The sequence below is a fragment of the Molossus molossus genome, unplaced genomic scaffold (genome assembly GCF_014108415.1).
Source record: "Molossus molossus isolate mMolMol1 unplaced genomic scaffold, mMolMol1.p scaffold_m16_p_4, whole genome shotgun sequence".
In the NCBI taxonomy this organism is placed as follows: domain Eukaryota; kingdom Metazoa; phylum Chordata; class Mammalia; order Chiroptera; family Molossidae; genus Molossus; species Molossus molossus.
The window spans coordinates 4,562,440-4,632,678 of NW_023425377.1; the positions used below are offsets into that span (position 1 = coordinate 4,562,440).

Consider the following 70,239-nt stretch of genomic DNA (forward strand, 5'->3'; position numbering starts at 1 on the left):
GGCCTGGCTCCGAGTTCCCTGGGCTCTGCTGCAGACAGCGCGCACGGTGGCCATCTTCCAAAGGCCCTTTGCGTTCCCAGAACTGGGAGCCCTGCCCCCTGCCTGCCTGCTCCAGGCAGGAAAGCTCAGAGCAGGGCGTGACATGCTTCCAGGAAGCTTTGCTGCTTCCGCGACATCCCTGGCCCCTAGCGACATGGGTCCTGAGGGCTGTGACCCTGGGCCTGGCTGTCAGTGGTTCGGCGGGGACACAGAGGTGAAGCAGATGTATTTCCCGCCTGGGGTGCCTCTGTCCTTGGGTCGGGACTTTCAGTGTAATGCCAAGTCCACAAGCAGCCGGGCCTTTGATGGTGGGGAGCTAAATTCAAGTTTTACTACGGGGGCCTCTTATTCAAAGACCCTCTCAAACCATGAAAATGTCCCTTCTGCTTGGTCATTTTACCCCATCGGATACTCTGTGGGCTTCATGTGCATCATCTTACCACGTTCCCACTACTGGTCCTGTGGGGTCCCAGTCAACGGACTGGAAACATCGGGACAGTGAGACGACTTTCCAATTCGCTCCTTTGCACATAGTACTGAGACCTTGCTCCGTGCCCAGCTCCATGCTGGACCCGTTCTCAAGGAGCTGATTCTCGAGGTGGAGAGAGATGTGTAATAAGCAAGTGTGCAGTGAACAGGTCAGTGCAGGCGTGAAAGGGCCGTGAAGGAGGTGGACAGGGTGAGGAAGTCCACTTTGGACAGGCTGGCCGGGGGAGGGGCTCTCTGAGGACGTGACCTGGGAGTTGAGGCCTGAATGAGAAGGGTTTGGCCCCACGGTCATCTGTGGGAACAGTCCTCTTGGCAGAGAGAAGTCAGCGAAAGGCCCCAGAGTAAGAACAAGCCTGGGGGCTGGAGGAACAGAGAGAAGGCCAGTCTGCCCGGACACACTAAGGACAGGAAGCGGAAGGAGGGTGAGGTCTGGGCAGGTGGGGCACAAGTCACACAAGGGCCCTGTGGACCACGGGGAGATTACATTTGACCCCAAGTGCAGTGGGAAGCCCTGGAGTGCCGTATCTAGGGGAGGGGCATGAGGTGATTTGCATTTTGTTTTTGTTTTTAAGATTTTTTATTGGTTTCTACCTGACCCAGAAGCCCCTGAGCCACACCGGCCAGGGCGTGATTTGCGTTTACAAAGGAGCAATCCTGGTGCTCTGTGGGGCCCAGGCAGTCGCGAGGCTGGTCCACTGCCTTGGCTTCGGGTCAGGGGCAGTCGCTGGACTACGCTGGGGGCTGGAGAAGCGGAGCCGGGCCAGGCAGAGGGAGAGAGCTCCCGCACGTCACAGGGTTCCCGTTCCTGCACTGATGTGTCGTCTAGCCACAGGCTGATTTTCAGCATATTCATAAGATTGTGCAACTGTCATCCCAAGTTCCCGAAACTTCCATCCTTCCCAAAAGAACCTCTATACCCGTTAGCAGTCACTCCCCATTTCCCCCTTCCCTTACCCCCTGGTAACCACGGATGTCTAGGGAGCGGTCTATTCTGAACATCTCTTCTGAGTAAAATCAGATAATGTCCAGTCTTTTGTTAATGGCTTCTTTCACTGAGCATGTTTCCAGTTCATCCAAGTTGTAGCATAAATCAGAGCTTCCTCTCTCTTTATTGCCTAATGATATCCCAGTGGATGGAGAGACCACATTTTGTTGATCTCTTCACCAGCTGAAGGACAATCATTGCATAATGTCACTCTGACATTCATGTTCGCATTTTCCCGTGGACATATGTTTTCAATCCTCCTGCGCATGTTCATAGGAGTGGAGTTGCTGGGTGGTGTGGTAACTCTATTTAACGTCTGGAGAAACAGCCAGCTTCCTGCCCACAGCAGCTGCACCATTTGCATTCCCGCCGGCGGGGAGCGGTGAGGGTTCCCAGCTCCGCCCCGCACAGCCCACACTCTGTTCGTCTTCTCGCTCTAGTCATCCCGGTGGGTGTGAGGAGGTATCTCGTGGTGGTTTTGGTTTGCTTTTCTCTGATAACGAATGATGTCAAACATCCTTTCATGTGTTTACTGGCCGTGTGTGTATCTCCTTTGCAGAAATGTCTATTCAAGTCCTTTGCCAGTGTTTAATAGGGTTATTTATATTTTTATTACTGAGTTGTAAGGGTTTTTGTTATACTCGAGTTACAAGTAAGTTCCTTTGATAAGATTTGCACATATTTTCTCCCAGTCTGTGCATGGGCTTTTTTACCTTCTGGATGATATCCTTTGAAGCACAAACATGTATAATTTTGACGAAATCCAGCCTATCTGTTTTTGTCTGTGCTTTGGCGTCATATCCAAAAAATCATTGCTTCATCCGAGATCACCAAGATTTACCCCTATGTTGTGTTCTAAGAATTTTACTTTTTCAGCACTTACATGTAGGTCTTTGATCCATTTTGAGTTAATCTTTGTATATGGTGTGAGATAGCGGTCTAACCTTATTCCTTTCCGTATGGATACCTGGTTGTCCCAGCATGATATGTTGACAAGACAATTTTCCCCTGTACCCCAGGGATCTGATGAAGAACAAGAGGAAAATGGTGCGCGGGGGGAGGTGTCCCCATGAGAGCCCATCTCCCGAAGCTCCAGGGCGTCCTGGGCCCTCCGCCTTGCTCTTGGTTCCCGGTGAGAGCACAGTTGACGAAAGAAATAGACTCGGAATTCCATGGGAAGCTCCATGATGCTTCAGGATCCCAGAAAGATGTCCCCAAAGACTGGGACGGGCAGATCCGATCAGTCCAACAGCCTCACTTTACTAGGGAAGCACAGAGCCTCGGAGAGAGACGACTTGCCCGAGGTCACGGCCAGTTAGCGACAGCTGGGCCCAGAGCCACTTGAGCCGGCACAGAACCTGTCAGCCCCTCCTGCCGACTCAGAGTGTCCCCAGGACACAGGCTCCCTCTGAGGATTCTGGGAGAATGAGCTGCTTCTTTGACATATGCCCAGCAGGAGACAGAATGATTAAAAACTAATTGCAACATGAAAAATAATTACGGCTTTTAAAAATGCAAATGTTGAAGCCTTCCCTTCCTCTAGGAAGAGTTGGAAGCAGCTCTCACTCCCAAGGCCCCCCGCACCCCCTCACCCCACTCGCAGTCCTCTGCATGGCTGGTGCTGCTGGGCCCTCGTCAACATTTCCTCGGGGCGGGGAGAGACCCAATGGTCGGTGGGGTCCAAAGTTTTCTAAAAGTGAGGGTTTGGGAGGGGGCCTTAAAGGACCCTGCTGTCCTTGTCAGGAGGGTGCGGGGCAGAGAGAGGAAAGCCTCTTGATGGAGAGAACAGCAGGGGGAGGGCAGAAATATTTCTTCCAGTGATGTCACCAGCCTGAGACTTAGTTTCCTCTTCTGCAAAATGGGTGTGTCCATTGAGATGCTTTTGGCTGCAACTAACACACACCCAGCCTTACTTGACAAGAAGTCTCACCAGCCCTGCTTGTCAGGACGTCCAGGTGGCTGCTCTGAGAATCTCTTTTCTCCTCCTCCTGGTTGGGCAAGGGCAGTCATAGTTCTCCAGTCCAGTGGGGAAGACAGGCCACAGTCTAGGAAGCAAGTACATGCATGGGCATGACATGGAGTAAGTGCCATGAAAATGGACAGAGCACAGTGACAGAGAGTGACAGGGGGCTAAGACCCCAGGTAAGAGAAGAAGCCAGGCATGAGAATGGCTGAAGGAAGAGAGGTCCAGACACTTGAAACAGCATGTGCAAGGGCCCCGATCCAAAGAGAGCTCAGCTTCTCACTTCCTTCGCTTGTGACCACTAGAGTGGTGCCGCTAGGGCCCATCACGGACAAGACAACCAAGAGCCCTGAAATTTGGTGCAAGGTGCCCAGTTCTAGATTGGTCATCCAGGGGGTTCACTGGCATCACCTTCCAAGTGATAATAAAAAACATGTTTCACGTGCAATAAGCAGTCCTGGTACGAGCAAGGAACCTCTGAGAATATGGTCTCATGGAAACACAAGTTCATGAGTCACCTTGCTTCTACTCAGGTCCTCCTATGATTTTTTCTCTAACCAGAAACAAGAGATGTTATAAAAATATCAAGGGAATAATGACCCCTTTGCTCAAGGACTTCCAATGGCTTCCCGTTGTACTAGAACTAAATTCAGAGCCTTTCCCATGACTGTTGAGACCCTGCGCCATCCAGCTCCTGGCTGTTTCTCTGAGCCTCTCTCTTCCCACCCCCCTCTAAGCCACTCGCTCCTAGCCCTCCCAGCCACTTGCTGTTCTCGGAATCCGCCACGGTGCTTCCGTCTCAGAGCCTTTTTACAAGTTCTCCCCTCTGCCTAGAGTCCTGTTTCCCACATGGCTCTCCTTTCTTACTCCAGGTCTCTGCTCCAAGGGCACCTCCTTAGAGTCACCGTCATCTTGCCCTGCCTATCATGGACTTGTCCATATATCGTCAGCTTCCCCAGAGCAAAGACTTTGTCATGTTCCTGTGTTCCCAGTGACCAGACAGTGCCTGGCACATGGTAGGCTCTCGATGAGTATTTGTTAAATAGCTAAGTGAAAAAAGGTAGACCTACGTTTGAGATCATACAGCTATTTCCTATTCTAACTTAAAATTTCTGAGCATAGTAACCCTGTTCACAGTGACTTCAGGAGAGGGGAGCGGTAGGGAAAGAAAGATGGCCCTCCTAGATGGAGCGCTGTGAAATAGAGGTGTCCCCCAGGGTACGCTGTAGACATCGTCTTGGAAAATCAGCGGGAGAGGGGGCTGGGCTGGAGAAGGGAACTTGGGAGTCCCCAGCATTGCCGTGGTAACACCAACCATGGAGCCTGCCTCTGTGGGGCTGTGAAGGAGAGAAGAAATGGGGCCCTGTCCTGTGTGGAGGGGAACCAAGAGGAGTGAGGAAGGAACGCTGGGACAGGGCCCTCGGAAGGGGGAGGGGAGTCTAGGAGGCCCTGTGGCCAGTGGGAGGTGTCACAGGGACATTGGGGAAGAGGAGACCTGAGCAATGGCCCTGTTTCAGGAACAATGAAAAAAAGAGACCTGGAAATACATTTTAAAAGTCATTAATTATTTTAGTCATCCTTGGGAAAATAAATTGGATTTCAAAAATAACCATGAGGAAGAAAACTAAAAATAGACAGTTTTTCCCAGTGCAGAAAGAACGGCTTTTAGTCAGAGGATGGAGTTGGGCATTTTTTCTACAAGGTCCCAAACTGGGGGCTCATCAGTGACACGGGTCCACAGGAGGCGGTGGTGTGAGGGTTCTTTAAAAATGCAGATTTCTCTTTTCTTTTACTAGAGCGTAAACATTGGGAGAGTGCACACAAAAATACAATTTCAAGTTTCTTTGCAAAACATGGGTCTTTGGAAACACTGGCCCCTAAATTCCCACTAGGCACCATCAGTTAGCTGCCCTCTATTTTATGAGTTTTGAATGTTTGGTTAAGCAAATTATTTTTAAAATCCTTTTATTGTGAAAAATTTCAAACATGCTAAGAAGTAGAGATGAGATCAATATGAGGACAACCCCATGCCCTGGCTGGTTTGACTCAGCAGTTAGAGCGTCAGCCCACGGACCGATGGGTCGCAGGTTTGATTCTGGTCAAGGGCACCTACCTCAGTTGTGGTTTGTCCCCAGCCCTGGGCGGGGTCATGCAGGAGGCAATTAGTCCATATGTCCCCTTTATGTTGACGTTTCTCTCTCTCCCCTTCTCTCCCTCCCTCCCACTCTATCTGAAGATGAATAGAAAAATATCCTCGGGCGAGGATCAAAAAAAAAATACACACACACACACACACACACACAGCCCTCCTAGATGGTGCACTGTAAAATAGAGGTGTCCCCCAGGGTACTCTGTAGACATCGTCTTGGAAAACCAGCGGGAGAGGGGGCTGGGCTGGAGAAGGGAACTTGGGAGTCCCCAGCACTGCCATGGTAACACCAACCATGGAGCCTGCCTCTGAGGGGCCGTGAAGGAGAGAAGAAATGGGGCCCTGTCCTATGTGGATGGGAACCAAGAGGAGTGAGGAAGGAACGCTGGGACAGGGCCCTCGGAAGGAGGAGGAGAGCCTAGGAGGCCCTGTGGCCAGAGCCAGGTGACACAGGGACATTGAGGAAGAGGGTTATATAGATAACCCTTGTATCATCACCCAGCTTCAACAATTAATGCTCCGTTTTTCTTGTTTCATTGATCTCTATTCTGAACTTTTTGGGGAGGGGATGAGCTGAAATATTTTAAGTCAAAGTCAAGACATCCTATGATTCTACCCATAAATACAACAGTATGACTTTCTAAGGAAGAAGAGTAAAAAATCATAACCACATGCCACTGTCAGACTCAACAAAATTAATGAAAATTTGTTAACATCATCTAATGTCCAAACTATGTTCCAAACACCCACTCATGGCGTTTGTTTGACGTGTCCTAAATTTATTTTCATCTGTATGAGTTCCTTTTTCCTTCTCTTTTTGTGTTTTCATTTGTTGGGTTGTTTCTCTGGTCGAACTTCGCATTTTATGGGTCAAACTGATGATTTCCTCCTGCTGTGTTTCTCATGCTCATCTATCCTCGTATTCGAAACCCATTTGGACTAGAGATCTGGTTGGGTTCAAACTCATTTGTTTCCTTTTTACAAGTACTCCTCATTGGGAGTGCTGTTTACTTCCCATTGCCTGATATCAAGAGGCCCGTAACGTCTGATGCGCCACATTTTAAAGAATGGTTAGCGAGTTCTGGTGGTGTCAGCACTCTAGTGTAAAGCATAATTACACACATAGTCCATAGACTAGTAATCTGTGATATTAAAATTTCATGGGAGGGGGTATGTGACTAGGGAGAAAACGTCTAAAATGCCTCCTGGGGATGTTTGGGTAATGAAAAGCAGGTTGAGGAACGCTGCCCTGGATGTTCATGAGGAACTGCAAACTGGTAATCTTCTCAGGCTGTCATTCCTGGACTGTGGTTCTCCTACAGAGAATTTTTCCTCATCGACTGTTCGGTTTTCCTGGAATCCGCCCCATACAGAAAGATGAAATAAATTGCTTAACTTATTCTGTGTCAGTTTCCAGAACCATGAGTTGGTGCAGAGCAACTTCCAAAGGAACCAGTGAGATTTTTTTCTCTTGTCTCATTTTGAACCTACAGATGTCACATACTTTGTGTGATTTTTCAGCTTATTTCAGTGGATAGGCTTCTTGATACTCGAATTAGTCTTGCTTCAACCAAGTAGGCTCCTGTGTCCATGGACAAGCCCCCAGTAGTCTGATAGAGTCTTGCTTTAAGTCAGGTCAAGATGTCCCAGGTTTATCTTGAATAGTCCTTGTCCTAGACCTTCAAACACCTGCTTCTCTGAGGAACGCTGGTTCTGTTTAGAGGGAATGGTATGTAGAGACCACAGTCTGAGTGTGAAGGGTGCTCATTGCTACTTGGTTGTCAGTTTTTCTAGTTGTTTTCGGTGGACAGAAGTGGAGAAAAATATTTTTAGAAAATGAAAAATTAAAAAAAGAGTTCATATAGCTATTTCTAACTCAAATGAAAAACCACAGTTTATATTGAACAGTTTTTATATTTTTTAATTTTTATGTTATGCTAATTATGTTGGTTTCTAATGAAATTGATATAATTATTTATTGGCTTTATCCTACTATATACATATGTAAGATAATTATATACACACACATATATAGGTTTAACATAATATTAATAATCTTTTTACTAAATATTTGACTATTGAACACAGTCTAAAATATATTTCTGTTTTGTTACTTTTAAAAAGTAACTTGAAATCATTCTTCTGCGTCTAGTTATGCCGCTAACTTTCTACACTGCTAGGTTTTATCTGCTTGCTTTTTCTTTTAGAAATTTTTTTCTTTTTGCTTTGATTTAAAATCTCTCTCTCTCTATATATATATATATAAAATATCTGCATGGTTACAAAATAAAAACTATAAAACACAGTAGGTCTAGCTTCCATTCTATTTCCTTTGCTATTTAGAAAGTTTTGTATTTTTATTCTAACAGTTATCTCTAATTCATTCCTGAGCTTTTATAATTCTGTTTTGTTTTTTTCTTAATTGCTTTCCTTCCTCCTCCTCTTCCTCCTTCTTCTTTAGCATTCTAGCTAATTTTGAAATATTACATTATAGTTTTCTTCTGCTTAGAGTTAAATATTTCTAATGTGCTATTATTATTTTTTATATGTATATTACTCTGATGATAAGTGTCTTGTTTTGTTTTTTATTTTTTATTTCTTTGCCACAGTCTTTTTCTGTTTACTCATATTTAAGTGAAATAGGTCTCCCTGTATGTTTCAAAGGAAGTTCCTCTTGTTAAAGACAGTTTTCAAAAACAGGGGAAATTATGACTATCACACAGATATAAATATGAACACATTAAAAATTGTCTTCTATTTATTAATCAACAAAGGAACCAGGTGGATATTATAAAAGAATCACAAATTCCTGTGGAGTAAGGGAGTGTTGAAATGAATTGCAAATGAGGAAACTGTGCATGTGTGCGCGTGTGCATGTGTGTGTGCATGCACACACGCACGCACACGCACACACGTGTGAAGTCAGTGAAACCTCTATGAGACAGGACAGACTCTACTTGTCTGTCAGTTCCAGACTATCACAGAGTTGTGAAAGCGCCCTCACAGTTGGGATCGCTAAGGCACGGAGTGAGCTCTAGATATCACTTCTTTTCCCCTGAAGTATAATATTTTTTTTCCACTGCCCACAGCACAGAGGACTTGCCCACACTGTGCAGAGATGTGGCCAAACATTAGCCTGGTTCCACCTGCATTAGGCTATGTCTCTAAAAGTGACCCCAGACCCCATGTTGAGTCTTTGTGCAAGAAAACACAACATGGCCAAACCACACCAAGTACGTTGTCCCAGCCCACGTCGCCCAACCACTTCCAGTCATTTCCCGTCAGCGTGGACCCTCTTTGTTTTCCCTTTGAAAACCTCAGTCACCTTTGTCTCAGCCAGAATTGAGCTCAGTTTCCCAGAATCACTCTGCCCTCCTGCCCTGGTCTAAATAGAATACTTCTGATACCCAGCTTCTGGCTCAGCGTATATATCAGAGTCTATCTATTTGTATTTTTCTTTATATTTTATAGTTTTTCTCTTTTATATGATCTAAGAAGTTGTTCCCCCCTTTCTCTGTTTTTCTTTTCTTTTTTCAGTTTCTCTTTTTGTATATTGCTTTCTTTGCTTTGTACTTTTAAAAAGTGAGATTTAATTTAATCCCTCCCTCGGGCACTTTCCAGGGACTTCTTGACCTCTCTGAACCTTAATTTCCTCGTCGGTAGAATGGAAACAATACCAACACAAAGACTTTGAGAATATTAAGTGCTTAGTAGGACCTCAAGGTGCCTTTCCACCTCTCCAACTGGTCACAAAAGTAAAACTCAAGTACATTGTCAAGTGCTCCGTATGCATCGATCAAACAGTTCTACAGCTTTTTTTTAAAGATGCGGATTCAGAATGTTTCAAAATTCCTCTTCGAAGCAGCACTCCCTTGTGGGGGAGGGGAGGCAAAAGAAGAAGAAAGAACAAGGTAACCAGGAACTCGGTTGCTCCTCCCTCGGCCTGTCAGTCCCGGCTTCCCCTCCGCTCAGGGCCCCTCACAGGAAAAGAAGAAAAAGAAAAAGGCTTTCAGCTCATGATTCAAATTAACCCCTTTTAGGACTGTATTGTTTCCTTCGGCATCGGTATCTCCCTGTGCCACATTTTGTAGCCTTGTAAAAAAATGCCAGAAACGATTAGAAAGGACAAAGGGATTGGAGACTCTGAAAGGGACAATCACCCCTTTTGTGATGCAAATGCGCCCCTCGGATTCTGCCCGCGCGGTGTGATGAGCGGAGCCCCCGGGGAAGGTGCGTGCTTCGCAGGGCCAGGGAGCCCTCCACGCTCACCCCCAGTCGTTCTCTTTAGAGGGCGGTCCTTGCTCCCCAGGGGAAAATAAATTTTGAATGATTGTTCCAGGCTAAAACCTAAAAACACACACCGAACCCTGATCCTGCGGTTTCCTAGCGGTGTCTCTGTCTTCCAGGTTCAGATCTGGGCAGTGTTTCCTGCCTGCCCCGGGAAGGAATGGCCCCCCTTTCCCTGAGCTTCCCGTGCGCCAGGCGCGGTGCCCTGCCGCGCGCTCCCCATCAGCCTCACGGCCGCGTGGGTACCCGCTCTGAGGATCTTATTTTGCAGATGTAGAGCCCAAGACTTACCAGGTGGAGCCACTGGGCCAGTAAACGCCAAAACCAGGCTCGGAAGCTGGAGGCGGGTTCAGGGTGTTGGCACCGCTGCACCACGCGCGCAGGATGGGCTATGGGGCAGGGGCCCGAGCCTGGGTGACATGTCCTTCCCGACCCTGGGCAAACAGGACTGCGATACAGTACTGTGCTCAAAAGAAAGAAAATATGTGAAGTAATGAATGAATGACTGAGGGAGGGAGGGAGGGAATGAATGAATGAATGAATGAATGAATGAATGAATGAATGAGGGAGCGAATGAATGTGTACCAATCCAGGAATAATGCAGACGGGAGAGCAGAGAGAACATGGCTTCGGACTCAGGCGTCTGGCCCCAGTGTCAGCCATACCAGGGCTTGCAGTGTGGCCTGTGCGAATCACCTCCTTCTCTGGGCCTCTCTTTGATCGTCCCCAAACAGCTCCCTCTCAAGGTTGTGGGAAGGATAAAATAAAATAATCCACAGGGATGCTCTTTGTTAACTTAACAGAATTAAAAAAAAAAATTTTTTTATTAATTTATTTTTGTTACAGATATATCTCCTTTTACTCCCATTGACACCCTCCTCCCCATCACCCCCCTCCCACCCCCAGTATTGTTGTCTATGTCCATGGTTATGCATACATGCTGCATATAAGTTCTGTGGTTTATCCCCCGCCCTCCGTCCTCCTCTTCTGAGGTTTGTCAGTCTGCACCTTACTTCTGTGTCTCTGGGTCTATTTTGTTCATCAACTTGTTCATTATATTCCACAAATGAGTGAGATCATGTGATATTTGTCTTTCTCTGACTGGCTTATTTCACTTAGCATAATGCTCTCCAGATCCCTCTATGTCACCTCAAAGGTTAAGAGATCTCTCTTTCTTACAGCTGCATAGATTCCATTGTGTATATGTACCACAGCTTTTTTATCCACTCATCTACCGATGGACACTTGGGCTGTTTCCAGATCTTAGCTATTGTAAATAGAGCTGCTATGAACATAGGGGTACATATATTCTTTCTGATTAGTGTTTCAGGATTCTTAGGATATATTCCTAGAAGCGGGATCACTGGGTCAAATGGCAGTTCCATTTTTAACTTTTTGAGGAAATACCACAGTGTTTTCTACAGTGGCTGCACCAGTCTGCATTCCCACCAGCAGTGTACTAGAGTCCCCTTTTCTCCACACCCTCGCCAGCACTTGTTTGATGATTTGTTGATGGCAGCCATTCTGGCAGGTGTGAGGTGATACCTCATAATTGTTTTATGTGCATCTCTCTGATGATTAGTGACATTGAGCATTTTTTCATATGTCTCTTGGCCATTTGTGTGTCCTGTTTGGAGAGGTGTCTATTTAGGTCCTCTGCCCATTTTTTAATTGGGTTCTTTGTCTTCCTTTTCTATATATTTTGGAAATTAACCCCTCATCTGATGTATTGTTGGCACTTATGCTCTCCCATAGAGGGGTTCCCTTTCCAATTGGATGGTTGTTTCTTTTGCTGTGCAGAAGCTTTTTGGTTTGAATATAGACCCATGCGTTCATTTTTCCCTTTGTTTCTCTTGCCTTAGGCATTGTTATAAGTGAAAATTCTGCTCTGTGTGATGTCTGAAATTTTGTTGCCTACATTTTCTTCTAGATATTTACAGATTCACGAGTCACATTTAAGTCTTTTATCCATTTTGAGGTTATTCTTGTGTATGGTGTAAGTTGGTGGTCTAGTCTCATTATTTTTTGCATGTAGCTATCTAATTTCCCAACCATTTATTGAAGAGGCTGTCTTTACTCCACTGTATGCTCTTGCCCCCTTTGTCAAATATTAATTGAGCATAATGATTTGGGTCAATTTCTGGGTTCTTTGTTCTGTTCCATTGATCTATATGCCTAACTTAACAGAATTTTGTAGAGGGAGACACAATTTATTGTCCAAACCAGGGCAACTGAGAACAGGAGGGGGCACCATTAACAGTGACACTCAGTCGACCCATTCTCTAAGTGTGCAAATGATTACCTGGTCTTCCCTAAGCGCAGAAGGGAAGTCCTTTAGGAGAGGACCCTTGGGAAGTGTTTAATGAAGTCAGTAACTCGGCCGTCTAGGAGCCTCATGTGGAGTACTTGGCTCTGTCCTGCCCACTCGCCAGGTCTCCGGGACAAGGGATAGAGTTGTCCAATTTTCCGTCTCATTCAGCAGAGGTTGAGATTGTTGCTGAAGTCTTATTGTGTACTTGTGCCTCTTATAGGTGGTACGATCTTGGGCAAGATACAGCCTCTCTATGCCTCAGTTTTGTTCCCTGCAAAATGGGGCTGATGATCCCCAAGTTCACGAGTTGTGTGAGGACTGGGTGCTGAGCACAGCCCCTGGCACATGGAAGCCCCCAGTCACTGAGACTGTCCCATCGTGGTGCACCTGCACCATGCCCCAGCAGGACAGCCACCAGCGGGGGTTCCCTGTGCCCTGCGTCACCTATGCCCCTTGGCTGGGGCAACAGTGCCCAGCAAGCCCTCCTGCATTCTTCATGGACATTATTATTCAGAGTTTGAATCACAAGGTTTTGTACTTTCCTATTTCAATGGAGTTGATGTTTTTGTCTCTATTTTTAGCTTTATTTAACAAATTATTCTCTCATGCTATCATCTTTCATGGAGATTGCACATGATTAAAATACATTTTCATTCTCAACAGGAATGAGAGGGCTGACCTGTTCTTGATTGCAATTACATGGGGTGAGCCAACATCCTGCACCCTGAAAACAAGCTGGGGCAACTCCCCGGGACTTCTGATCGGTGCTCAGCCCACACTGTGGCCCACTAGAAGTGGCCTGCTTGTCTGTTTTCCCTTCTAATGTTATTGTGGAGAAATCAAAGGTCAAGGGAAGGAAAGTCATGAAGAGTTCCCAGTTTACCCTTTTGAATCTTCACAATAAGACTTAAGGTGGGTTTTACTGTCTCCATTTTACAGATGAGAACATTGAGGCTCAGAGAGGGCAACTGGCTTGACCCATGTCAGGAAAATAGTGAGTGGCAGAGCTAGGCCTGGACTGCTGTCCCCCTGCACCAGACCCGGCAGAGTGAGCCCGGCTTGCAGATGCAGACGGCGCTCCTTCCCCAGGCATCGGAGGAAGCTGGCGGATCTTCTCTAAAGCCCTCCCTTGCTCACATCCAGCCCTGCTTTCTCTGGTCTCCAGATCTTCTAATGGGCAGTCCCCTCTACCCAGAAGCCCTAGTTCCTTTCCTGCCCCTTTTCTCCCGTAGTAATTCCTACTCATCTTTCCAGGTGTCAGCTGAGGTGCCACTCCCCAAAGTCCTCCCCTGAGCAGGGTTCCTGGCTGGTGTCACAGCACTGATGGTCCTGAGGGTACAGACTGGGTCTGGTCTCCTGTTGTTCTGTGTTCCAACCCTGCCCCCTCCCACTGGAATTCAGGGACCGGGTACAATAAGCCCCAGTGGATGAATCCATTTCTGGTGTCTTTAGTTTGCCATTTCTGGCGAGATCATGTCTTTCTCATAGCTTCTTCTACCCTGTTCTTGACTTGGCCTGGGAAATCCAGATACCACTTTGGCTTTGAGCCACTTGCGTTCAGCTCCCAGTCCTGCGGCGCAATCTTGCAGGCAATGCTGCCCCCTGGCGGCGCCTCTCCATGCTGCGGCTCTCTCCCCAGCCTGGGGCTCCCAAACCACAGCAATGGTTTGGGGACGAACTTAACGTTTGTCCAGTTACAAAATGATACAGGTGCATTCCAGAAAATCGAAGACCCAGAAAACTATAGGAAATAAAAATTACTTGTAAATCCAGAGACACCAACTGTTAACCATTTTGTTATATAGCCTGCTAATATAACTTTTTTTAAAAAAATACTTTTTTCTTTATTGATTTGAGAGAGAGAGGAAGGAAGAGGAAGAGAAAGATAGAAACATCGATGAGAGAGAACATTGATTGGCCATCTCCTGCATGTCCCCCACTGGGGATCAGGCCCACAACCTGGGCATGTGCCCTGACCGGGAATTGAACTGGTGACCTCTTGGTGCCTGGGTCGACGCTCCACCACTGAGCCACACCAGCTGGGCTATATCACTTTTACATATAGCAATGCACTTATTATTGGAAAGATAAGATTATCATCTGCAGGGGTGTTTAAAACATAGCATTTAATATGTCCTGAGTTCAGAAGCAGAAGGAAATCTGCAAAATCAGAAAAGCATAAAGGAGAAAAATTTTAAATTATGTATAATCCCACCATCCAGAGAGAGTCTTTCTTCTCAGTTTAGTTTATATTTGTAAAAATCAGCCGTTATGTATCCATTTATCCTCTCTTGAAAGGATGACCTCACAGCTGGGTGTACTTTCACTGTCTTCCTGCCTGGTGGTTTCTCTGGAAACATCCTCCAAAGTTCCCCTTCTTCCATCTGACCCCTGTGGTCATGCCTTCCATGAACCGGGGTATATTCATCTGTGGGATTCATTCTTTTTTCTTGTTGTGATCCTCACTTGAGGATATATATTTGTTAAATTGATTTTAGAGAAGAGAGAGAGAAACATTGATGTGAGAGAGACACATCGACCGGTTGCCTCCCGTATGCGCCCTGTACTGAGGGATTGATTCGTATCTGTGCTTTCGTAAATGTTTATAGATCCTGTCAAACCAAACAGTCTTGTAGAGGAATCGACGCAACTTTCACACCCACCAGCAGTCCCCTGACGGCCTGTTTCCTGGTAGACTCACCAACTGTGTGGTCAGATGTTTGGTCCCCCGGGGCCACATGTGGGCTGAATGTACAGGGTGCTCAGCACCGGGACAAGTGCTGTCTCTTTACTAATACTCGCTGGATTCTCACAGTTACTTAGAGGGAAGTAGTCTTATCTTCATCTTACAGACGAGGAAACTGAAGTTTAGAGAGCTTAGCCTGACTCGGTTCACGACTGAACCCAACCACAGCATTCGTCCTAACACCCACCCAGTGGTTCTCAATCTGAATGTATGAGAACCACGCACGGGGCTTGCAAAGTTGGCTGGCCTCCACCTTCAGAGTTTCTGATTCAGGAGGTGTGGGAAGGGCCTGAGAACCTGTATTTCCAGTTCCCAGTGATGCCGTAGCTGCTGGCCTGGGGAGCACACTTTGACCACTGCTCCTATTACTCTAATGGGGACCCTATCTGGACAGGGCCTCACAGACCTAACTTTAACCTTGAGTGGGTACTCATTTGAGCTCTGTGTGTCCTCTAGACCGTGTGTGTGTGTGAATTGATCTCTCATAGTCCTTTGACTGCCCCAAGTTAGGTTTGTGGCAAGTGATTTTACTTCTTCACAAATTTTTAATAGAAATGATGCACAGAAGAACCCTTGGGAGTATTACAAGGAGTGACGCAAGCCAAAAAACACTGGACGATCATGACATGTTCTACCAAAGCTGGCTGTAGTCATTCCTGCTGCTGCAGAAGCTGGGAAGCCCAGTGGGAAGCACCTGGGGCTGGACAGGTATGGACTCAGATGGTGGTTGGGCCACTGTACATGAGACAAGTCAGTCCGCTTCTCTGAGCCTCAAGTTCCTTCTCTTTACAAATGGGGATGTTATGGACGCATTGTGGATTAACAAGCCCTAGCTGTTTCTGCTCGGGAAGGCCCGGGGCGGAGGGGTCCTCCAGAACAAGAGGGCTGGCTCTGGGACATGGTAGGACTTGGTGCTCACAGCCGCTTCCCTGGAGACTCCCAGAGATCAGGTTGTTTCCAGCTCTGTTCCCAGAAAAATCCCACATTTTGTTTCTTCCACATTCTGGAAACAACCTTTCCGCGACACGAAATGGATTATTTTCCGCATTTGGAAATTGGAGACGTGAGAACACTTTTTCAGATTCCTGGAAAGAGCCCAGGTTGAACCCCATGATCACGCGGACCCTTGGCTGGCCAGTTGTTCTGGGTGTGGAGACACGGGAGTAGACAAACAGAAGTCTCTGCCCTCGCGAGCCTGTTGATGCTGTGTCCCTAAGTGTGGCGGCATTGAACCGGGTGCTCACTCGGAATCTGGTGAGGGCCAAGTGTAAATTCATAGACAATTACAAGTCAATCTCAAACTGACCCATGAAGCTCAGAGCTCTGGGAACTGCATTATTCTTTACAAATAAAAGAATTTACTTTAATTCTGAGTTTATTTAACATTCCATCCAGTTGAACTGAAACAAGACATCGATCCCAACACTGGAGGGCACACCGCCGGTCGGCGCGTGCGTACCTCCTCGTGCCCACTGGGGCGTGCAGGCCGCCGGGACTTCCTCCGGGAAAGGGTGTCCAAGGGTTAGCAAAGGCCGCCAATCCTGGCTCATTTGTTCCTTTTCATAAACCATGATTAAACCAGACAGTAGGTGTTTATAGGTAAAAGCATCAAGAGCTGGAAGCATCCATAAATAATGTTCAAATAGACACAGCTCCGTGTTCATTATCTCTTTTATATATATATATATATATATATATATTTTTTTTAAACTTCTTTTTCTTTATTGATTTTACAGAGATGGAGAGGGAGAGAAAGACAGAAATGTCAATGAGAGAACATTGACTGGCCGCCTCCTGCATGCCCCGCACTGGGGATCGGGCCCACAATATGGGCATATGCCCTGACCGGGAATCGAACCGGCAGCCTGTTGGTGCATGGGTCAACGCTCAACTGCTGAGCCACACCAGCCAGGCTCATTATCCCTTTTATAACGATGCTTAGATCACGTCTTCCCCAGTGTCTAAAAATTTTAGTTCATCAACCTTCTTCCCAGCTATTAATTTTTCAGCAAAGGCAAGGATTCTGAAATGGAGCCCCCAGTGACCTGGGTGAGAATTCTGCAATTAGCTCGGGCGGGTGAGAGGGGCTCCACGTGCTCTGGGTTCTTGTTAAAAGCACCCTTGAAGCACCCCCTGAAGATCTGCCTTGAACTTCAGGCTTCTACTTTTTAAACAGAAGCATCTGTGGCAACGAACCCAGGCAAGGCCAGAATGTGTCATGGGGAACTTCTCTCGCTTCATAGGGTTTAAGACAGGAAACCGAAATGGGAACATTTTGGTGGCGTAAGGTAAGGCCCAGAGCTCAGACCCACCCGCCCTGCAGAGACACGAGGCACACCATTCTCCTTACAAGGAAATCAGCGTGGTCACATTGTCAGGGGAAACCTGCCAAGACTAGTTTCTACATTTTCCCACTTACGCATCTCAGAATCACAATGGAAATCGAGCAGTCTACAAGCAAGGGCACAACCACCTTGCCTGCGCCTTTGAACATCGACGGACGGAAACACAATCTCTGTCGCGTGAAGTATATTAAATGTGAAACTACTACAGATGATGTAAACAGTGGTCCAAGGAGTCCTTATTTCCAAACAGGATGGAATGTAATACACAACCTTCAAGTAAAATTCATTCAGTCACGGTTCATACACATTATGTCTGTTCTTTCGGAAAGCCAATGAGAGCTATGAGGACAAGAAAAGACATGTGGGGGCTGGAGCTGTAATCTCACTTCTGAAAACTGTCAGACAAATCAGAGTCCACCCAGTCATACACCAGCACCAGTACTGAGTAACGTCCTAAACCTGACATTCGTGCATTTTAGTTATCTGATTATCTGATGTAAATAACTGAGTATCAAGTCAACAGGAATAACGTTTGTGTAAGAGGGTACAACAGAGTACATTTAAGAGCCAGCCGGGAGCACACAGCTCGAGGGCAGGGCTGGCTCGCCACGCGCGTCTGTGTGTGACTCTCGGGAGGTATGTGAAGGTCTCACCCCACGAGCCCCCAGGACTCGTCGTCTGCTTTGGGCTGCCGCTGCCCAAACTGGAGGCCAACGGCCCTTAATATGTACGAGTCGTTTCTTATAGCTTAGCCTCAGCGCTCCCGTGTTTTCCCAAATCACTACCTAGATGGCCCTGTTTTGAAACAAGAGTGGGATAAAAATGCAACATATTACCCAGATTCCTTTTCACGGACTGCTCGTCAGTTCCTTGAGCACATTCTGGACAGCTGCTCGGTGCCTAACAGTGCTGTTTAAAAATCGAGGTGAGGGCAGGGTGCTCTCTGAGCAATGACTATAAAAGCTACAGGAAGGCTGTTTCTGTCCATGTGGCAGGACTCGGGGTGAGAGGGCCACCGGTGTGGGCGCCTGGCCCGCCCCCAGTGCTGTGCGGTACGTGGCAGCTGGACTCTGAAGGCGAACGTGGGTCTCGAGCGGTCCTGTGCCTGGGGGAGCCGGGGGAACAGGACCTCCTCACCAAGGCCCCCAGGCTGGGCGGGCTGTGGCGGAGGGGTCTCTCCCTGCATCACAGCCCCTTGTTGAAGTACACTCGTCGTAACTCAGGGTGGCTCTCTCGGATCTTGGCTTGCAGCTCAGCCTCCAGGCTTGTCACAGACATGGAGCTGGAGTCAGGGAGAAAGCACAGTTATTTAATGGGCAGAGGTGGGGCCTGGAAGGTCCTGCCCTGTCCAGAGGAGTCTGGCTGCCCGCGCCAAGGTGGTGACAGGTTTGCTTTCCTTTTCAGGCAGGGCAGGGTCGCAGACAGAAGAGGACGGGCAGGTAGGAGGTGGCGCTGTCAGGTGGAAGGACCTGAGAAAGGTCGTTCTGGGACAGAATGCCTCATCCGAAGCCTACTCTGAAAGCCCGAAGCATGACAGACCTCGTGCCGGGACCTGTCAGCTCAGGAAGGCACCACAAGGCAGAAACTGGGCAACACTTATACAGAACCCACACAACAAACGGCCCTGCTCTGTGCCTGGAAGTGAGCGCAGGCGGCTGAAGACCTAGATTTATACGAAGCTGAGTCAATGCCGGTCAGTCCAGTTCTGGTGTCAAAAGCAGGACGCGAGGGCAGCCTGAGACGAAAGTGCACAATGAGGCTTTTAAAGCACAAAACCAAGTGGGGTAAGGGAAGCAAACACAGCGCCCCAAGCTCAGTGGCGGAGTGCTGTCCCTGGGGCTGGGGGCGGGGCTTCAATGCCGATGCATCGGACGGCAGGTGCAGGTGCCGACAGGCTGGACGGCAGTGAACTGCATTTAAATGTTTATAAAAGCAAGTTCGCCCCAGAGTTAACCTGACTCCTACAAAAAACAGGCATTTTCAGACAGATCAGGAGCAGAGAGCAAAGGGCTGGGTAAAGAGCGTTTTGAAATTGAACAGATGTGCATGTGAGTTCCGCCTCCAGCTGTTGGTTTTATGTACTTTGGCTTCCTTCACCTGCCGGAGCCTCAACTTCCCCACCAGTGAAATGGAGTAACAGCCCCGTGTCTTCACCTGGTTTCTCGGATTAAAACCCATGATCTTGGGAAGAGTAACAGACATACCTGTTCTGGGGAAACAGAGCACAGCACAGGGGCGTAGCGAACACCAGACTTAAAAGAAAAAAGACAAATCAGAGCTCTTGGAAATGGCTGACTTCTCAGATTCTTTTTCTAGTTTACTTTTCTAACAACTCCCTTTTTCTCTTTGAGCCCCACATGCACACAAAAAATGTTCTGTTTGTATCATTTTATTACGCCCAGGAGTGCCAAATAATTAAAACAAACAACAAAACCCGAGGCGTTTCAAAGAATCGTGCAAACAGCCCCAAATGTTGTAGGTTTCCCTAAAGACAGTTTAATTCTAGCTAATTATTGGGCCCCTAAGTCCCAGGTGTTCTGGGATGGTCTCATTTTCAAAACTGGGTCCCATGTTATCTCCACCTTCCTTCCCCTTTCATATGCTGCACATTTATCTTTTAAAAATAAATTATTGATCTCAAAGGAACTCTACTCACCAGAAGCCAACCAATCCGACTTGAATGGGCGCACTCATCCACGGGAACCTCTGTGTTGAGACATAAATTATTTTGAATACTTTTTATAAAGCTCTTAGAGACCATTTCTTGTGCCGATTAGCTGGAAGAACGTCTCCACATCACAAGTCCAGATGGAAAGTGATCGGTGAAGTCCGGGGGACACTGCAACCAGCATGCCAGTCTGGACTCCTGCCACACCCCGTCCGTCAGTAAGCGCACATGCAAAGACCAAGCGGCTTCTCCCTGTTCTCCCTCGCACATGAGCTGGGCTGGACCCAGGAGGTGGAGAGTTCGCCGTGTTCAGCTATAATGCCTCTCCTGGCCGGGAGGCAGCACAGCCTGGCGCCGTGTCTGCCCTAGCAGCTCATTCCCACCGGTGGGGAGCCGGCAGACCAACCCTCCAGCTGCGTGTCCCTGTCTGCAACACGAGGGTTGCCACAGCCTCCTAAGAGCATGCGGGGGAGGACCCGCCAGGTCACACCCACGGAACAGCGGGCCGGTGCCTGGGATGGAGCAGAGGCTCCACCAACACCCCCGCCCCCGCAGCTTTTCCTTCTTGGTTTGAGCTACTGTCCGTCTGGTTCAAGCTATGAGCTGGCGTCAGACACTTTGCCTGTCACGTTTTTGTTTTTTAATGGAAATGACTGAGTTAGTCTTTCAGAGAATAAGTGCTATTAGATTTTTAGTTTACAAAAGGAGTGGTACCAACATATACACTATAAAGAGCGATGAGGTTGATGGTCCCATAACTAAGGCCACAGAAATAGCTGCAACCAAATTGTGAGCTGGTTGTCATGACATCAGCCAATTTAGTTAAGAGTCAATGCAAGCGGTTAGATGGTGATCCCAAGGGCTGTGTGCAAGGCGTACCCTGGTCCCCGAAGACTCCTCCGGTGAGAGAGGACATCGCACAGGTTAACGTGAGGGGAGAGAGGCGTGGACTAGAGAGGAAGGGAGAGATGTTGTCAAGAGGAGACAGATCCACCGAGCCCCACCCTCAAAGGACAGCAAGGAGAGGAAATGCTGGATCTCGGGCACCTCGCTCCGTCTGGTGAAGGATTTTCATAAGGAGACGCTAAATCCTTGTCCTTGCACTTCCCAGACACGTGACATCTACTCTGGCCAGGTTCTGAACGAGCTGTTGTGGAAGGGTGAACTGGGGCTCCTGCCAGCCTGCCTGCAGCACCCCGGGCTCCCGTTAGCACGGGGCAGCTGCCCGTCATCTCAGAGGACGTGAGCAAAGGAAAGGCAGAGGGTCTCAGTGGAAAGGTCAGTAACAAGGATCCTGGCGAAGTCTGACTTAGCCCATGAAACTCACACTGGATGTGACCCCTCCTCTTGACTCCTCCAGCCCCCCTGTAAATTCATCCCTACTTCTCAAACAGGTCTGCAGAGGTCTTTTGAGGGTGCAGCGCCCTGGGGGTGGGAACCAGGGGCCTGTGGATTTCTCCTGGGGAGGCTCCGAGGCACAATGGGACACTAGAGAGCCACAGTGACACGCTACTGCACACTTCATATCCACATGTAGGCCTGCTAGAGGAAGAAGCTGGGGGAGTATAATTCTTCCGCATCCCAAGTCTTCCCAGAAAGAACAGGGGACCGAGGTAAAGCACGAGCTACTGCACCGAGCCACGGACGCTGCGAGGAGAAAGCGCTGAGATCTCTTGGTTAGTTTCATCCTGTGACGTTGTCGGACGGGGGATGCAGTTGATAGATTAACGAATTATTAAATATGCTCTTCAAAGAAAAATAAACCGGGGCACCAAACTCACTGTTCCATGAAGCAACCTGCAAATTACTTTTTCATTTCTGATAGTGTCGATATTGACTTGTGATTTCCAAATTCACACCCTCCATCATATTGCCTAGCTAAGGTGAAGATGACTGAGTCATAACCTCTCGGTAGACACAGGCAACACTTTTTCGTTTACAAGAGCTTTTTCAAACATCTGAGACTAGGAATGAAATGTTCTGGAAACATCTTTTTAGTTACGTAAGTGGCCAAGTGCCACTGGCCTTCAAATTCGTAGGAAATGCTCCGCACGGTGTGAGGTCTGGAAAGGGCTGGAAAGGACAGAGACATTGACAAACAGAACCAGGGCTTACCTTTAGAAAGGCTTTCTTTTCCAAGGTGTTCATGATGAACGGAGGGATGGCTGGAAGTGAAAGCAGACCCACTTAAATCTTTATTTCATGTCTATTTTCAGCTCATATTTTTTCCTCAACAATTTGACAAAAAGCTCATATCACTTTTAGGCTATTTTCATAGTGGCAGAGTGAGACTATTTGTAAGAATTCTTTAAAATACTTTAGGATTGAAAAAATAATCTGCTGTTTCCATTCTCTAGATTTTTGAAAAATAATGTAACGCTCTTTTCCAAACAGAAAGTCCTATATTCCTGAAGAGAGCTTTGCACTAGACTTTAAATATGAACAGCGCCAACATCAGGAGGTCTGCCTCCTGTACTAATAAAACAAACGCCGCCCCCACGGGGGCTGGGCAGCCTGTGCAGCAGACGCTGAGACTCCTGCCTCAAGCCCGGCAGACCTCTTGCTAGCTGTGTGACCCCGGAAGAGTCACCTCACCTCTCTGAGCCTCAGCTTCCGGTATTCTCACCTACAAAGGAGCCAACACCCAGGGGAATGATATTTTTGGTTCATGGATGCACAAACCCTTTCCAATTTGTATTTGTTGAATGAATGGATGGATGACAGTCGTACTAACCCATGCCAGGGGCGGCCATGAGAATCCTGGAGACGACCACCTGTGCGATGGCTTGTTTCGCAGCCTGTGCCGACTCGCCCAAGCGGGTCCCATTTTCATCTGTGACGGGAATGCCAACTTTGAGTTCCCTACAGAGCAAAACGCATGCCGAGATGTTCCCAGATGCTTCATAAACGACTGGAAAGACCAAGTCCCCATTTCATCCGATCACCCACTCGAGTCATTTTGGGCAAGAACAAGTATCTTTTTATATACCACGAACAAGTTTAGTCCTTGTGTGATTGGCACAGAAGTAAAATAACATGGTAACTTTATTTTAAAAAGGGAGGAGGGGTAGCAATTTAAATAAAATGTGACTCGAAGGATGACTATACTAACTGGAGAGGAAGGATGATTGTTATGCTGTGCAAGTTTGAGTGACTTTCCCAATGAGAGAGATCTGACACCAGGCAGAACCAAGTGACCTGAGGAGGACCCGGGGGAGTCGCCAGCAGAGGGCGCTAGGGGGTGTTTGTGGCAAACCGGTACCAAGTTACTGACGCTGTCATCAGAGCTCCTATCATTACCCTGTTTCTCATGATCCATCCCCAAATGCCTTTCCCCATTCTTTCTTCTCCTTTAATTTTTGCCAGTTCTAAAAAGAATACTTCCAAAGATATAGATTAGTATATTTTAAACTCCAAAAGACAATTCTAGGGGAAACGAAGGACCTATCCAGAGAACAAACTTTCTGTTACAGGCCTTCTCGGCCTAGCCCGGGCACAGTGAAATCTGGGTTTGAGGTACAGGCTTGCAAACATTTTGTTACATGGAAGCGCAGGGAGTGTGCCAACCTCCTGCCCTCAGCCTGCCCGGCAGTTCGCAACCTGGCGGCTAAGCTGGCTCCGTCCGCACCCCAACTCCAGACTACTTTCAGGCAGGTCCCCAATCTCATATGATTTTACCTGTAAATGCTAAAGTAAGTTTTAAAGTTTCAACAAAGCTAATTCTTACAAGAATCTTCTGTGGTCAAGCACAAGCCATGTCTAGAAGTCCTATGGCTTACCTCTGCCTCATCAGCGGGATGTTAATGCAGTTAGCAGCAGCTACCGCGGCAAAGGGCACGAACCGTCCTATGAGTGGCGACACGTGCTGCGGAAGAGAATTCCAAGAGCTTGGCCGACTTCCCTGACTCCTGAATGACAACACTTACTGCTTCCTGAAAACTGCCGGCAATGCACGGTCCCGTCTGTACGGAAACTCGGGCCGACGGCACTCTCAGACTATTTCCTGGAGCTATCTTTGTATGTCTAGCTGGGCATATGCGACTTCTAAGATGTTTTGGCAGCTGAGTGTGATGAATGGAGGGGAGCATTGAGTCCCAAAGTCTTGGGGTCAGGGGCTGGCTCATCCCCCCTTACAGAGGTGTGGCCTGAGGCCCGCGGCCCACACAGCCTCAGGCGGGCTGTTCTGGTGGGTGAGCACTGAGCTCTTAACTTAGCACTAAGGATGGCCAGGCACAGACCAGGGTCTCGGCTATGGGTGGCACCCCTTCCCAAGGCAGACACAATGAAAACATGCCGTCAAAGATAACGGCTAAGAAGAAAGCCACAGGACTCGACTATCTTGGAAAACAATGGAGTGCTCAGAGCCAGGCAGGCGAGAAGCAATCTGAAGCTTTCCCATGGGACAGGCCCCGAGCACCTTGGTCAATGCGTTGAGTCCCAGAGCAGTGGCCACGGCGCCAGTGGTCGCAGACACGTAAGCTGTCCCCAGCTCACTGAAAAGAGAAGCGCACACACGTAACGGGTGTTGTCAGGACACGCTGGCCCTGCCCTTGTTAAAGGGATGATGGGCGAATGTGAAGGGGCGTGATGAGAACGCACAGCCTGCAAACCACTTCACTGTCTACAGGCGGAGAAACCTAGAGAGCAGGAAGCAGACCCGTGGGCAAGGAAGGGGATCCTCACGGAGGACCTCACACCTCCGCGCACATGGGACCGTGGAGTAGGTGTGAGCAGGGCGGGGAGGGAAGGGAGCTGTGGATGTGGAGGACACGGCACACTGGGGAAAATGCTTGCTGGCCTAAATGTTTGTGGCACGATTGCTTAAAAAACTTTTCAAAATATTAAGATACATACTGAAAGTAAAAATGCAATGCTGTTCTTCTTAACATGATATCTTAGTTTATAAAAATTCCAAAGTCTTGCCCTGGCCAGTTTGGCTCAGCGGTTAATGCGTCGGCTCACGGTCCAGACTGACCTGGGTTCGATTCCCGTTAAGGGCACGTACCTCAGTTGTAGTTTGTCCCCGGCCCCGGTTGGGGTCGTGTGGGTGGCAGTCAGTTGATGTGTCTCTCTCACATCGATGTTTCTCTCTTTCCTTCCCTCTATCCCTCCCGCTCTGTCTGAAGATAAATGTAAAAATGTCCTCGGGCCCTGGCCAGTTTGGCTCAGCGGTTAGAGCGTCGGCCTGCGGTCTGGAGAGACCCGGGTTCGGTTCCCGCTAAGGGCACGTACTTCGGTTGCAGTTTGTCCCCGGCCCTGGTTGGTCGTGCGGGTGGCAGCCACTCGATGTGTCCCTTCACGTCGATGTTTCTGTCTGTCTCTCCCTCCCACTCTATCTGTACAAAAAATGGAAAAATATCCTCGGGTGAGGATAAAAAAAATAAAAATAAAAAATAAAAATGTCCTCGGGTGAGGATAAAAAGAAAAACTAATTCAAAGTCTCATCTTTGAAATACAACGAAGCCCAAGCAATTCCCTCCTATTAGAAATACGTTTCAGTTCGAGGACTGGGTGCAGGGCAGATGTGAACACCGCTGGCTGCAGAGTCCGTATCGTCTGTGACACGTGACAACAGAGGAAGAATACAGACCGTCAAAAGCAATTTAAAGGGATACAACAAAACACTGAAATGTTAGACAAGTTATGCTAAAAATTCAGGTTAACTGATGGCTTTGGCCTGTCTAAAACTTTTTTTCAGGGAGGCAAACTTTTAAACCCATTCACTTTCTTTTTAGCTCCATCGATGACCAATGTTTAAGAATATCAGGTATAAAAGCCCCCTTGACCTCTGCAGAGATCACACTGTGGACGCCACTACCTTTGACGTTGGCGTCTGTCCACACACACAGGGAGACGGGGACCAGCCCTGAGCGGCTGCTGTGTTTTGTGGGGAGAAGAGCCCGAGCGGAGGGAAGACCTATCTTCCTACAGTGACCTTGGCGGTGGGAGGGAAGGGCCACTGCTGAAAACTGCCCCACGACGTACTTGTCGCTCAGGAGAGCACCACCCAATGGAATGAACACTGGAGGGGCAGCGGGCGGGGACATCAGCAGCCTTACTTGACAGTGAGGGGTGCGTCTCCACTCCTGTTGGTGTAATTGACCACGGCATTGAAGGACTGGTTGACCCACTGCCAGAACAGCACCGCCGGAGTAGTCCTGAAACAGAGCGGCTGTCACAGGGCCGCCGTCGCCTGTGGCCGCCGCTGTGCAGGACAGAAACGCGAACCCCAGTGACCAGAGAGGAGGTGACCGGAGACAGGAGAATGCTGTGTCGAAGGCTTAGGACCTGGTGGCTGGGCAGATTTTTTTTGGTCTCTGCTTCTCAGTTTCCTCATTTGTTAGAAACAAGTGACACTGAGCTCAGAGGGTCACAGTGAGGATGGAGTTAACACACACTTTATCTTAAATTTGTAGAGAGCCTGGCAGAGTAGGCACTCAGTAAATGTCAGGTCCCTTTTCTTGGGAGAAAAAACATTTGTAGGCTAAGTAGTCCCGACCCCTCCTCACTGCACACGTGACCGAAATGTCTCATCTGCACCTCCACCTGCACCCATACACCCACACTGATGTCATACGCACGGCTGGGGAAGAATTTGCGTGGCCACTTTTTATTTCATTTTTCTGTCTCATTTTCTTTTGGGTCTAAGCTTTAAGGAAAAAAATTCAACCTCACTTTGAACAACGGAGAGAATACTATTCAGCGAAGGAGAAAGGTACTACAAACCCCTAGAGTTACACCTATACAGAATGGAACTCAACTTGAAATCGTATTTATTTCGATAACATTATTTACCTACAAAAATCCACTCTAAATTTCTGCAATACAAAACAAACTGTTGCCAACTTCCCATAACTTACCTGTAAAATGTCATCATGCAACCTGTGATGGTCATGTTCATGGGGACCTGAGCGGACATCCGTCCTATCAAAACCATCTTTTCACCAGTGTCAGGATGAAAAGCTGAGTCATAGATGTACTTCGCTCTCCACAGTTCGTTTTCCGTAAGACCCGGAGAAATAATTCCCTGTCTAAGAAAACAATAAGCAAAGCACAAGTGCTCATGTCAAACACCTCCCCAGTGGTCTGGACGCAAGCAGCAAGGGTTCCAGGCTTCCGTTACTTCAGTGACAGCCCAGATGGAGCGACAGGCCCATCCAGGACCTGTCAGTGACATTGTAATAACAGAGGACAGGAGACGCTTAAAATGAGCATTTCAAGCCCACATATCTTAAATTATCTATTATTTGGAAAACCAAAAACATACTTTGTATAATAGGGAAGTAGTCAACTTCAAAATTCAGTTTTCAATGACATACTTAAAAATGTATTTTGAACTTTGCAAACTCTAAAATATTTTTATCCAATTAGACAAAAGCTGTGGCAATCAAATAATTCATTTTCATATCTATAGTTTGAAAACCTAGATTAGAAAGTCTCATTATTTTTTTCTCCTTGTCAAAGAAACATGTTCATTGCTAAAAAATTAGGAAACACAAAACTGACTACAACAATCACATTCAGGCCTCACTTGCTCAGCGCCGCGGGGATGTTCTGGGGAACACTGGTCCTTCTGGGATCTGGCTACACGACGTGTTTATTTAAGGCATCGCACCACACCTGATGCCTTCCCATCCCCGTTTCTATTCAGTAAGACTGCAAACATTTCTCTGCATCTTTAGATATTCTTCTATATCATCTGCACTGGGCTGAATATTGTGTGACCCCCCACCACACACAACCTTGTCCACCTGGAACCTCAGAATGTGACTTCCTTTGGAAACAGGGTCTTTGCAGATGTCATTAGTTAAGACGAGGTTGTGCTGGATTGGGAGGGGGCCCAAATGCAAGGACAGGCCATGTGCAGCTACAGAAACAAGGCCATGGACGACAGACAGAAATCGAGGAAGAAGGCAGGACTCTCCCTAGAGCCTCAGAGGGGGCACAGGCCTGGCCACACCTTGATGTCAGACTTCTGGCCTCGGGAGCGGGGAGAGATGCATGTCTGTTGTTTTAAGCCACTTGGTCTGTGGTTCTTTCACATCAGCCACAGGAAATGAGTACATGATCCATTTAAAAACTACTGTAAAACAGTGTATTATACCGACCCCTATTGGTGGACACTAATTGCTTCTAAATGTTTCCATTTCTAAAGAATGAGGAAGTAAATATTCTCATAAATAAATCTATCCCCACTTTCAAGATTATGTAGAAAGAAATGGGTGCATTTGCTGAGACAAATGCAATGTAAAACATTAAAACTTGAAATGTCTCCTCTCCGTCCCCTACTTTTATCAGCAACAGACGCAGCATTTCTGTTTCGGTAGCTTGTATGCATTTTACACACTGTGCATGATTCCGTGACCTGTGTTATCTGCTGTCCTGGACATTTTCATTTTTATGTAGTCAGGTGGGAACAAATCAAGTTTCTGCCCAGAAAGGCCTGACCCACTTCAAGGTTATACAAATGTTCACTATTGTTTGTTTGTTTGGTTTTGGTCACATAAGGTTTTAATCTATTTGAAATTTATCTTAAGATACAAAAATATGTGCCCTGGCTGGTTTGGCTCAGTGGTTGCAGCGTCGGCCCACGGACCAGAGAGGCCTGGGTTTGGTTTCCACTAGGGGCACGTACCTCGGATACAGTTTGTCTCCGCCCTGGTTGGGGTCGTGTGGATGGCAACCACTCGATGTGTCTCTCTTACATCGATGTCATGTTTCTCTCTCTCTCTCTCTTCCTCCCTCTCACTCTATCTGAAGATAAATGCAAAGATGTCCTCGGGTGAGGATAAAAAAAAAAAAAAAGATACAAATATGTGAAACTTGCTTAACTTTACTTTCCAGTGGCTGGTCTGCCATTCTAGTACCAAGATTTAAATGATCTCCTCGTCACGGTTGAGAGTTTGTGAATCCGCGCCTGCCTCTGGATGTTCTGTGGGGTTCCCCTTACCTACATCTCCATCTCGTGGTCCCAGCACCCACATTAATGTCAGTTCACGTGGAGCTGTGGGAGAGCGGCGGTCCCTCACTCTCTTCTTTCTTAAAAATGCCTTCATCATACTAATTCACCCTTCCAGGGAGCCCTTAGGGGGCTGGTGCTGTTATAAGTGATCCCAACTGTATTTAGCTGAACCTGTATCACTCTGGAGAGAACGGACACCCCACCAAAGTCAGACTTTCTCTCCAGCCTACGGCACATCTCTCCAGTTACAGAGCCCCCCCACCCCTAATGACCCCAGGACTCTAGTAAAATCACCTCACACTTCTGGGTAAGTCTGTTCCCAGATATTTTATTTGTATAGTTTGTGTTCTTATGGGTGAGATTAAAAAATATTATCTACTTGATTACTGCTGGTGTATAGGTTACAAACTACTTTTTGTGTGTGTGATAGCAGCCCCTCATCACATTCTTTTATTTGTTCTGTTGGGGTTTTTTTCACGTGATCGTTGGGAATATCATCATTTACCAAAAAAACATTCTCATCTTTCCAGCATCTCCGGGTCCTCCCTCTTCTGCCATGTCTCATGGCACTGGTTGGGGCTTCCAGAACGTATCACGTGCTGGTGAACACAAAGGCACCCTGAGTTGCTCCGACGTAAGGAGAACGCCTGGCGGCACAGCGCTTCTGGGTGTGCTCTCTCGGATGTCCGCAGACGTCATGGGAAAGAAAGGGTCCAAGTGTAAGTCCCGGAAAGGGCATCAAACTGCCTTCTTCGCTCCAGGACTTCTTGGAATCTTACAGTCCATTCATATTAAGGTTTTCTTTTTCGTCTTTTTGTTAATTGTGGTGAAATGCAGATAACACACAATTTCCCATTTCAAGCACGGGTAAGTGTACAGCACCGTGGCACTAAGCACATCCAGTGTCCCCCCGTCCCCGCAGCATGGCCCACCTTCAGACCTGTCCACCTTCCCCAGACCAACTGCCCCGACTCCTTGTTCCCTCCTCCCCGGCCCGACCGCCGCCCTCCCCTCTGCCTCTGAACTGTCCTGTCTCGGGACCTCATCTAATGCAGTCACACAGCACCTGTCCTTTGGGGACCGTCTTGTTTCACTTAGCATAACGTCTTCAAGGTCCGTGTGTTGTAGAGTGCCTCTATTCTGGTGAGTTTCCTTAAGGCCGAATACTGTCCTGTTGCATGTCTAACAGTTTGCCCAGCCACTCGTCTTCCTCAGTCCGTCCCGTTGGGCTGCGCCTGCCTCTTGGTTACCGTGAGTGGTGCTGCTAGAACAAGGGTGCGCAGATGTCTGTGCCCGGTCCCGATTCCAGTTCTTCTGGCTACACACCCAAAGCAGAGTTGCTGAGTCACATGACAACATTATTTCTCACTGTTCGAGGAACCTCCACATATTACAGATTTCCTATTTTCTAACTCAATTCTGCCTCATCTCCCGATCATTCAAGAAGGATTTCTGGCCCTGGCCGGTTTGGTTCAGCGGTTAGAGCATCGGCCTGTGGTCCTGAGAGACCCGGGTTCGGTTCCTGCTAAGGGCACGTACCTCAGTTGCAGTTTGTCCCCGGCCCTGGTCGGTTGTGCGGGTGGCAGCCACTCGATGTGTCCCTTTCACATCGATGTTTCTCTCTCTCTCTCTGTTCCTCTCTCTCCCTCCCACTCTACCTGAACAAAAAATGGAAAAATGTCCTCGGGCGAGGATAAAAAAAAAGAAGGATTTCTGAGGAATTTATTTTGGATGTTCTTGCATACTTTTCTGTGGCCTTTGTAAAGAAGTGCAATGTGGCGTGGAACCCCAGGGTCACAGTGCTCTCTCCTGAGGACGCTGCGCCCACTCTTTCGCCGTCTTCTGGTGTGTTCAGCGTATGGAGGAAAAGACTGAGAACTCTCTGACATGCTTTTTAAAGTACCTTTCCCCCTGCTCTTGGATGTTAATGGAATTTTTTAAAGTTTCTTTGTAGAAAAAAGGAAAAAATTGCCTGATGGGTCCCTTTAATTTGTGGATGTGTTTTCTCGCCAGAGGGAACTTCTCTCTCACACTTAGTGCTGCTGCTTTTCCGTTCCTCTGGGTTCTCCTTTCGAAGTGTCAGCTAGAGATACGTTCACTCTCCATTCCCTGTTCCCCTTAAATAACGTGCCCTTTCCACACCTTCCACCTTCTCCTGTGTCAGATGACAAACTACAGCCCAGGGCCCGTTTCTGAATGGCCTGAGCTCAGGATGGTTTTACATTTTTAAAGGGTTGATTAAAAAAACCAACCAAAAAGGAGACTATGCAACAGAGACTGGCCTGCAGAGCCTAACATATTTACCAGCCGGCCCTCTGCAGGAAGAGCCCCCCCGCTGACCTCCACCCGTGGGGAGCGTCTCAGGCCACTGTCCACGTCCGTTCCGCGTCCCTTCTTCGCTCACTCAGTCCTCGGCCCCGCCTCCAGCGAGGGCTCAGCTCTGCGCTCACAGGTTACAGTTCCTTGTGTTCCATCCGCTGTCTCCTGTCCTCCCCTGGGGCCGTCCTCTCCTCCCCTCTCTCCTCCCCTGGGGTCGTTCCTCCCGCTGTCTCCTCCCTTCCATCTCAGCTCCTCCTCCTTTCACAGCTTTGTTCCCAGGCCCACAGGCCGTCCACTCCCCAGAATGTCTGCTGCCTTCCCCGCCTGCTCCGTTGGGCCTTCTCCTCAGGCCCGCGATGCCCTCGCCCTCGCCCTCACTGGCACCGGGTGGCACCTGACCAGGCTCAGCGCTTTCAATTGAGTTTATCGAGTAGCCCGTTTCCTTCCTAACCACCCACATGGCAAATGCTTTTACACGTATTACATGTTTACATTTTTTTTAATCCTCACCCGAGGACATTCTTGCATTTATCTTCAGAGAGAGCAGAAGGGAGAGAGGGGTGGAAAGAGAGAGAAACATCGATGTGAGAGAGATACATCGACTGGTTGCCACCCACACGACTCCAAACAGGGCTGGGGACAAACTGCAACTGAGGTACGTGCCCTTAGCAGGAACTGAACCCGGGACTCTGTTCCACAGGCCGAGGCTCCAACCGCTGAGCCAAACCAGCCAGGGCTCATGTTTACATTTTTAAAAGGATTATTTAAAATAAACCAAAACCAAAACACAAAGAATATGCAACAGAAATCTTTTGTGGTCCGTAAAGCCAGAAACAGGTCTTATATGGTCCTCAGGGAGAAAGCTACGACCCCTGCCTTGGAGCGTCACCCTTCCCTCGCCAGATGCCGGCTCTCTGAGCTGATGGAGGGCCCCCAACCTGCAGCCCTTTACCCCAGCATCCTTCGCATCTGAGCTCCTACCTGTGGTGTTTATTCATTGGGGCGTTATCTCGGAAGCAACCAGCATGCCCTAATCCTTGGCATTGTGCCTTGTGCGTGTGCTTCTCCATCTGGAGATGGAGAGATGCTAGGGGGCAGCAGATGCAGGCGGGGGTACGGGAGAGGGCAGGTGCTGTGCAAAAGGGACCACACCGATTGGCACCTATGAACGGGGGGGCTGTCTCATTTTCAGGGTACTATGACCCCTGGACACCTGTGTTAAGGGTCAGCAAAGGGGGGTAAAACACATCTTCCTATTTCCTTTTTTTTTTTTTGTAAAAAGGATTCCATTGCTAAGTGAAGGTTTAAAGACAATAGGCTAACATGATGATCCGTTATCACAGTCAGCCAGAAAGAACAGCCACTGATGTTACCTGTAATCATGCACGATTTTTCTGGCGTTCTCTAGTTGTTCGTTGGTGAGCAGGAGATTCCTGGGATCCGTCACAGTGAAGAAATGATTGGCGCGTCCCACAAAGGTGCTCTGATCCCATCGAGGCTCTCTGATGTTGATGTTTGGTGGGAGCTCCCCAGACATGGTCCTGGACTAGGGACAAGGAGACAAGTCCATCGAAGACTTACAATGTCGATGCACATTCAGGAACTTCATCATCTCAGTCTCCTAGTAAAGATGCATGTGTGTTCCTACTTCCAAAATAATTCTGCTGTTAAGAGCAGAAAAATCATCTAAACCCAAAACTAAGTCTGTCCTAAATCTCAACCAAATTTCAATAATTTCCCATGTACCATGGTATTTCATCAGTCCTTACTTTTGGAAACCTAGAAATACGCTAGAGAAACTAGAAATAGAAAAAGTTAAAACTAATATCAACAGTAACATGGTTTTCATGTTTGAAACTTTTTCTGGGAGAAACAATCAACATCAACTGCCGCAGTCTGGTCCAACGACCTTTCTTGTTTCTAACAGCAGAAGGGACTAAACACCATCGTGGGAAGGGGTGAAGTCCCTGGGGTGGCGGGGGGGGGGGGAAGGAACGGGTACAGTTTCCCTGCAGTCTGATTTTACCAGGAAAGATTGCAGCACCCCAGGTCTTGTGGTCCCAGGTCCGAACTGCTGTCTCCCCTCCCCCAACAAAAGTTGAAATTAGTCAAAGATCACACCTCTTTCTAGAGAGGTGTTCTTGAGCACCTTGTCGTTCTGACAGTATTTCATGACAATGAATAGTGACATTTGTTAAATAACAACTGAACTGAGTAAATGTGAAGATCTACTTGGCATTACTGAATGATTCACAAACCAGGCAGCACCCCATCTCGCAAGGAGAGAGGTGCTCCGAGCTGGACAGACTGGGGGCAGGGATAAGGAGAGAAAAGACTAACTCATCTTCCCCGGGGACTGGAAAGGGGGCTATTGGGCAGATGACGTCACAGGTGCTGACCAGAACATTCCAGACTGACCAGTTAGGATTACATCCCTGGGAAAGGTCAAAACAGCAATTAGATCAGCTATTAAGTTTTGGTTTGATGTCGTGAGCTTAGCCCAAGTGACTCCATTTTGGGCCTGTGGCTTTTTTCCAACACAGCTTTACAACAGATGATTCTCAACGTGGAGTTGCTGCGGGGTACACTGGGGGAAGTCATTCTGTTGCACAGCTTTGTGATGATACTGGGGGACAGCATGAATGATCATGACACTACAGTGGGTCCAGAGAAAGTTTCAGAGAACAAGATATCACTCTTCCGAGGCAGACGTGGCAGGATAGGAGCAATGCCTCACCTCACCTCGATGGGCTGCACACGACTCCCAAGAACGTGTTCAAGAACGTGCAAGTGAGCCTGGCTGTTGTGGCTCAGTGGCTGGGTGTCGACCCCTGCACCAAGAGGTCGCAGGTTTGATTCCCGGTCAGGACACATGCCCAGGTTGTGGGCCCAATCCTCATGGGGGGCATGCGGGAGGCAGCCAATCGATGTTCTCTCTCATCGATGTCTCTCTCTCTCAAATCAATAAAGGAAAAAAAAATTAAAAAAACATAAAAAGGAATGTGCAAGTGAGTTCATTAGCTTTATAACACCTGACGCAGGTGAAAGATACCACCGAGATAATGGGAAGACATCCGTGGGAGGACATTCTCTTTGCCACGTTTATCTGAGGCTCTGACAGGGATGCAAAACCACTGAAACGGCTTCAGAAATTCAGAGAGGCCACGGAAGAGGCAGAATGGTGGCCTGCACAGCCACACGTGGGCCGAGTGGAGCCTCCCCAGGAGGAGCTTCCTGGCCAGTTCCCAGCTGGGTTAGTAGCTGCAGGTGGCCAACAGCGAAATGTTTTGCTTTATACATCACATCAGCAGGTTTCTGATTTCCAAGAGATTCAGGTTTCATGATGCAAAGAAATGATGGAGTGGGGGTGTAGAGGAGAAACAGAGGCTGCAAGATTCCAGAACAGAGACGGTAGAGGGCGGTGACCGGTCACGGCGGTCCCCGACACTGAAACACAGGCAGGCCTCACCTGATCGGCCTCAGCGCTCCACACATCGGAGGCCGTGGCAACTCTGCCCGGAGCAAGTGATGCCCCATTTTCTGGTAGCATATGCTCACTTTGTCTGTGTCACAGTGTGGTGATCCTCGCGATAGTTCAAACTCTCTCTTATTATTGTATTTGTTATGGTGATCTGTGTTCAGTAATGTTTGATTTACTGTAATTGTTTTGGGGCACCACGAACCGCACCCATAAAGGATGTCGAACTTAATGGATAAATGTGTATGCTCTGACTGACTGCTCCACCCACTGGCCATTCCCATCTCTGTCCCCCTCCCTCTCCTCGGGCCTCCCAGTTACCGGACATACACCAATAGTGTAATTAGGGCATTTGATAACGTACCAGGGCCTCTGAGTGAAAGGAAGAGTCAAACATCTCTCACTTTAAATAGAAAACTTAAGGAAACTGTTGAGCTGTGGATGGAGCTGTGACTTTTTCCAAGTCACTTTAAAAATAATATCCCACTCTTTTAGGCTAGATGTCGCAGTCACTGCACAGCTGTGCAAGGGTGAGGGCCACCCCCGACTCCTCAGCCCTGGACCATCTCCCCTCACACATCAGCCTTCAGGGCTGGTGAACAGTCAGCTCCAGTTAGTCACTGGTGATCAGTTTAGCTTCCCGAACCAGCTGGTTGGCTGAGCCTGAGTTCCTGGCTCCAAGCAGCATCTCCCTAACTGTGCTGTAATTTGGATCCTGAGAAGCCGCCGAGGTGACGAGGGAGGGGTATGCCATGGAGGCAACAGACCTGAGTTCAAATCCCAGCTCCACTGATGACTGTGACTTTGCAGACAGTATCCCTCGGCCCCAGGTTTCAGGACCTTTATCAGCAAAGTTAGGACACTGCCTGGTAGTATGTACTAACATCTAATGACCACTCAGTCTAAGCTGTCACATTACCTCTCTAATCCTCGTGGCAGTTCGGTTACCGGGGCAGTTAGCTAACGTGCTCAAGTAAGTGTTGGTGCCGAGGTGCTAACCTCATTTGTTGGGCTCTGGAATCCCTGCTCCCGGACAGGTGGTTGTGACCAAAAAAGCATCTCCCTGGAGATCCTGATTCAACAGCTGTGGTGGGGCCTAGGAATCTGATCTTTAAGAAGTATACCAAGAGCACCCTATGATTAGTTAAGTTTGGGAAACACTATGTTAGAAAGAATTTTAAAAATTATAAGTAAGTAATAACCACAAGCCCTACCAGTTAAAGGCAGATTCTCACCCTCTGTGGGGGCAGTGTGCATATTTAGTGGCTCCGTGGCCATTCGCACTGGCTGCTGGGCCGGTTCCTCCTGGCTGGTCCCTGTCTGTGTGGGCTCCCTGCCCTGCTGAGTGCCTACCCTGGCAACCCATGTGATCAGACTGGACTTTAGCCACAGCGATCTGGGTTGGCGTCCCGGGTCTCCCCTTCTGCCCAGGCATGTCACTGGGGGCCACACGGCACGCCTCGGTCTCAGTTTTCTCATCCGTGAGATGGAGACCGGAGTTGGCTCACGGTAGGCTTAGCGAGCTGAACTGTATGAGGGCCTTATGAACCTTGGTGAACTGGGCCTTGCAGACCAAGGTAGGGTCCTCACGAACAAGCCGGTCTCCGGGAGTGGAAGCTGCTGTCCTTCGTGGCTGGAGCCCAGCCCACGGATGCACTGGCTGGGGGCGGGGTGGGGGAGGAGCAGAATGGAGCTTCGCTGCCTGAGCGCCAAAAAGATGGTCATAAATGTCTGAGAACAATAACTTTTCCCTAAGATAAACTTTATTTCAAACCTTGAGCTACATGCCAGGGAACTGCTTCACTACTGGAAAAAAGGAATTTTCCACAATTACACAGAAAGTAAGTTAGTAGAGAATGTGCTTTGTCAGGAACTTAGTAACATAGACCTTTAACCCTGGCTAAAGATTAACAATGACAATTAAGGCATTAAACTGGAAACTTGGTTAAAACAACTACAGTTTGAAAGAGGTAAGGAAGAGTCTGGTTGCCCTGTTTATTTAAAAAAAATATTTTTTCCTTTATTGAATTTTTAGAGAGAGGAAGTGAGAGGGAGAGATAGAAACATTGATGAGAGAACATCGACTGGCCACCTCCTACATGCCCCCCACTGGGGATCGGGCCCACAACCTGGGCATGTGCCCTGACCGGAAATCAAACCGGTGACCTCTTGGTGCAGGGTCGACGCTCAACCACTGACCACACCAGCCGGGCCTTGCCATGCATTATTAGAGTGCTAATCCTTGCTTCAGCCCTTTATGAGAATTTCCCCTATTTTATAGTTACTCAGAGAAAACAAGTTCGATGCCCCAGATGATACCGCCTGGAAGCTGCTCTTCTGTCTGACCTGATACCACACTCCTGACATTGGGGGGCCAGAGGCAGGTCTGCCGAGGCAGTCGGCCAACCCAAAGGCCTGAACAGCAAACCCCCTATTTGCTCGGCTGTGAGCCAGTCATCCACACACAGCATTCTCATCTCATGGGCGTGGCCACACAGGAGACCACATTCTAGACCAGAAAGTAAAACCCTGTGCAAAGAATGACATTCTCCCAAAGGCATTTCCACTGGCAGTGGCTGGCTGCTGCACCCTCCCCTCTGCTCCGGGAGGTCTGTGTGCAGGGCATCCGGTCTCCACTCAGGCAGCCACGGAGAATCACTGCCTGCTGCCTTTCTCCCCACCATTCTCCCTGCCCCCACCTGCCGCCCCCCACGCAGACCCCACTTTTCTGTTACCTTTAAAACACCCAGGTAACAACACAATCCTTGTCCATATTCCAGTCCTCGAGATCGATATTGGGTTTGGGTTTCTTAATCAATATTTTAGGATGGGCAAAGCTCTTACTCATTTAAAAAAAAAAAATTCTGTTGGTCTCTACTTGAGGTGGTGGCATCAGCCCGTAAAAATGATAAAATACTACCAATGTGTTATATTTCAGATGTATTCAGTTGAATATTTTACCCACTTCAAAGAATCCATTCACAAATTATATAACCTATGAAAATATCTGAAAATTAACAGCCTAAGTTAACTAAAAACTGAATGACTTTGGCCCTCACCAGTTTGGCTTAGCGGTTAGAGCATTGGCCTGCAGACCAAAGAGTCACGGGTTCGATTCCAGTCAAGGGCATGAACCTCAGTTTCGGCTCAGTCCCCAGCCCTGGTCGGGGTCGTGGGGGAGGCAACCAGTCAATGTGTCTCTCACGTCGATGCTTCCCTCTCTTCTTCCCTCCCTCCCACTCTATCTGAAGATAAATGGAAAAATATCCTCGGGTGAGGATTAAAAACAAAACAAAACTGAATGGCTCTGAACTTCTTATAATTCAGTATGGATTTGTCACATGTTCCAACTTCACTTGGCACTTTTCTATACCCATCCACAGGGGACTTGAGAAAACTTTTACAGAATATTAAGCGTGTTCTAAATATGTTCCCATCGCTGAACAGAGCCAGTCCTGCTACACAGGTTCCTCTCTGACAGCTGCAACCACGGGCACCATCCATTTCCTGAAGGCCCCCGGGGCCCTGGAGCCTGCTCGCTCTGCCTAGCCCAGGGTGAGTACAGAGCCACGACATACTGGAGCTGAGTGGAACCGACTGCGCCCTCTCTCCAACCACCACCATTTGGCGAGCCAGGTGCCTGCAGTCCTGAGGGGACAAGGGACCTGCTTGAGGGCCTGCACTTTTGGGTGGAGCCTCCACTCACCCTCCCACAGAGCTCCCTCTCCTCTTATAACTCTTGTATGTCAGGTCTGAGTCCAGTATCATAACAGCAGCAATGCCCCCTTATTTACCTGAGTACCCCCTTTCACCTATTACAATGCCCAGGACACGGAGGAAGCTCAGTAAACTGGGGATGGACAAAGGAAGAGAAAATCTAGAACCACCCAAATCAAAATCCAGAGGGTGAGGCAGAAGAGATTGAGACCTTTGAGAAAATCACCAACAAGATGCCCCGGGGGTCCAGAAGGCAGTGGCCCATAGAGGGGGAAGTCACCCCAGCACTGCAGAGCTCGGGGTCTCGGTCAGGCACTCGGCAGCTATTCCTTGAGTGTGCATGGGGTGCAGGCCATTGCTGGGTGCAGAGGCCAGTGAGCAGAGATAAGCCTAGGCCTGACCACAAGGAGAGCATAAAGCAAGTAAACACAGTTCAGTTCAACTGCTGACAAATGCTATTCAAGGAAAATCACAGGGGCACATCTAACAAAGGACGTGTGCGTGAGGGGGGCAATTTACACAACTCCGCCTAGGGGAAGCTATACTGATGGCCAGCTGTGTGACCTTAGGCAGATTACTCAACCTCTCTGAGCCCCGGCTTTCTCATCTGGATTAGGAAGGCAGCACAAGTACCTCACAGCGCTGGAAGAACTGAAAAGTACAGGGACCTAAATCACCTGCACACATTTACTAGGCAATGCGGTGACTGGCATTCTGATAAGGCTGGAGACCTGGGACAGCAGGGACAGATCAGAAGAGCACAGAAATGCAAGGTCCCCCACCCAGACCAGGCTGTGGCCCATCTCTTCGCTCCTGGATTGCGAGTTCTAGGGCAGGGGCCCGTGGTTTCCTCTGACCGCAGAGCCTCTCTGCCCCAGGACAAGCCAAGAACTAGGAAGGGGCACGAGGGGCGCGGGGGGTCGGTGCCACCTGGTTACCTAGCAACCGTGTGCCCAGGGGCCTGTCCCCGCGGCAGCCATCTTGGGCTCTCCCCACTCAGTTCCTCGTGGCTGCCACCAGGGACAGCGTGGCAGGGGGTGTGCGTGGTGAGCCCCCTCCCATCTGCAGAGCTCAGGGGAACTCGGGCTGCTGGAGCGGGGAGTTACCAGGCAGCCGACGGCAGCATTGCCAAGGTGCAAGGACCCCTGGCCCAAGCATGGCTCGGGGTCTTGTGATCGCAGGGCCGGGGGGCGCCCTGGAGCCGGCCCCGGAACGCGCACCCCTGCCCGAGCCCGTGCCCCTGCGCCAGGCTCCCTGCGCGCTGCCTTCCATCGCTGCCGCGCTGCCGCCCGAGACCTACCTCTCCCCGCGGGCCGCCTCCAGTACCACTTGCAGGACCGGCTAGGCGCCGCCTGGGTCACCACCGGAAACGCTTCTCCCGCCGCCGCGACAGTGCGTCAGGGCTCCAGCCGGCGGAGACCCCAGGGCAGGCTGGGCCAGTGCGCCTGCGCGAGGCCGCCCCGCCCCCTGAGTCACCAAGCGGGGCCCCGCCTTCCCTCGGTCCGGGCCTCACGCCAGTGACTGGCTCGGCCTCTGGCTCCTTGCCCGGCTCAGCCTCCAGCGTTATCTCCCAAGTGCATCCTCCCGGTGGGTGGCGCGGGCTCCGGGCTCCGCGCAGGCTACAGCCAGGTTTCTATTTTGGTTTCCCGAGGGACCACCGCGTGCTTAGATCTCTGTATCCGCGGGGTCTTGCTCACTCGCTCGTTTATGCATGTGAAGCAGTGCTTCCAAAATGTGGAGTGTGGCATTACTGGTGCTGCACGTGCCGCGACCTGGTTTCTGTCCTTGAAAGGAGCACAGGCGGTGGGGGAGGGGACGTGGAGGCAGACAGAGGCCAGTAGGGAGGGGCGGTGGTGGCTCGGACCAGGTTGGTAACGGGAGGGAGGCGGCAAGAATTACTGGGTTCTGGGTATATTTTGGAGGCAGATGAAACCTAACAAATGGTGAATTACATCATTCCATAGGCAGCTTCCATTTTCAAAGTCGTAAATTTCCCCCAAATTAACCCATAAATACAATGCAATTCCAAGCAAAATTCTGACATCTCTAGAGTGTATAACTTGACAAAGTGGCTGGGAAAATGTATGTGGAAAAATAAAGAGCCAGAAATAGCCAAAACAATTTTGAAGAAAAAGAGCAAAGTGGAGTGTCACCCTATAAATACAGATGTAGTGTGTTTGCTCAGGGACTGACATATAGCTTAGTGCACCGGACCTACCCGGCCTGGTCTCAGTGTATAGAAACTGGCTGTGTGCCGGCATCCCAGGTGGGGGGTTACACAGTCACTAAGTGATGCTGAAGCAATTGATTCTCTACTCTGTACCATATACAGGAATGTGCCCTGTGTGTGCATTAAACTCCAGTCTGATTAAAGGCCCACATATGAAAAACAAAACTCAAAAACTTTTAACAGACAATGCAGAGGGCATGTTTATGACCCCAAGATAAGGAGGCGTTCTTAAATAAACACAAAATACAAAATACAAAGGAATGATGGGAAAACCTCATTAAAACTAAAAAATTCATGCTTACCCATGACACCATAACAGAAGTGAAAGACTGGAAGGAAATATTTTTGACACATGGGTCTGGCAAAGAATATATACCCAGGAAATTGAAAAACATTCACAAAATAGTAAGAAGAAAGAGAAACAACCCCATAGAAAAACATATAAAAACATGAATGTGTGCAGTCCGCAGGGAAAGAAAACCAAGTGGCTGTTACCTAAGAAAAAATGGTCACTTGGACACTCAGCATGGTTTCACAGATATTTTTTGGTGGCATTTCATCCTCAGAATTCCTATGACTGTTTTGCCAGTTTTTGTTCCTTTTTTTTTTTTTTTAATTCCTCACCCAAGGATATTTTTCTATTTACCATTAGAAAGAGTGGGAGAGAGGGAGAAAGAGACAGAGAGAAACCTCGATGTGAGAGAGACACATCAATTGGTTGCCTCCCACATGACCCGACCAGGGCCGGGGACGAACCACAACTGAGGTACATGCCCTGGACTGGAATCAAACCCAAGACTCATTAGTCTGAGGGCTGATGCTCTAACCACTGAGCAACACTGGCCAAGGCGCCAGTTTCTGTTCTTTATCATACCCTATGCCAAGTGTTGGGCTCAAAAAAGATTTTGTTAAAAAGTTCCACTCTCAAAGAGCTTCTTGGCGAGGAGATAGACATGTAAACAAGTAGTTAAAATAAATGGTTACAATTCAACTATGAAAACTGCAACCGTATATATTGTGGGCTATATAAGTAACTGCTATGAGAGAGGTAGGAGGGATTGACTAGCTCTGCCTGCAGAATAGGGATGTCAGAAAGGTATAGCAGGCACAATTTATCAGTTATCACAGTAATGCTACAGCACAACCACAAAACCTCAGGAGTATGCAGCAGCAAACATTTATTTTGCTCCAGAGTCAATGGGTTGGCTGTTGGGTTCTGGCCATCAGCCAACCCGTAGACTCCGGAGCTAGGCTGTCAGGGTTACACATGAGCCCATGGTCAGCTGTGGGCTCTCGATGGCTTTACTGATCTTGGCAAGGCTCTCTCGTGTGTTGGGGCCTCAGCTAAGACAACCAGTTTGGCTCTATTCCATGTCTCATTCCTCCAGTGTACCCTGGGCATGTTCGCAGAAAGACAGGGGAGAGGGATAGAGGGAGATAGAGAGCTAGAGACTCAAGGCATCTTGAGGTTAAGGCTTGGGACTGGCACACCTTCACCTCTGCTTCATCCTGTTGTTCTAACCAAGTCACAAAACCAGCCCCAATTCAGGGAGAAATAGGCTTTCTCTTTGATGGGAGGAGATGCTGACTGACCGTGTAAATAGGGGTGAATATACAGACAGGTGGAGATTTGGGGACAGCACTTTTCAAAAATCCTGTCGTGTGTGTGTGTGTGTGTGTGTGTGTGTGTGTGTGTATGTGTGCTTTTCTAGCATCTCTGTTCCTTTTATGGAGCTCCCCTCTCTCACTTTTGTTCCTGGTCAGATTGTCAATCACGTGACTGTATCTTCTCATGAAGTGACCCAAGCCAGGCCAAACAGAATCCTGTCCTGAATTTATATGTAGATTCTGGGAAAGAGCAGTCACACCCCTCACCCCCCTACCCCCCACTGAGGTTGCTAAACTGGGAGAATGTGGGTCAGAAGCTGCCAGGACTGGTCTTTTTGCCAGTCTGTAGAAGTGAAACTAAGCTGAAAGATGCAAGAGACATAGAATTCAGATGACATCATTTCAGGCCCCGGGCTCAGCCAATCCTGAAGCTGGATTTGCCTCCTGGGTGTCCAGTGATAGGAGCTAATAAATCCACCCGCATACACTTTTACGAAATCATAAGCTCTTTGGAGTTGGAGTTCTCTCCCTGACTGACGAGGGTGGGGGTGACAGAGCTGGTGGCATTTGTGCTGAATGCCGCTACATTTGAAAAGGTAGGAAAAAGAGGCAGGCAAAGGAAGAATTAATGAGCTGCGGCTTTAGAATGAAAAGCTAGAGTTCGCATGTGTTTTCACCATTGTTTTCAAAAAACAGCTTCCAGAAACAGCTTCTATGGAGGCTGAAGCAGCATTTTTTTGGTTTTGTTAATAAGGAAATTGAGTGCTGGGGAATTCTTGCTAGGCTTGCGTGGACAAAGGTTGCATAACCCTTGGTTTTGATATGGACTCTGACCGTTCAAGGCATGGCCAGAATAAAGCAAAGCTTAAGTCAGCAAAGACGGTGCATTGCTGAGCACCGTGAAAGTCAGTGAGGTGAGGCAGGAGCTGGCTGAATGTAACACAAGGTGAAGGTTCCCTCCTGCTGTAGCAGGGAATCCAATGAGAATCGATGTTTTTCTTCATAATTAACACTGAAATGAAAACTTTCAGTTCTAGATCATATTACCAAAGTTATTTATGATAATAAAGGAAACACATGATCACACAAATTTGAAAAGTACGGGAAAGTTTGGGTACGCACTGCATATTTTCTCTAGCATTCTCCCTCCTCGGTTTTTAATACATTTTCTTCCAGTATTTTCTTTTCTGAGCCATCAAACTTCTGTCCATCTCACGCTTGAGTTTCAGCTCTCTGTAAGTATGACCCTGAAGCATGTGGCCCAGGGCCTAGGGACAGGCTCTGGGGGCAGACCCGCCTGGCTTCTGACTCCACCCTGCCCCGGAGGGCCAGGAGATGCTAAACAAGTGAGTTCCTTTGCCCCCCTGTACCTTGGCTTCTCTATCACTACTGGAGGGATGAGGCTAACACCTGCCCCGTGGGGCTGCTGGGATAATGGCCTGAAATGATGTCTGAGCGAGATCCGCAGGGTCTCCGGCCCACAGTGGGCCTCCGTAATCGAGAGCCGTTGTTACCAGTTAGGTTGCCGCATCACGGTTCCCACGGTACTTCACACATCTCTCCGTGGGCACTCACCCCCCCCCCTGCCTCCAACCGCAGTTCTGTGGTCCTGTCTGCTCTCTAGACTGTGGACCTTTTATTTTTTAAATATATTTTTATTGACTTTTAGAGAGAGAGAGAGACATCGATGTGAGAGACAACATGTGCCCTGACGGGGAATCGAACCGGGACCTCTCAGTCCATGGGATGACGCTCAATCCACTGAGCCACACCGGCCGGGCTAGACCGTGGATCCTTTAAAATAAGAAACTCGATCTTATTCAACTGTCTATCTCCAGTGTCTGACACAATGCAGGATGTGGTGGATTCAATACTTTTTGCTAAATATGTGATTAAAATTATAATGTACATATTCTGTGATTCACTTTCTTCACTTAAAGTTACATTTCCTAAACATTTTCTCAGGTTACATTATCTTCATTCATTCCTGCTTTTATCTGCTACATGCTTATTGCATACCAGTTGCACATTAGTAACTGTCCAGGTGCTGGGGAGCCGACACGGACGGCACAGATGTAACCCCGGCCCTCGTGCAGTGGCCACTCCGGAGGAGGCAGACAGTAAGCACAGGGTATGAGGGCGGGGCTAGGGCAGACCTCTGGGGACACGTCCTTTCTCATTTGAGTGACTGTAGGAAATCCCACTGAATGTGGTGTCATCCACTCTACCTGGAGAGGGGACTCCGTCCACTCAGGCATATTTGATTCTGCGTGTTCCTTCCCAGGTGAGGGAGCTCAGCAGAGCTTGGGAAGCAGGGGGTAGGGGAGGACCTGTCGCTGAGTGCCCACAGCAAGGTGGGCACAGAGTAGTCATTTTCATAAACATCTCCTCTAGTCTTCACAGAAACCCTGAGGGGTTAACTGCTTGCATGAGTCAGGGGGTCCATAGAAAAACAGAACCAACAGGACACCTACCTGTCTGCCTGTCTATCTAGACATTCCTGGTGAGGAGCTGGCTCATACACCCCAAGTAAACTCCTGTTTTACGTGGCAGCCTCAGTTCTTTCTCGTTTGACAGTTTGCTGGTTCTCACACCACCTGTCTGATGCTGAGTTGGTTAGACCACAGAGGGACACTGTGGCCACCACTGCGAGTTACACAGTCCGGTCAGCAAGACACTCGGGGTCCAGGGAGACAGCAAGCACAACCAGGCCATCTAAGCAGCAGACGCGGAGCCCAGAGGAAGGACCAGCTGGCCTCTTCTGGCTCTGTGTCGGGGAAGGCTTCCCCGTGGAGGTGGGAGGGAAAGGGCGTGAAAGCAAAGTGCAGACGCGGGAACGGACGTTATCTGCAGAGGGAACACTCTGTACGGCAGCACAGAGGCCCACCCTGCTGGATGTGGGTGGGGGAGCTGCGGCTCCGGGGGAATGACCGGCACTGAGCGGGCCTGGTGGTAGGTCTCAGGGGTGGAGATGGGTGGAGAAGGGGCAGGTGTAGCCGTGTCCCACTCAGATGGGTGTAGATGGGAATGCTGCCTGGGAGAGGGGCTGAGGTCCAAGCTGCAGGGAGCACCTGAGAGGGTTCCTCCATTGCAGAGATTAGGGAGAGAACACCGCGAGGGCCAGGGGCCAGCAGAGGGAAATCCGGAGGCTAGCCAAGCAAAGTGACAGATGGACCACTGTAGGGGAGGAAACATCATTGTCCTTCTGCCCTCTAAGTTCTCCTGGCTGGTGGAATAAGTCAAGGGACGTGCAGCAGACGAACAGGAGAAGATTAAGTTTTAAAATGTGCACGTGGGCAAGTCACTTACGCAGGAAAACCAGCAGGGCAAAGGGGGGCATGTGTGTCCTTTTGGACAAAGTGGGAAGTAGGGCGAGTCACAGAGAAGCAAAGAGCCAGACGTCATTGGGCCATCTAGAAACAACAGGACACAGTCATATGGGCCTTGCTGGGTCCCTCCCTGTCCATCACACCAAGTTCATATTAAAATATGGTCATAGATGAGACAGCCCCCCGCAGAGCGAGTCCTCTGTCCCGACTCTTTTAGGCAGATAGAGGGAATTTAAAGGGTTTGTATCCCCCCACCCCCTGAGTCTTTTGTTTCTTAAAAATAACCAGCTTAACATAATTAATATCCCCAAAAGGCATATTTTGGGGTGGTGAACTGTGCCCCTCACAGCCGAGGGCACTTCTTGAGCAGGGTTTCACATGGGTGTCACCGAGCAAGGGGCTTGAGTTCAACGCCCACTGTTAAGAGAGAAGCCAAAAGTCGGCAGCAGCAGAATTTTGAAGAGAAAAAAGAGATTATGTGCCAGGCCAGCCCAGCAAGGAGACCAGAGACAATGCTCAAATCAGTCCCCCCAAACAAAGGCTTGCGTCCGTTCCAAGAGGGTAAGCGGAGGCCCTCCACGTGCTCCTTCTAATACTGGGCGTCTGATGGGGCGGCCTTGGAACTAAGCCAGCTAAGGTCGGGATGGGGATGGGTGGATGGAGAGCGAAGAAGGGACCTGGTGGAGTTCGGCTCATCTGTCCTTTGTGAGTCCACGTGAGGTCCCCATACTGGACCTTCCTTACTGACGGACCCCCAGCTTCTCAACGGGCTCCGGCTGGAGGAAGCAGCGTCCCCGCTACCTGAGACCGTGGATCTGGGTTCTGCGGTGCTTTCGAGGTCAGCTTAGGGTCATCGGGCTGCTCCCTGCACCTGCTTGAGCCTCCACATCCAGGCTGATCCAGCTGGGTCTTATCTGGTGGCCTCCTGAGCTCTGGGAGGAGGCCTGCTGTTATCTCCTGGAAGACACTTAAAACTCGGAGAACTGCTACAGTCAGGTTTTGCCGTTAGTGCCCAGTCTCAACGGCAGAGTCGACCTGCCATCTGCCCGTTGGGGAGGCTGGACAGCCGGACCATCGATTTCCTCCGATGTGCAGACCGTGATCCTGAAAGCATTCCTGTCGGGGGTGAGAACTCGCTGTGTCTCACGTACCGAGCATGTGTAAACCACATGAATTGGCTCTTTGTTAAAAACAAAGCCGCGCTCAACGTCCTGTGGGAGCCGGTCTGTCTTAAAGAGGTGCAGGAGGCCAAACACAACGTCGCTTCTTCTGAGAAAGCCGAGTCACAATGTTGTGGGTTTAAGGATCTGGTTCATTAGTCAAATTAATCTTACCACAGACGGGCAGAAATAAGGGAGAAATAATAATACTTCGCGTTTCCTTTGGCTCCGGTGAAGCCCTCGCTGGTCCGATTCGTTCACTCTCCTGCGAAGAATGCAATACGCTTGCTCTCTGGGTCTCACCCGTTCACCCCACCAGCATCTGCCTACGGAGCACCTGTGTGTGCCGCTCACACAGGCTCGGTGAGTGGCACCCAGGCCTCCCTTCATGGAGCTGCCATCCCCACGGGGCAGACAATAGATACGGGGTGTCAGGGACTGGAAAGGGGGGTACAGAAAGCTGGATGAGAGGGCAGAGCAAGGTCAGCATGGGGGGCCAGGCAGTGTTTTAGAAGGGGCTGTTCAAGGTGACGTGGGAGCAGAGGTCTGGGCAAAGCCGGACCTCTTGGGTGGGGTGCGGGGGGACTCGCCACTCCAGCGTGCTAACACCTGTTTCAGCCACCCCTCAGACTCGCAGCTTCTCAACCTGGGGTTGCGACCCGTTTCACAGGGGTCGCCTAAGACATAACAGTAGCAAAATTACAGCTATGAAGTAGCAACGAAAATAATTTTATGGTTGGGGGTCGCCACAACGTGAGGAGCTGTTATTACAGGGTCGCAGCGTCAGGAAGGTTGTGGACCACTGCCCTAGAGCAAACCCTCCCTGTTGAAATATCTCCCGTTTTCCTGACTGAGACCCTGACTGACAGAAGGTGCTCAGTGGACATTTCTTGGTGGCCTTTCAAGATGCATCGTCCCCTTCTGCTGAGAACACCCTGGCCTGCACCCCATTGCATAGCAGCCACCTGGTGGGGCTTCAGTTGCTTCATAGTTAAAATAAGGCTCACGGAGCCTGCGCCAGAGTTGGCCAATAGATGGCACTAGAAAAACGTGTTTCGTTCCCATCCTTGCTTCAGTGGCTGCCATTCTCCTGGTGCGTTTGGGTTCAGTGCACACGAGCAGGAGCACCGTCAGCAAATACAGCATCTTAAACCGGCTTAGACTCGGAACCCACGCGTCGGCGCTGCTGCGCTGTGATGATTTAACCTGAGTGGACTTGACTGATCTCTGGCTCTGCCATGCGTCCCATGTTCTCTACCTGACCCGCTAAATCGGGCTTTTGGAAGGTTGATATACGGACTGCTTTGTTTCAGTTTGCGAATTTGTTGTTCATGCCTACCGTCGTTGAAGAAATCTAGAATGATTTCTGCTCCCAAATGAACGAAGGCGAGGTGCAGAGCCGTCCCTGGCCTGCGCTCAGTGCAGCGATGGTTCCGACACACATCAGCTGTCCTCCACCCGCCCGCCCGCCCCTGGCGGTGAGCCTCTGGAGTCTCGAGTCCTGCCACACCCTTCCTTATGGGCTTTAGAGAAGTCGCCGCCCCTCCCGAGCCTCCGTTTCTCTTAGGTAAAACCAAGAGGATATCTGAACCATCTCTTCTGGGCAGGACGGATGATGACTGTTATGTTGTGGGGAAAGAGAAAATAAATGTCCTCCTCCCCTTAGAGAGTTCTCGTGGCTTGACTAATCATCAAAACAGGACAGATGAACAGGAGAAAATGACCACAGTTAATACGTAGGTTCGTGTGGGGGTGCCATGGGAATGAGACCCCAGGACGTACGGGGAAATGAAGGCCTCGATGACATCCTGAGCTAAGGATAAGGGGGGAAGGGCTGAGGTTTGGGACCTTCGAAGGGCAGGGAGGCTATTCAGTGGGGCTGGAAACACAGTCGGTAAACAGGTGTTTCCTTGGCCATCTTCAACAAAGGGACACGGAGGACTGACCGATGGACCTTGCTAGGTTGCTCCCTGTCACACCCAGCTCACGTTACACTGCAGGTGTCTGGTGACCGCTCCCTGCCCGGAGCAGGTCCTCTACCTACATTCCTTTTAGGCAGCTAAGGGGGACGTCAAAGGTTTTTCTGGAGTCATTGATTTTTTTTTTAAAATAACCACCTTAAAACAGTTAGTATCCCAAAGAAACATATGCTGAGATGGCAAAATCTCCCCCCCCCCCCCATGCCACATCCAAGAATTAGGCAGTTCAGGTGAGTGTCTTTTTCTGGAACATGGGCCGTGGTGCAAGGCACCCGGGGAGGTGAAGGGTGGGAAAGAATACTGGAGAGAATCCAAAACCCAGACGCGAGTGTGCTGTCGGAGAAAGCTTCAGTCTGCAGAGCTTGGATGTCCAAGGTGACCCTGGGACGCAGTGCCAGGCACAGGTGACAACGGCGTGACAGATGCTCAGCAAACGGCAGATGTCCTTTGTTCTGTAGAACATGGCGGAACGCCGCCCGCGCACTTAGCTGCACTTGCGTGTGGAATGCCGGCATCTGGGTCCTCGTACTTTGGCCAAAAGAACCTACCCTGGATGCCTTAGGCCAAAAGAGGACTTGACTGTAAGGCCACTGTGTTTTGTTTTGTTTTAAATCCTCACTCACCCGAGGGCATCTTTCTATTTACCTTCAGATAGAGTGGGAGGGAGGGAGAGAGAAAGAGAAACATCGACGTGAGAGAGGCACATTGAATGGTTGCCTCTCACACCACCCGACCAGGGCCAGGGATTGAACCGCAACCGAGGTACATGCCCTTGACTGGAATCGAACCTGTGACTCTGGTCCAAGGGCTGACGCTCCAACTGCTGAGCCAAACTGGCCAGGGCAAGGATAATGTGGTTTTGATTTACATTTTCTAAAGATTAGTGATGGGCTTCTTTTCATGTGCTTATTAGCCATTCGTATATCTTCTCTGGAAAAATGTCTAGTCAAGTCCTTTGTCCATTTTTTAATCTTTGTTTTTGAGTTGTAGGAGTTCTTTGTATATTCTAGATGTTGTTAATCTCTTATCAGATATAAGACTTGCAAATATCTGCTCCCATTCTGTGGGCTGCCTTTACACTCTAGAGATAGTGTCCTCTGATGGACAGACTTTTGAATTTTGATGTCAAATTTACCCGTTTTTTTTTTTTTTCTTTTGTCACCTGTGCTTTTGGTGTTCTAGCCAAGAAATTATTGCCGGTCCAACGTCATGAAGCTTGCCCGCTATTATTTCTTCTAAGAGTTTTGATCCAGTTTTGAATTAATTTTATCTATGGTTTTAAGTAAGGGTCCACTTTGATTCTTTTGCATGTGAATATCCAGATGTCCGAACGTGTATTGTTCAGAGACTCCCGTCTTCTTTTTGCTCCTCCGTGTCTCCACTTGGATTCCAGATGCCGGAGAGACAGGCTGGCCAGGGCCAGCGTGGGCCTGGCGTGCGTTCTGTGTGGTCAGGGAGCCAAGTGCCAGGCAGGTGTGGGCGGGCAGGTGAACAAAACAGCAGCATCCACTGCGGCCCGGGACAGACCGTAGTAACGAGCCATCACTGATAATGAGGAGGCTACCAGATTCCTTCTTTTATTTACGCGTGTGACCGAGAGAGAGACGGCGCGAGGGTTCTGAGTCTCCTCTTTCAGGAGAGCAGAGCAAAGCGGCAGTGTTGGGGCTCCCCCGGGAATGATGGGCGCCAACTTGCACAGCCTTCCCGGGGAGGGCCAAGCACTGTGAGCGCTTCTGAGGTGAGAGGCTCATTCCGCCGGGAAGACCCCAGCCCAGGCATCTTCCAAGAGACTTTGCAGAAGCGGAGGTCCTTCCTTGCATGGTTTCGACACAGAGAACTGAGTCTATTCTTGTAAATGTCTCCTGCCTCCGACTTTATCTAAACTTTCCCCCCAAAAGGCTATACTGTTTTGGATTTCATCTCCAATTATAGCTGCAACAGCCTTTTCTGTGTTCCTTTGCTTGTAGTTAGGAGGGTTTCCTTTGCCTGAATGCAGCTAGAATTCCTTTTGCTAGAATCTAATCCAACAGCATGATGTCTAGAGATATCTAAGACCTAATAAAATAAGTATATATGGCAGTAGTAGGCTTTAAAGAAGGGGGCAGCGGTGCATAATATTTGCTACTGTACCCAGGGGCCTCAGGTAGGAACACAGAGCAATGAAAAGTGTTGCGTGTCCCTACGAATCCTCCTTCACAAGGTGTTTCTGAAGAGTAGAGACACAGAAGGTTGATTTAACCACTGGTGGCCCCGGCATATGCCGGGATGATAACTGGGAGGCTGGAAGCAGGAACTGAGTGAGCGATGTTGAGACCTGGGTGAGTGTAGTACCTGTGAGAATAAAGAGGGGGGGCAGCTGTCTCCATGAACCTCAGAACAGGCAGGGTGTGTGCCTTTGAACAGGGAGGGTTGGACTAGAGGATGACACCTGCAGACTACTCCAGCTTGGCATGTGACAGATGGGAAAAACAAGGGGACTCACACACGAGGCTTATCTCGGGGGCCGCAAGATAAACAGACCTTCACCCCCGCCTGCCAGAATCCTAGAAGTTTCCATGGAGGTGCTGGGTGGGTTCAGTCATGGGTTCAGTCCAGGGGGTCTGAAATTAGCTGCACCCTTGAAACTAGGTCCTATTGTGGGAATGAAGGGCGGGCAAAACGTACATCCCAAGGATGGAGGGTGAGGAGCTTCTGGTGGCCTGGTGCCAGCTGACGGGTCAACCAGTGGTCACCTCCTCTCGATGACCTTCTCCAGCAGGAGTTAGGGTGACCAGTGATCACCTTGTGAGGAGGGAAGTAACTTCACAGACGGCAGAGGGAGGCTGGGGAAAGGCCTCGGCTCCCGGATCGCTTTGTGAATGGAAGGAAACTCTCGGTCTCCTCCAATCACAGATCGTCTCATGAGCTCGACAGACAAACGAGCAGCTTCGTTTCCCTACAGAACATCCACTCGCAGCCTCAAGAGCATTTCTCTGCAAAGCCTCTCCCATGGGTACCAAGTGTTCTGCAAAAGGCCCAGAGAAGACTCTCGAAGGTGACTTAAATAGACTCTGTAGTTACACAGTAGAAACACCTCCTGTGAATTAGCCCATCTCTTAGCTTAGTTACGAGAGTGCTAGTAAGAGCATCCTTCCCCCCCAACAAAACTGAAACCCGCCCTGGCCAGTTTGGCTCAGCGCTTGAGCCTCAGCCTGCGGACCAGAGAGTCCCGAGTTCGGTTTCCGCTAGGGGCACATACCACAAAAAAACAAAAACAAACAAACCCCCTGAAACCCATGGCAATCTTTCATTGTGTTATGTGAGAGGTATTTACCCTCTAGCCCTGGAATATAAACTGTACGAGGACAGGGCTGCTAGTTTTGTTCAGGGATGTATTCCCAACCCCTAGCAATGTACCTGGCCAATAACAGGCACTCAGTAAATACTTATGAAACTCACGATTCTACCTCTTCTGAAAGAATTGACTTTGCCCACAACCCCAGAAGGTTGGGCTGGGCCAAACTGCTTCCATAGATCTCTCAAGACAGAGACATTTAGATGGGGGGATGTTACCTAAGTCAATACATGGGTAGATGGTTACTATTTCTTCTTCATATTTAAATCTCTTTACAGGATAATTGACTGTTTAAAGAAAAATTATAGCAATGTATTGTGGGATTTATGTCGTGTATAGAAGTAAAATGCTTGACAACAGCATAAAGATTGGGAGCGGGGACGCAGAATACCACTGTAAGGTTCCTAACTCTTCACGAAATGCTACATGGTAACTCTCGAGGTGGGCTGTGAAATAGGTGTATCAGATGGAGATATAAGACATGTCTGTATCTTATCGATATAGAATATATCATATATCTGTGCTGTTAGATATAAACACAAGATGTATATCTATATCATCCAGTTTATCCAGTATGTAATGTAAGCCCCAAAGCAACCATGAAGATAACAAAACGCAGAGTGACAGAAAATTAGACAGAACGGAATGTGAGCCCCCACTCGGTGAAGCCTGCAGAACTCAAGGAGAAGGAGAAGGGGAATCAAGAGCAGATGCAACCATAGAAAACACGTTCCTGGCGCTGAACTGCCTCCCAGCCACTACCCGGAGCGATATTTGCCCATCTTCAAGTTTTCAGCAGTGTCGATTTTCAACGGCATCCCTGCGGGAGGAGGAAAGAGGCCCTGGGGTTAGGACTGTCAGGGAAGCTGCGTTGCCCACAGTCAGCATCATCCTGGTTGCTCGGTCAAGGTCAGCTGAGCTGCACCGCTTTCCACGGACATCGCAAGCAATTGTTTCTGCCATAAAATCAGCTTCAGTGATGCTAAAGCCTCCCAAATAGATGGCACGTGTTATACTCGACAGTTCACTTGTTTCATTTATCATGAGATTAAGCTCCACCCGCCCCCCCCACAAGCGAGCCTTCTGTATTCATTTACTTTTACAAGCTCCAAATAAACATTTGTTGAGAAGCATCATTTTAATTTCCCTCCCCCTCAGCACACACATCACAGTAGAGCTTAAAAGACTTGCCGATTTGGGAGACAAAGGTGCTTTTGTGTTTGGATTTACATTCCCAGCAATATCTCATTCTAATACCTGCCTGCATTTATATTCGCATTCTTCATGGGGGGGGGGGGCGTTTATAGAACAAACCGAAGCCTTCCTTTCATGGTGGCTTCAAGAGAGAACAAACAGGAAGAAAACCAAACCTCTTGGCAAACCGTGAGGTCCTCTGAAATCCACTCCGTGCGAAGTGGAAAAAAAAACAAACCCTGAGATTTAAGGAACATTTTACGCTTCCCTGTTCCCCCAGCAACGATGTTCAAAAATCAGTGACCCCCGCCTGCTAGAAACAGATCTCAGCTGCCTATCTTAGAATCCTGAGAAATCGCTCCGCGTTCTTGTTTTCCTGGTGACGGGAGACAAACCCTCTGTGGGTGCTGGCAGGTGCTTCCCTCCCGGTTCGGAGCCTGTCTGAGTCCGAGTCAGGACGGGAGTTGATGTTCTGGCCATGAAAACAGCAGGAACTCACTCACCAGTGTCTCATCCACGATAAACATGACATGCGTTGACTTGATCCCCACACCTGTCAGGTGGATGCCTTGCGAGAAGAAGACACAGGTCAGTGAGGGGTAGTTTGGGGAGAACCGAGGGGAATTCTCCAGCAAAGGAAGAGAGACTCCTTGGAGCAGCTGCCGAGCTTGAGAGAAACGAAGATGTGGAGAATTGCGTGATGAATATCACTTGTTTCCAGCAAGGTTGTGGTTAACAGTAAAATTTCATAGCAAAGATTTTTTTGGCCCTTGAACTGGTAAGGGCACCTGAGACCACACCAGTTGCCCCTGTGCTTTATGCAGATGGGACCCCTGAGGCTGGGGTTCTGGCTGTGGTCGGGGTCCTCATTTTAATTTAAAGAGCAGTGGGCATTGCCGGGGTTCTGGGCTCTGGGAGGCTTCTGGGGGCACTTGTGACAGCAGTCACTAGACAGACATTTTACTCCTCAGAGTGGCCTCACCCTGACCTCCAGCCTCTGTGACCTCCATCTTGGCAGTGTGTTCTTTGGGGTTTCTTCCCATGTGGAAAGTCCCAGGGGAGTCCTCTCTCCTCCTGTGTAATCCCACCTACCCTTTATCATGGAGAAAAGGACCTCACCCCCTCCTGCCCTCCCCGTTAATGCTGAGGGTCCCCTCCCTGTGTGTTTGTGGGGATATTGGGGATATTGGTGGATAGATTTCAGGATGTGGTGGGGAGAGTGGGGGGAGCTCAACATTCGGGCTCCCATGAGTGTTTTGAACCAGAAGCCAACCCTTTCATTTGTGCTGATTCGTAAAAGGGAAGGAAAGAGAAAAGAGAGTCGAGAGGCCGGGGGATGGCTGCCCGAGGACGATTACCTGGACGTGTTAGGCGGCGTAAGCCTCCACAGGAATGTGGTTCTTCAGGCAGGCGCGTGGCGAATATTGTGTCTGTGGCCGTGACTCATGAGTCACGGTGTCACTGTGTGTGATGCGAGGCTGAGGCTGGGAGGCCGGAGCTGGGAACAGAGGCACAGGACGGGAGGGTGGGGACAGGAGCCAGGCAGCCGGTCCCGGAAACTCCTTCTCCTCCCCACCTCAGGAGGGCACAATTAGCGCCAAGTCGGACCGGGGAGGGGCTGGGGGCACCCTTCTCCTCCCCACCTCAGGAGGGCACAATTAGTGCCAAGTCGGACCGGGGAGGGGCTCGGGGGCACCCTTCTCCTCCCCACCTCAGGAGGGCACAATTAGTGCCAAGTCGGACCGGGGAGGGGCTCGGGGGCACCCTGGTTCGCCAGCCCGCTGGCCGCCGTCTCGCCCTGCCCTCCGTTTCAGCCCTGTGGGTACTGAGTTCTCGGGCTCCCTGGCTAGACGGGAGCTCCGGCAGGCAGTGCCGGGTAAGTGGGAAGAACACGAGGCGGGGTAGGCAGCCAGCACCCTTCGGCCCTACTGCTCTGAGCCCCTGCCCATCGGATTTCCTGCTTGGGCCAAGTGGAGACCAGCAGGCGGATGACAAGGGCTTGTGCTAAGGGCTCAGTGAGAGCAGGCGTGTGCCTGGGACGCAGAGGCCACTTACGGAGTGCCAGTGTCTCCGGTCTCCAAGAATAAGGCACGGCTCTTGCTCACCCTGTCTGTCACTCCTGCTCTTGGAACATCCGGAGCGGTTAGGAAAACATACCGGCTGGATGAATGCAGTGCTGCAAAAGGAAGTTTTCACCACTGAGTTTCTAAGGGTATGTTAAGCAGAGGAGTCCGTTTTCCCAGGTTCTGGCTGTTCTAGGCGGGAAAGTAGGTCCTGCGTGGATGCTGGCGCTGGTGAGGTCTGTACCTGGCCGGGCGAAGTGGGCGTTCGGGAAGCTGCCGGCAGAGGGCGCCCCGGGCTCGCTCAGCTCCCAGCGCTGGGAATGGGGCGCTCGCAGGGCTGGGGCACAGGCTGCAGTCCGGCTCCGACGCTGACTGCAGCCGCAGATGCGCTCACGACCCGGGCGGAATGTGAAGTGAGCACACTCGGGGCGCCCAGGAGCGCACGGGCCAGGCGGCGCTGTGTTGAACCCCGATGGTGTGCGGTGAGTGCCTGAGCCCCGGGACCTCTCACCCTAGTTAGGGGCCTCTGGAGGCAGCCAGGGCGCAGGGCGCAGGTCGGATGGGGGCGGGCTGGTGTAGTGGTTGGTGTGCGTCGTAAAGTGGGCAGGGTCCCTGCTCGCCTTGGTCTTGGGGAAGGGTTTAGGGTCCACCCCAAGAAGCTCTGGATTTCGGCTTGAGTTTTGCTTTCAAGCCACTCGGATTTACTTTAGTTTCTAACGTCGGGATTTGTCTGCAGGGTCCTATGGCGTGTTGTCCGAGGGTCTGGGGGCCCGGGGGCTGGGGGAAGAGTGACCCAGGGCAGGCGAGTGCTCACCTGAGCGCCCCCCACTCCTTTCGCCCGCAGCACCATCCAGGGGAACCACGTGCTGTTGCCCGCAACTCTGCCTGTCAAGGAAGCCCGCCCCCAGGGCAGGGGAGGGGCGCGGGGGCGGGTGGGCTGTGCCCCGAAGGAACCAGTCAGCCCGCGCCTGCTGGGCGCCAGCCAGCGCCGTCTCTGCCTCGTCCCGCGGGCTCCTGGCAGGTAGTGGCCGGTGCGGCGGGAGGTGCAAGGCCCTGTCCGGTGGGGCCAGAGGTGGCCCCAGGGGCACCCGGCATTGGCTCCGGGGTGGGGGTGGGGGAAGGAAGCAAAGGAAAGAAGCTGCCCAAATGACTAATCCTGGAGATGCCCTTTCCCAAGGTGCTGCGGGGCTCCCGGGAGCCCCTTTCCCAGACCTCCGGCCCTGAACCACCTCTAGCCATTTGAGGCGGTGAGGCAGCAGCGGTTCTCTGGGGGCCTGGCCCCAGATCCTTTTTCTAAGCCCGCCCCGTGCCTTTTCGGATCCGGAGCGGAACCCAGGGTGTGCGCGCCGGGCAGGACTCCTGGGCGCTGTGGAGCAACCTCTCCCGGCTCCGGGGCTTTGAGAGACAACCCCGAGGCAAGGTAGGTGCTCCATGCCGCTGGAGTGGGCTTGGCATGAGTCAAGATGCGATCTGCTCCAGTCTTGGCCATCTTTGCTTTCTCTTTGCTTTTCAGGGTGTTTGGGGAGCGGCTGCGGAGCCAGGGCTTTGGAGGAGCCAGGCGAGCATTTTCAGCTGTGCCTCGGCCCCGAAATGTGACTACAATGGAGTAGCTCGGCAGAGGCCTCCAGTCTCTGGATTGATAGCTTAGAATATGCCAAAAAGCCAGTGCTTTCCATGGGGAATTGAAGGGCCAGCTGGTCCCAGTGACAGTGACCTGGAGCAAGGGAGTCAGAAGACAGTTGTAGAAAGCAAGAGGGACCTTCCAAGGGCTCCTGGCAAGCCGCTGTCACAGCCCTCTGATGGAACGCCTGTGAGGTCCTTTGGCCAGGGGAGCAAGTGGCACAGTGCAGAGGGCTGCCCATGAATGAGGAGCCCTGAGGGTCTGGCTGCCCCCACTCCCTGCTGAGGAACTCGAGGGACATCAGAGCCCGGGTGTGCTCTCCCTTGGGACGATGAGGACTCTGAACACCTCCACCATGGACAGGGCTGGGCTGGCGGTGCAGAGGGACTTCTCCTTCCGCGTCCTCACAGCCTGCTTCCTGTCCCTGCTCATCCTGTCCACGCTCCTGGGGAACACCCTGGTCTGTGCCGCCGTCATCAGGTTCCGACACCTGCGGTCCAAGGTGACCAACTTCTTCGTCATCTCCTTGGCTGTGTCAGATCTCTTGGTGGCTGTCTTGGTCATGCCCTGGAAAGCGGTGGCCGAGATCGCTGGCTTCTGGCCCTTTGGGTCCTTCTGTAACATCTGGGTGGCCTTTGACATCATGTGCTCCACTGCGTCTATCCTCAACCTCTGTGTGATCAGCGTGGACAGGTACTGGGCTATCTCTAGCCCCTTTCGGTATGAGAGGAAGATGACCCCCACGGCCGCTTTCATTCTGATCAGCGTGGCGTGGACTCTGTCTGTCCTCATCTCCTTCATCCCCGTTCAGCTCAGCTGGCACAAGGCGAAACCCGCCGGCCCTTCTGATGGGAACGCCACTTCCCTGGGCGACACGACGGACAACTGTGATTCCAGCTTGAGCAGGACATATGCCATCTCCTCCTCCCTCATCAGCTTTTACATCCCCGTGGCCATCATGATTGTCACCTACACCAGGATCTACAGGATCGCCCAGAAGCAGATCCGGCGCATCTCGGCCTTGGAGCGGGCAGCGGTGCACGCCAAGAACTGCCAGACCGCTGCGGGGAATGGGGGCCCCGTGGAGTGTTCGCAGCCGGAAAGCTCCTTTAAGATGTCCTTCAAGCGAGAGACGAAGGTTCTGAAGACGCTGTCTGTGATCATGGGGGTGTTTGTGTGCTGCTGGCTCCCCTTCTTCATCTTGAACTGCATGGTGCCCTTCTGTGGGTCTGGGGAGACCCAGCCCTTCTGCATCGATTCCATCACCTTTGACGTGTTTGTGTGGTTTGGGTGGGCTAATTCTTCCTTGAACCCCATCATTTATGCCTTTAATGCTGATTTTCGGAAGGCGTTTTCAACCCTCTTAGGATGCTACAGACTTTGCCCCACGGCGAACAATGCCATAGAGACAGTCAGCATCAATAACAACGGGGCCGTGGTCTTCTCCAGCCACCACGAGCCGCGGGGCTCCATCTCCAAGGACTGCAACCTGTATCTCATCCCGCATGCCATGGGCTCCTCCGAGGACCTGAAGAAGGAGGAGGCAGGGGGAGTAGCCAAACCCTTGGAGAAGTTGTCCCCAGCCCTGTCCGTCATTCTGGACTACGACACGGATGTCTCTCTCGGAAAGATCCAGCCCATCACCCAGAACGGACAGCACCCAACCTGAGCTCTGAGCTGCACCCTGCAGCTCTGCTCATCCTGCAGGCGAGAGGAGGTTTCTCTGGGGCTTGCTGTTAAGAAGCTAAGGTGTGCTGAGACTCCGAGGCGTCAGGCGAGCCCTGCTCTGCTGCGTTTCCTTCCACACACGACTGACCACGTTTAAAAATACATTCCAGTGTGTTTTCGGTGTTCTTCATAGTGAATCGAAGAGGCACGCATGTGAAGTGAGTGATCGCCAGGGACGTGTCTTTGGCTCCAAAATCATTTTTAGAAACTGATGCTTATCTTAGGACTTGAAAAAAAAATAGGGCAAAGAGTCCCTGGTGAAGAGCTTCACTTAGAAATTAAGCCTTTGCAGGAAGGAAGTGAGGAGGGCTGAGGTTGCTGTGTAGAAACAGGTGCTAACCCTGGTTCGAGCAAAGCTTTCAGATTGTAAAGGTAGGTGCATGCCTTCATAAACTGTTCCTAAAATCAATTGAGCCTTACAGTGTGGATGAGGTGGGTTTTTTTCCAGAACGGAGAGATGCTTTGTGGATATTGGTTTTATTTATTTATTGTATTACATGGATATTTTTAATTTATCATAATAAAGCTATATTTATCATATTTAATAGGATAAACTAATGAGTTATCTGAGACCTTCCGATCACATTTTTGTCCATTTAACTAGCACTTTATAAGCCAACGAAACAAACACACAGACTCTCTGAGTACAACTTTCGGAAACACAGCGAAGACTGACAGGCAATGAACTTGGGATGACCTTTAGAATTCATTGGCAGATAAAGACGAGGTGAGAGTTGGCAAACGCTGTGAATATTTTTTCTCCCCTAAACATTTTGAAAATCTTTTTTTAAAAAAGCATAGCTACTATTGCATTCAGAATTTTTTAAATGGCCAAGACTTTCCTAGGGGGATGATTTGCAGTTCTGTAAATATCTTTGAAAAAAAAAAAAAATGCCAGTTTAAGAACCCAACTTCAAATGTATCATCTTAGGTGGCAGTAGCAAGTCTATGCCACTTTGTATCTATGTAAAATAACTGGCCCTCTCAGTCTTTTCTCACTCCACGTGTCAGACAGCTTTTCTGAACCAAACAGTGGCTGTCCTGGTTCCCTGTGTGCAGTGAGGACAGTGAGTCTCCTTAACTCACGTGTCCCAGCAGGACAGAGTTCGAATCCTGCGCCTCCAGCTCACCAGGTCAAACCAGGCTGCTTTTGGTAGTGCTTTAATCTGAATTTAGAACCGTTTTTTTTAGTCTAAATGTTAACAGTATACTTAACAAATAGTGCCTCACGGTCATCCTGCAGTAGGACACTTCTGTTGGAAAAAACAAGAGGCCCCTCTCTTTGGGTGTGTGAAGTATCCAGAGCCATCATCAGTATCTCTTGACAAATGCAAACCCTTCCTCTGTGCTTTGGAATCACGTCCCTATGTCATCAGCACGATGGTAAAAAAGTATCGTAATCACCCTTGCGGGATACTAATCCAGGTGGGGCATTTCAAGAGCGTTTCTCTGAAGTGTTGACAGAGTGTTCTCGTGGGTAAGCAGTTTACTGGGCGTGGAGATGAGTGGGTAATGGGAAGGAGCTGCGGGAAGTGATCTCCTGCATCGGGTCTGTGTGACTTATGCTTTGTGACTGCTTTCTGAACTTGACTGCCTGTACGCTTTCTTACATACAATAAAACTATTTTGTGAACTCCAATCAACCCTGGATGAACCGTGTTGCATTTGTTAAATGTGTTTTAGAAACAAAAGCACTTCAGACCGACACGTAAGGAAACACGGCTGTTTCCAGGACATGTTACTTTTGTTCTTTTTAATGTACGGCACGCATTGTCATTTAACATTTAAGCAGAAGATGTTTTCAATCTGGGCTGTGTACTCATGTTTCCTTCTGTCTTACAGACTTGTTTTTTGTTTTTGTTTTTTAATTTAAAGAAAACCTTCCTTATTTGAGGAATTACTCTGCTTTTCATTTCATTTCACGGGTTTGAAAGAGTCCTAAAAATCTCTGCTTTTGCTTTTGAAGTGCCCAGGGACTGTAAATGATGTAAAAGTCACAAAAGAGACTGTGGCTTGCTGTCGGGTTGGTTTGGACTCTTAGCTCACGGCAGCCACGGTGTGTGTAGTGTTTGTTTTAAGAGTAAATACAAGAGGAGTTTTTTTTTTTTTTTCTTTTCCTGGGGAAAATAGGCAGGTTGTAATGCTGGGCTCCTCAAAACGTCTGCAGAGCCGCACCTGTTGATCCTGCCAAACCCGTTCGGTGAGTGAGCTCTTCCCCTCCCCCACTCCCCGTTTTGTTTTGTTTTTTTCATCCCAAGAAGAATGCCCGGACCGCAGTTGATGTAGAAATGAAGGGTTAAGTTTATAATTTGGAACATCACCCAACAGATGGTGTCTTTTAAAATTCCATATTTGCCATCCCCAGGCTTTGGCATGTAATGAACATATCTAGAATGAAGGCCTGTAGATAACTTTTCTTCCTGCCTCATAACTTTCTGGAGATCTTTTACTCCTTGCAGTTTCATTTTGGCTTTTTAATGGGAAGTCCAGCACCACCAGCTGTAATGTTCAGGGTTGTCATTGCCCAACCAATGACACGGGGCACAAACACCTTCACCGCGAATTCTGTTGGCAGCGAGTGAAAAATAAAGGTCTATCTAGAAATTGTGTTAAATAATTATACAGTTCCGTGTACTGTGGACGAGACCGTGCTTTGGTTGGATTGATAAAAGGTACGTTATGAAATGCTCGTTTTGCTGAAAGAACCTTGCAGAGAATTTCATTTTCAACCATAAAAGCAGAATGGCAATATGACTTTCATTTTATTTCTAACGACAGCAATGAGCCCGCATGGTGCTACATGTCTGTGCAACCCGTAAGCAAGGTAGGGACGGTTTAGGGGGTGTTCTTTCTCTCTGTTCATCTCAGGAGATGCCTTTCCTGGTCAAATAGACTCGGAGCTCTTGTTGGTGAGGGGACAATAGGAAGTCCTTAGAAAGGGAGACGGAGCGCTAGGCTTCCTCCATGGATTCAGAGTTTATTTAGGAATGGCACTGGTTTCTCTGGGGCTCGCAAGTCACCATGTCTGAGGCTCAGTTGTCCAAATCCATGAAATGGGAGGAGCAAAGCCTCTGTTAACGTCTCACAATCAGTACATAGTGCAACCTCAAGGACTTTCTGAATTGTCCCTCCCCGGGGGCTTCATCACGATGTTCCCCCCTGGTTTGCACCAGCATCATCGGCCTGATGCCCCCCAGCCCCAGGAGCCAGTCCGCACGTCGAGGTAGGGAACACAGAGAGCACAGGCTTTGCTTTAGATGGCCGTGGGTTCTCCAGGCTGAGCGAGAGTCCACAGATGTCTGTGTGTCTCTGAGCCTGTCTGCCATTTGTGAAGGGGGATAAGCATGTGGGTTCTTGTGGGGGTTTCTGGAGCTACGGTCTGTAGGGGAACGGAGCCCTGAGCTGGTCTGTAGGGGCACTGAGCCCTGAGCTGGTACATAGAGGCACCAAGCCCTGAGCTGGTCTGTAGGAGCACTGAGCCCTGAGCTGGTCTGTAGGGGCACCGAGCCCTGAGCTGGTCTGTAGGGGCACCGAGCCCTGAGCTGGTCTGTAGGAGCACCGAGCCCTGAGCTGGTTCCGGTAGGGCACCGAGCCCTGAGCTGGTCTGTAGGGGCACCGAGCCTGAGCTGGTCTGTAGGGGCACCGAGCCCTGAGCTGGTCTGTAGGGGCACCGAGCCCTGAGCTGGTCTGTAGGGGCACTGAGCCCTGAGCTGGTCTGTAGGGGCACCGAGCCCTGAGCTGGTCTGTAGAGGCACCGAGCCCTGAGCTGGTCTGTAGGGGCACTGAGCCCTGAGCTGGTACATAGAGGCACCGAGCCCTGAGCTGGTCTGTAGAGGCACCGAGCCCTGAGCTGGTCTGTAGGGGCACTGAGCCCTGAGCTGGTCTGTAGGGGCACCAAGCCCTGAGCTGGTCTGTAGGGGCACCGAGCCCTGAGCTGGTCTGTAGGGGCACCGAGCCCTGAGCTGGTCTGTAGGGGCACCGAGCCCTGAGCTGGTCTGTAGGGGCACCGAGCCCTGAGCTGGTCTGTAGGGGCTCCGAGCCCTGAGCTGGTCTGTAGAAGCACCGAGCCCTGAGCTGGTCTGTAGGAGCACTGAGCCCTGAGCTGGTCTGTAGGGGTTCCAAGCCCTGAGCTGGCCCGTAGGGGCTTGGAGCCCTGAGCTGGTCATAGGAGCACCAAGCCCTGAGCTGTCGGGCTTGCTGACTCTCAGCAGGATCTCTGCTTTGAGGGGGTTGATGACATAACCACCTTAGCAAGAACGGAGCTGCTATGCACTGATCTCTCGCAGGTTGGCCTGAAGCACATGGAGTGGCTGTCAGAGCACAGCCCTTTGGGCTTCTCCCGGACACCGTGTTCTCTGGCTGTAGTTATCTGGCATTCCGGGAGCAAGTGGCGTTTGACATCGGTGTGGTTCAAGCAATTACCTTAATTGACTAGTAGGTACTGACTAAATAAATGTGTCTACAGTGTTTCTGTTTGAAGTCTACTTACCTTGCAGAATGTGTTTCAGGAATAATGAGTTGATGGCCAGCCAGGTTGCACTGTGAAAACTAGGAACTGTTGCTGCTCCGTCAGGCGACCGTGGTCTTCTGAAGGGACTGACCCAGTAGATCAGGAGACTGTCGTCTTGTGTAGATTAGATGTCCTCTGAGGCATGCCCTGAGATGCCCTGGGGAGAAACCTGGCGTGTCAACCTACTTATTTTTACAGAGGCCCGAGAGGAGGCCGAGCATCACAGCCAGAGGACCCCTCGGGGGTCTCGTTACCAGGCGGGGCTGGCCGAGCTTCCTTCGGGTCCCGTTACGTAACTCCTGTGTGATGTGCAGAATTTCTTAAAAGCAGCATTGGGTCTTGAGTCTGCTACGTCATTCCAGATTTGGGACTTGTAATTTAAATAGTATTAGAGGTTCAAGAATAATCTCTGATTTTAAAAGGGCTTAACTTTTTAATCACTCGGAGAAGACGTATAAACCCAGTGAAATGTTTTTCTCGTGCTCAGCGCATAGATACTCTCCCAGCTCCCCACGCTGGGCAGTGTCTCCGGCCAGGGACAAGGGGCTTCCCTGAGCTGTGTCCTCGGAACGAGGCCGCCTCCCGGGCTCCCGCCAGCAGGAGAGCCCGCGCGTGGCTGTGGCGCGGACTGGGTGGTAGGGCGGGGTTTTTTATTTCATTACAACATTTTTCCTAAAAGAGAAATAGCTTGGCCAGACCGCATTTCTTGAAAATGAGTTTATTCATCGCAACAATGAGGGTTGGGAGAAATGACCTCAAAGGTATTTTTTGGCTTGACGGTACAGGTACGAGGTCCGTTCTGGGCAAGACAAGGCCCTGGTAGGTTCCCCTGCCGGGTGTCCCAGGCTGCCTTTCTCTTTGCTACGAGAAAGGGAGAAGACTTCTCTATAAAACGCAAATATGACTTTGAGGCCCTTGCTCAGCATTTTCTGATGACTCCTAGTTGCTTTCAGGGGGAAATAAAACCGTCTGTGCAACGCTCCTCTTGACCAGGCCCTTAGACTTCTCCCGAGATTCTGAATCTACGGAGAGCGAAAGCCATCTTATTATTTAAACCTTTGTTGGACGAATGAGAGAATGAATGCGTCAAAAGAGGGAACCCAGGAGCCAGGACCCAGGGGGATTTACTTCTGGCGGTAGGTGCGGTGTGAGGCCTGCTAGGCCTCACTGGGGTCTCTGGGCTCGGTCTCCACGTGGGCTCTGAGGCCTGTCGTTCGTTCCCTGGGTGAAACATGGTTGTATAGAGGTCACTGTGCACACGCGAACACACACGTGTACACACAATGCATATATTGGTGCCATTTGCAATCAGCGACCTGCCGAGAGCGTGTCCTGTGATGCAGGCCGTGTGCCGGATGCTGGAAGTGAATCAGACACCCTCCCAGTGTCTGAGGAGCTTAAGTAGAGACAGAGATGCAAAGAAACCATCAGCAAAGAGTGTTTTAAAAGGAAAATGTGTGGCAGAAGAAAGTGCTTCCCCGCAGGTGATGCAGTCACTGTCCTATTGAGTCCCAGGGAGCATCCATCTGGCGCCGGGCCGAGCCCCACCCATTCGTGACCCCACTCCATTTCACACCCATCTTAGGAGGTGGCACCATGATCATCACCCCCATTTCATAGATCAAAACAAGGGGTGTTCAGAGAGGGCATGGGATGTGTCCAAGGTCACAGCCAGTAAAACACGGGGCAGGTTTGAATGTAGGCCTGTCTAACTGCAAAGCTTTTTTTTTGTTGTTGTTATAAACCTGTTCTGTTTACCAGGAACTAGTCCTAACCAAGTGGGGGAGTGAAAGGGGTTCCAAATCACCTCAAATATTGGTGGATTAAAAATGCTGTTTATGATTGATATTCTTTTTATTGATGTTTTAGAGAGAGAATTGGGGAGAGAGATAGAAACACTGATGTGAGAGAGAAACATCAATCGGCCGCCTCCTGCACACCCCCTACTGGGGATCAAGCCCACAACCCGGGCATGTGCCCTGTTGGGGAATTGAACCAGGACTTCTCAGTCCATGGGACGACCTCCATCCACTGAGCCACACCAGCTGGGCTATTATTGACATTTTTAATTGTTAAAACATAGATAATAAAACCCTGGGTACCCATTCCATTGTCTAGGCTCAAACATCGTCAAGGCGAAAGTGATCGTTTTTGAGCAAAGATCACAGGAGGTCTGTGTCTTTGGACAGAGTGCAAGGTTGAAGCCAAGAAGACGTTTCTTTTCCCCCAACACGACCCTGGGGGGCTCAAAGATAACAGAGCGGGGAAATGGCATGTTCGAGGGCTGGGATGCTCCCCGTTCGGGCGTCAGTTTGATCAGGGCACACTCCCGTGAATTCAGCAAACGTGTCTCTGCACCTGCGTTGCTGAGGTAGGGCGTGCGGGGCTGAGGCAGGGCCGGGTGGGGAGATGCGGGTCAAGGGGCTGGTGCTGCGCGGTGGGGGGATGGGGCACCGGTGGGGATGGCAGTGGCGTGGAGGTGGGCTTGAGGGGTGGACAAGGGTTTGGCAGAAACAGACAGAGTGAGAACAGTTGAAGTAGGAAATCCGCACCTGCAAACGAGAGACTGGGGAAGGGGCGCTGGGTCTGTTTGCTGGATACGGGGCATGGAGTAGAGGTGGAATTTGAGCCCAGTGGAATTTTGGTCCAGCTGAGGTCCAACAGGCTGTCCGATTCATGCTCTGGGACATCCCCCCCCCCCCCCCCCCCCGCCCAGGGGCCCTTTCAGTGCATCTGGATAATTGATCACGTGGTAAACCGATCGCCGGGCTGAACAGGACCGCCTCTGGGCCTCACACTCTCCCTGTGTGGCTCTCCAAGAGACTAGGTGGTGCCCTTTGCTCTCCTTCCCATTGGGACACCTCCTCCTTCCTTCATCTGTTTGGGCCTCATCTCAGGTGCCAGCATCACTGGGACCCCTCTGGCCCCTGCCGTCCCCAGGCTGGAGGCCACCCCGGAGCATCCTGTGGTGTGCCAACGGAGTCTCCTGGTCCTCGGGGGTGTCATTCCCAACATGACTCCCGGGGCCCAGACAGCCTGGCGCATAGAAGGTGCCCAAGCGAATCCAGTTTTTAAACGAGTGGGTGAACTGATAACTTTGTGAAAGGTTTAGGTCGCCGCTTACTGTGCACCCTAATTTTCATGGTGGGGTCCACTCGGCTGAGGTCGTAAGGGCTGACTTCCTCTGCCAAGTTAGGTTTCTTCATCGCGGACACAATCACAGGGCAAGAAGCGAAACAGGATGTAAATGGCGAAGTAGGGCTGTCTCTCCTATCGACGTGCGCGGATGGAGAGTGATCAACCCTTTCCCACGGAGGAAGGAAATGCCAACCAAATGTCACCAGTGCGCCCCGAGATTATCTAGCCGCGTGCGGGCTGTTCTGAGACTGAGTTTTTAGGTCAGAGGTATTTAGCATTATAAACATGTTGACTGTAATTAAGATAATGTCCTCCCTGTGGGTAAGATGCTGCTTTAACACATGCTGCTGTGTGCTGTTCAGTTGGGGTGGGGGTGGGGGGCGGAGGGAGCACCCCGCTAATTCTGCAGAAACAGCTGTGGGCTTTTCCTGGCCTGCTGGTCGGGTTGCTCCCGAACCTATGCTCCCGACTGTTCTGAGAGAGGATTACAGAGGCTCCACTCTGAGAAGGGGACGGGGACAATTAGGGGACGTTGTGTTTAAAAAAGCCCGGTCGTAATACTTTCAGGGCAAACGCAAATTTTAATGTCATTTGCAGAGAGCATCTGTGGCACCCACGGAAACTGGGGCGTGCGCTTGCTGTGGGGACCGGACGGTTCTGCACGTGGGTGCTCCGATGAGGCTGCGCCGAGCAGAGGAGGGGACTTCTGGTCTGGGGACAGTACATGGACACTGCTGCCCTGCTCACGGGACTGTGGACCAACACGGCCAGTTGGGAGGGGAATTTGTAGTAAGAACGAAACTTTACAATGTGCTGCCGTCTGACCAGCGTTTCCAGCCCCAGGAACCGGCTTCCTTACGTCGTCCCCTGTGTGCTCAGATGCCCGGGTGACAGGTGCAGCCGGTGAAAGCCGGCGGGAGACCACCTCCGTGTCCGGTAGCTGGGGAACGAGTAACAGACACAGGCCGTTTACGGCGCGTGTGAGTTGAAACGAAAGGCAGAATCCCGTGCACCCTGTGGCAGGATCTTCACCGTGGAGAACAGGTCAAAACGGTGTGGCCGATCTGATGCCTTTTCCTTGAAACAGAGGAAGACGTGTATATTTTTCATGTAAACACAGAGAAAAGGATGTGACGCAATGTCCTCCTCCCTGAACACAGCGGTGCCTCCGGGCAGAAGGGGAGCTTTGGGGAGAGCAGAGAGGGCGGGTTTCACTTTGGACTTCATGTGATTCTAGGTTTTGACGAGTGAATGGCTTGTGTTCACGTACATCACGCGTGCGATGCAAGCAGTGTTGAAGGAAGCTGAGCTGGGCCGGGGCACACAGGGCTGTCGCTGCGGTGGGAAGAACGGGCAGTCATCGGACACCGGTGCGCAGGGGCTCGGGCTCCTGCGGGGAGGCTGGGCCTGGCCCGAAGCTGCTCGGTGAGCAGGGAATGGGGGCTCCTGACCGGCCTGACCCTCCTCCCGCCGCGAGGGCCTTGATTTCCTCACGTGAGAGGGTCCCTTTGTACTGCGTTTCCACGGAGCCTATTTTTGGAATAATTTGGCTGCTCAACTGCCTCTCAGAAAATAATAGGCCCTGTCACACGTATTTTATCTGCTCAGCTTTGGGGAAATGAATAAAAGCACTCACAGTGGGGTCCTCAGGGGCCCCAGGTTGGGGGTCCCTAGTGAGGGCCCCTCTGCAGTCCTCTGAGGGGACAAGAACAGGCCCTGGACTGTTTTACGACCTTTATGGGCCCTACTTACCCTTACCTGTGGGGCCCCAGTGCAGGTCACCTCTCACAAGGAGATGCTCCCCATCCCTGGTAAATATAACCTTCGTGACGCCAAAAAGAAGAATTTTTTATTTATTTTTTAATCCTCATCCGAGAATATTTTTGCATTTCAGATAGAGCGGGAGGGAGAGAAGGGGGAAGAGAGAGAGAAACATCGACGTGAGAGAGACACATGGAGTGGCTGCCACCCACATGACCCCAGCCGGGGCCGGGGACAAACTGCAACCGAGGTACGCGCCCCCAGCAGGAACCGAACCCGGGACTCTCTGTTCCGCCGGCTGATGCTCCAACCGCTGAGCCAAACCAGCCAGGGCTGAACAGAAGAATTTCTAAATGTTGTTTTGAAATTATTCGTCATTCCAGTCTTGCGGTTTCTTTGCCATGTTTAGGCACCAGTGCATTCATTCCCCCTCCGCCCTGAAATATTTTGGGGTGCTTTCTTAACATTCAGAGCTCTTGGGACCTCTCGTCCTTGGCCTTGAACAGACTCCAGGGAGAATGTTCCCCGAGTTTGAGCAGCGATGCCATGTGCTGTTGGGCACCACGGGAGAGGCCACGGTCGCCGTCCCCGCGAAGTCGCTCCCTCTCTGGCGAGGATGTCACTGCTCACACGTGCCAGGGCCTCTACTATGACGCGGTCTACGCAGCGATACGAACCGCTCCGGACGATTTTGAAACGGGAAAACACCCCAGCGCTTATTGCTCGTGTTAACCTTTTGGGAGGTTTTTCAAATTCTCTTGTTTTCATCACTGACATAGATACTACAGGTTTTAGTGAAATTTGCATGTTAAATGCTCCCGCAGGCTCATTGGTGACGTTCCCGGAGAGTGGAGGGTTCAGGGGGTACATTCAGAGTGAGGGTAAAAGCGTCGAGGGCAAGCCTGGCGTGGAGGAGCCTTCCTTGCTCGCTTGAGTTCTTATTCCAAGGGGAGGAAGAAATGTCAGCGTGCAGCCTGAGATTCTAGAACCTGGACGAGACCAGAGCGGCACGTCGTGTGTGGAGGGGAAGCGGAGGCCCGATGTGGGGTGGCGGAAGGTCACATGTTGACGCAGATCCTAACTCCAGACACGCACTCAGACACAGGCTTGGATGAGACAGGCTCCTGGTGACCCATTCGAAGCTCCAGTGTGTGCTCAAGGCCGGATGCTTTGGGGAGCTGGAGGTGACATCTCTGCTCAGACTCCCTCTGGCCTCACGGGGACAGCGAGGGTCGGTGGTCGGCTTCCTCCTCGTGGTGCTCACCCTCCCCGTGACTCAGTACAGTCGTGCTTTGGACACAGGCTCAGATGCAGCGGAGAAGGAGGCGGGGGAGGCGGGATGGGGAGGGCAGAGCTGGCAGGAGCTTGTGACTTGTCAAGAAGTAAGTCCTGGCCTCTCGCTATTCTGTAATAAACATTTTATTTTAGAGCCGCTTTAGATGTACAGAGACATCACCGAGAGAGTGCAGAGAGTTCCCCTCTACCCCACCCTGAGCTCCTCCGTTGTTAACCTCCTTACACCCTGCGGTTGCGCTGAATGAACGAACCCCGAGGTCACGTCACACATTGGTAGCACAGTTTGATTCTCTGTCACAGCCTGGTTCCATCCTGGGAACCTCTGACCTCCCAGATGATGTTTTTTTTAAAATTCCATATGTCAAGGTCCATACACTCTTTGCGCTGTAAAGCCCATGGGATTTGAGAAATACATGATGTCTTCTGTCCACACACCAGTGTCTTACAGAATAGTGTCGTGGCCCTGAAAATATCCCCTGCGCCTTCTCTACCCGGCCCTCCCGGCCGCGCTCCCAGCGTCACTGATCTGTGCTTTCTGTCCCGCTGGTCTTAGCTAGCATGTCCCACACATGGACTCATCCGTGTGTAGCTTCTTTTGTATATCGAAAGGATTCTCGACTGCGTCCAGGTTTTGCTGATTAGGAAAAAAGCCGCCGTTAATGAGCTGCACCCAGTTCTCGTGTAGATGCGTTTTCCCGTCCATCGGGCGGCAATTGCTGGTAGAACTCAGAGGAGGCGGCAGGAATCGGTCCCTGCGCGGTGTCCCCGCGAGGGGCACGAGAGAGTTCACTAGTGGGACCACCGGGGCCAGGTGCTTTCTTTCCTGGGGG

At 50.2% G+C, this 70,239-nt stretch overlaps 2 protein-coding genes and 1 long non-coding RNA gene across 7 annotated transcripts; 2 read left to right on the top strand and 1 right to left on the bottom strand.

Moving 5' to 3' along the window:
- Nucleotides 1-16,821: 16,821 nt before the first annotated feature.
- Nucleotides 16,822-39,870, bottom strand: SFXN1 (sideroflexin 1). 5 transcript variants are annotated; one of them, XM_036240700.1, is made up of 11 exons: nt 39,759-39,870; nt 32,637-32,809; nt 26,843-27,013; nt 26,042-26,140; nt 24,400-24,475; nt 23,762-23,847; nt 22,717-22,844; nt 22,098-22,147; nt 19,971-20,020; nt 19,519-19,566; nt 16,823-18,596 (listed from the first exon to the last, which is right to left on the bottom strand). In XM_036240700.1, exons 2-11 carry the CDS (start codon nt 32,798-32,800, stop codon nt 18,500-18,502), a joined length of 969 nt encoding a protein of 322 aa, XP_036096593.1. In that variant the 5' UTR covers nt 32,801-32,809; nt 39,759-39,870; the 3' UTR covers nt 16,823-18,499. The 5 variants fall into 5 exon arrangements, with proteins under 5 accessions (XP_036096594.1, XP_036096595.1, XP_036096593.1 ...); XM_036240699.1 differs by lacking the exon at nt 39,759-39,870 and adding an exon at nt 37,477-37,640; XM_036240697.1 differs by lacking the exon at nt 39,759-39,870 and adding an exon at nt 35,741-35,813.
- A 2,964-nt stretch (nt 39,871-42,834) lies between these two features.
- Nucleotides 42,835-43,985, top strand: LOC118643549. Its single transcript, XR_004962006.1, has 3 exons — nt 42,835-42,892; nt 43,520-43,642; nt 43,966-43,985. It is a non-coding gene; the product is annotated as an uncharacterized LOC118643549 (long non-coding RNA).
- A 12,725-nt stretch (nt 43,986-56,710) lies between these two features.
- DRD1 (dopamine receptor D1) lies at nt 56,711-58,914 on the top strand. Its single transcript, XM_036240754.1, has 2 exons — nt 56,711-56,775; nt 56,869-58,914. The coding sequence occupies exon 2, from the start codon at nt 57,308-57,310 to the stop codon at nt 58,643-58,645; it is 1,338 nt and encodes a 445-aa protein (XP_036096647.1). The 5' UTR covers nt 56,711-56,775; nt 56,869-57,307; the 3' UTR covers nt 58,646-58,914.
- The last annotated feature ends 11,325 nt before the right edge of the window (nt 58,915-70,239 follow it).

Bases quoted from the DNA above. Each gene is read 5' to 3' on its own strand.
- SFXN1 (XM_036240697.1), bottom strand. From the start codon at position 35,800: ATGCTTTTTTGGTCACAACCACCTGTCCGGGAGCAGGGATTCCAGAGC. The intron at 23,848-24,399 runs GTGCTCGGGGCC...TCTCTTCCGCAG, and splicing joins GACTCAACGCATTGACCAAG to CACGTGTCGCCACTCATAGG. The intron at 18,597-19,518 runs GTATGTCTGTTA...CCCTGACTCCAG, and splicing joins GCTCTGTTTCCCCAGAACAG to CTCCATGTCTGTGACAAGCC.
- DRD1 (XM_036240754.1), top strand. From the start codon at position 57,308: ATGAGGACTCTGAACACCTCCACCATGGACAGGGCTGGGCTGGCGGTG.